The sequence below is a fragment of the Lolium rigidum genome, chromosome 3, assembly GCF_022539505.1.
Source record: "Lolium rigidum isolate FL_2022 chromosome 3, APGP_CSIRO_Lrig_0.1, whole genome shotgun sequence".
In the NCBI taxonomy this organism is placed as follows: Eukaryota; Viridiplantae; Streptophyta; class Magnoliopsida; order Poales; family Poaceae; genus Lolium; species Lolium rigidum.
Window position 1 is genome coordinate 342,877,746 of NC_061510.1, and position 71,686 is coordinate 342,949,431.

At 47.7% G+C, this 71,686-nt stretch overlaps 2 protein-coding genes, 1 non-coding gene and 1 pseudogene across 3 annotated transcripts in view; 3 read left to right on the forward strand and 1 right to left on the reverse strand.

Moving 5' to 3' along the window:
* Positions 1-3,458: 3,458 nt before the first annotated feature.
* On the reverse strand, positions 3,459-8,358 carry LOC124700171 (patatin-like protein 1). The gene is made up of 4 exons (XM_047232337.1): positions 8,348-8,358; positions 5,520-5,634; positions 5,272-5,453; positions 3,459-4,537 (listed from the first exon to the last, which is right to left on the reverse strand). Exons 1-4 carry the CDS (start codon positions 8,356-8,358, stop codon positions 3,640-3,642), a joined length of 1,206 nt encoding a protein of 401 aa, XP_047088293.1. The 3' UTR covers positions 3,459-3,639.
* A 10,658-nt stretch (positions 8,359-19,016) lies between these two features.
* On the forward strand, positions 19,017-32,047 carry LOC124703969 (annotated as a pseudogene).
* Positions 20,252-20,412, forward strand: LOC124705069. The gene has a single exon (XR_007003915.1). It is a non-coding gene; the product is annotated as a U1 spliceosomal RNA (small nuclear RNA).
* Positions 32,048-64,043: 31,996 nt separating the features above from the next.
* The window catches only part of LOC124703970 (importin-5-like), a 9,625-nt gene continuing 1,982 nt past the window's right edge, over positions 64,044-71,686 (forward strand). The window contains exons 1-16 of the mRNA XM_047236203.1: positions 64,044-65,623; positions 66,530-66,634; positions 66,731-66,796; positions 66,870-67,034; positions 67,248-67,322; positions 67,443-67,588; positions 68,479-68,614; positions 68,711-68,780; positions 68,859-68,986; positions 69,078-69,134; positions 69,619-69,804; positions 70,087-70,179; positions 70,580-70,665; positions 70,761-70,827; positions 70,944-71,010; positions 71,085-71,221. Coding sequence (XP_047092159.1) covers positions 64,205-65,623; positions 66,530-66,634; positions 66,731-66,796; positions 66,870-67,034; positions 67,248-67,322; positions 67,443-67,588; positions 68,479-68,614; positions 68,711-68,780; positions 68,859-68,986; positions 69,078-69,134; positions 69,619-69,804; positions 70,087-70,179; positions 70,580-70,665; positions 70,761-70,827; positions 70,944-71,010; positions 71,085-71,221 — 3,003 coding nt within the window. The 5' untranslated portion in view covers positions 64,044-64,204. The remainder of the gene's footprint in view (positions 65,624-66,529; positions 66,635-66,730; positions 66,797-66,869; positions 67,035-67,247; positions 67,323-67,442; positions 67,589-68,478; positions 68,615-68,710; positions 68,781-68,858; positions 68,987-69,077; positions 69,135-69,618; positions 69,805-70,086; positions 70,180-70,579; positions 70,666-70,760; positions 70,828-70,943; positions 71,011-71,084; positions 71,222-71,686) is intronic.

The following is a 71,686-nucleotide window of genomic DNA, read 5'->3' on the forward strand; positions in this document are numbered from 1 at the left end:
CATACTAGTAAATAAATAATAGAAACATATTATAAAGTAATATGAGAGAGGGAAAAAAATAAAAAAAAATAAAAAAATACTATATGCCGAGGGTGGCCGTCGGCATAGGGTGTCCATGCCCTATGCCGAGGTGGCCGTCGGCGTCCGAGTGACGCCGTGAGCGGGCGTCGACGGCGCGGGCCGGGCCGGAGGCGATGCCGGTGCTACGCCGAGGGCCAAGGTGACGCCGACGGCCGCCCTCGGCGTAGCCTCCTCTACGCCGACGGTGTTCGTACGCCGACGGTCGGGTTCGTGAGCTGCCCCGGCGAGGCCGTACGCCGACGGCCCCGATAAAAAGCCGTCGGCGTACACTCTGGCCGTCGGCATCTGTCACCATTCCTGTAGTGGGGGCATCACTGTTAATACCACACACATTACCACGTGAAACACTTGCAGACCACAGGGCACAGATGTGGGCTCCAATAAATTAGTATGATCCCGGCAAGGTTGGCATCTCAGCGCGGGACACAGAGACAGAGAGACAATGTACAATGATATTCGGATTGTGACACCCATGGCTAATTGTCCTGCCTAGAGTTTATTCACACTGAAGCTGACAACGAAACAATAGAGAAGGACAGATGATAAGAAAAAGAAATGACCGTCTTCTTCTGAAAACCGGTTTATCTCTACCCTTTTTGGATCCATGGAGCTTGTTTCGTGCAACACGGGGTGGGCCGACTCGTCTTTAATGTACACGAGATAGATATTCTGCCGCTACATCAGAACAAGCATTTGAGCAAGTTTGAAGTTATTTGTCGTAAAACCGATCGCTTTCCGCATACTGAGCTGTCAATGTTAGAGCCCACGGGATTGGAGGCTAATCGTTGAATGGTGGATAATGATCTTTTGTTCATGAAGCACGTGGAAACAATCCAAATTTTTATATTGGCAAAAATAAATGACAATCATATTACTGTTGCACTTCTTAATCATTGAAATTGATCTCCCGTCAATCAGGCTCAAGCCTCGCTCTTCCTAGCAGCATCCCCAGCCTAGGATGGCGAACTTGAGCCCAACATTATCTTTATCAGCGAGCATCCTTCCGAAAACGTTTGCCCATCATCTCTATCTGTTCGCATCGTTATCAGTTTTACGTATTATGATACCAGTAGCAGTTTAAACAATGTAGAGATTTGGTAAATTATTGCTCCATTGTAGACTCTGTTTGCTGTTAGGCGAAACAAGACGCATCTTCTCACTCCATGTGCATGTTTGTTGACCCAGTGTTTGCTGTTAGGCAAAGTTTATGGTATGTTGGTTGCTTGAGAACACTGTTGACAACACTGCCTGCAGCCAGTGGAAATGGTACTATCTATTGCCCCTCAAACTGCATCACGTAATCACCAGTGGCTTAACACCTCCTTTGTACCATCCAGATTCTCGTCATTATCTTGTCATTGGTAAGCATGGCATCGGTGTACTCACAACGACATAAAAGGGAGCCCTCCATCTAAATTTACTTTCCAAGTGGCTGAAAGAATTCTTAGGGCATCTCCAAACGGGCGGAGCGTTGGACCGTCCGTTTTGGGCCGTTTGGGTGGCCGAGCGGACACGCGGACAGCGGCCCGCGTCCGCGTACATAGCCCTATTTTGGGCAAATAACTAACAAAAGATGCCCTCTATATGGGCTTTAAAATTTAAACTAAAAACCCTCTATTAGGGTTTGGTCGACGGCGCGGTGGCCGCCGGTGCGCCGCCTAGCCCCTGTGGGCGCCGTCGGCATCGACGACGTCCCCGGGCGGCGAGGCACTGTTGTGGCTCGAGCGCGCCGGGGACTCCGGCCACGGAGACCACAGGGCCTCCTCCCAGGCCGAGTGGGGGTCCGGAGCCACCCGAGGAAGCGGCGGCGCACGGAGCAGCGCCTCCTCCCTGAGGCGCTGCTCCCTCTACTGCCAGGCGCGGCGCCTGGCCTTTTGGCGCCGCTCCTCCTCCGCGAGGCGCCTCGACTCCTGCCGCCGCTGCTCCTCGCGCCGCTGCTCCTCCGCGCGGCGCGTGGCCTCCTCCCGCCGCGCCGCTTCCTCCTCCCCCCGTCGCGCCTGGCGGGCCTGGGCGTACAGCTCCCAGGCCTCGGCTTCCTCCACCTCCCGCCGGGCCGCTTCCTCCATCTCGGAGGTGCGAATGGCCGCATGGAGGTGCGGCCATTTCGCGTCCTCCTCCGCCGCCGAGATGAGCAGCACGGCGCGGAGGTCGGGGTCCTCCTCCGAGGACTCGGGCTTCGGCTCGAGCAGCAGCGGCGGCGGTTGTGGAAATGCCGCGCCGCCGCGGGCGGCCTCTCCGATGTGGAGGCCGCCTCGGTTTCCTCCGGATGGCCGCAGCGCCGGCGGAGGACGGCGGCTGCTGCTCGCCTCGTCGTCGTTGGCTCCGGGAGCGAACCGTCGCTTAGGGGCCATGGTGGCGGTTTCGCTCGGGGAGTGGAGTGGGGACTGGAGTGGAGGGACAGATCCCCTCCAGTCCCCATTTAATAGGCTCCCGGGTCACCGACAGGTGGGCCCAAGGGAGACGAGGAGACAAGCGCCCGGACGCGAGCGGACGCCGCGTGCCATCCGTGGCCACGCAAACCTAGCCCAGATTTGGGCCGGGTTTGCGTCGTTCCGGACGGCGCGGCCGTCCGCTTTTGCGGTGCGTCCCCGCGTTAGGCCGGGATTTTGTCCGGCTCAACCCATCCGGACGCGCGGGCGCGGGATGGGTCGCCCCGTTGGAGATGCCCTTACTACTCTGTCCTATACAACATTTACTCCATGTTGTGTGTTGATTTAGCTGATAAGTTGCCCATATCCACATGGCAATGTCTGTTACTCCATGTTGTGCTTTCCGATACAAAATCTGCTATTGGATTAATTTCTAGAGTTCTTTGCAGGTGAAGGACAACGCAAAGGATCGACTACCATGGTTCGCAAAGCTGGTGGAGCGAATCACAACTGAGGTGCTCAGCGCCAGGAGAAGCTGGGTGTCATGGACCCCAAGACTGAGCAATGTAGAAAAAGGTAGAAAAGAAGACACTTTGCAAACAGGACTGTCAAAGCCTGAAGCCTTGGAGAGGATGCTTTAGGTGCGATGGTCAGTAGCTCCAGGATGTGTTGCATGAGACCGATGTGGGGAAACTCCAATCAGCAACTAGTTGCGGAATAACCCGTCCGGACCTAGTTGCGGAATATCCCTTTCGGACCTAGTTAAATACCCCATCCTCATCCTCATCCTAACCCTACATCCCAAACCGGATGCGTTATCCGAACAAGCCCTAATGGTTGAGGAGAGGAACGGAGGCGGAGGGCAAGGCTCCGCGTCGCCATCAGCCCATCCCCGCCATGATCACAGCCTCACCTTCGCATGTTCTCTCTCTCTCTCTTGGCTTGGAAATTCGTCCGAAGGTTTATTTGCGGGAACCATGGCTGCGAAACCACGCGATCGGGACACGATTCAGGTCAATCCCTGCCTGCAACGAGGCCTTAATGATTTCTCCATTCTAATGAGATTCTTGAACATACACACGTTTCTTTTTCGGGGGGTGAATATATACACATGCTTAATTAGGCACCACCTATTTAATTACCATGCATATATAGCCCTCAAATTCAACTTACCAGTCTGTGCTAGAGCCTAGAGGGAGCTGAGGGTGGTTTGACGCAGTTTGCGCTCTTTGGAGAGCTTGCTGGCGAAGCGCGCGAGCGCCTCCTCGTTGGTTCCCTCGCCGTCGACGGAATCGTAGCTCCCAGTGTCGATATTCACCCTGGCCACCTTCTTCTTGAGCAGCTTGTTGCCGATCTCAATGAGCGCCTCCATATTCTCCTTGGTAGCGATATCCATTGACGTCGTGTGGCCAAGGAGTGAGTCGTCTTGGATGCGGAGGTAGTTCTTCTCAACTCCCAGAGCCTTGAAGAGCATGGAGGCGTGGATGTCGACCATGTCTGCGCTGGCGTGGGAGAACATGGCGACGAGCGGGATGAAGCTGCCATGGTGGAGCCAGCGGATGACGCCCCACTTGGCGCAGTCGGGCGCGTTGTACGTCTCCGCTTGCTTGGCCGCACCGGTGCCGATGGAGATGATGAGGTAGTTGCCATACTCAGCGGGCTTGCCGGGGCTGAAGTCCCGGTTCCGGCACAGAACCTCCTTGGTAATCATCGACATGGCAGTCATGGTGGGGTTGTTAGCAGCCACGCCACCGTCGATAAGGTGGTACTCACGTTCCGGTACCTTTCCCAAGGGATCGTGGGTCTTGAAGAAGTGCGCCGGGAAGTAGGTGGGTGCCGCCGACGTACTGATGCAGATGTCCGATAGGTGGGCGTTCTTGAGCGGCTCCTTCTTGGCCTCGTACGTGTTAAAGATGACCGGCTGTAGGAACTTGATGTCGAAAGTCGGCACGATGATGTTGGTAATGGTGTCGGCGATGGTAACGTCGTTGGTGAGCTTCTTGATCTTATCGTGCAGGAACTTGCCATCATACTTGGGACCCATCACCGCGCTGAACAATTTCGCCACCGGAGTGAGGAGCCCGTAACTGCAATTACGAGTCGATCGATTATTATTTATATAAGATCAAGGCATCGGTACAGCTTTGTTTGGTACCAAAATATTTTTGATGTTTCATATTACAGTTTCTCAAAATACCGCAGTTCACTACTTTGATTTGTTTGTCTGTAACTAAATACTGGTATTAATACTTTATTATCTCCAGAAGCATGCTATTTTTAAGTATTAGGAAAATATCTTTGGACCTTTTTTACAAAAAAAAAGTGAAGTATTTCTGCAGTTAAATATTATTACCTTCGTTCCTTGATATAATTCATACGGAGTTTTCAGAAAAAATCTGAAACAAAAGGTATATTGCGTTGCACCATCCATCTACATATGTTTTTTAGGAATTTGATTATATTTTCTTATCTTATACTCCCTCCGATCCATATTAATTGATTTCAATATGGATGTATTTAGAACTAAAATGTGTCTAGATACATCCATATAGAGTCAATTAATATGAACCGGAGGAAGTACAAACTTCTCTATTTTCTCATGTCAACTAGTGAAGGGTGATCTCTGTCAAAACTGGTGTAACATTTCTTCCAAGCCCTCTTTAATATTCATGTCAAAAACTCTATAGCGGCTTATATTTAGAAATGGAGGGAGTATGGTTTTGAAATATTTTAGTTTTCAGGAAAACTCCGTTCCCAAACTAGACCTACGGTGCATAACCCATCCATCAATAAAGCTGCATGGAAGCTGTTGGCCACATACCTCCGCTGCGGGAAGATCTTGGGCCCGTTGTCGAGGTAGAACTGGTTGATCTCCTTGGCGGCGAAGAGAGGTCGCTTGTTCTCGCCCGGCGCTGCAAGCATCGTCGCCACCAGCGCGCCAGTGCTCGTCCCGGCGATCGCGTCGAAGTAGTCCGCGATGCGCGCGTCCGGCCCGTCCAGCTCCTGCAAAAATTAAGCTTGAGCGTCGCCGGGACGACCCCAAATCAAGCTTGACCGGGTCGGGCCTACTTGGAGCTTCGACTCGAGGCAGGCGAGGATGGTGGACGGGATGAGCCCGCGGATGCCGCCGCCGTCGATGCTCAGCACCGTGATGAGCTGCCCCTGGGATGGCGGCGGGAAGCTGCTCATCGTCGCGTCGGCGTTGCTGCAATTGCTTAATTGGGGCTCCTCTCCGCTCAAGCTCGGCTATCAGTGGCCTCGGCTCCTAGCTAGCTGGCCCATTTATGGCTCCGGTAAGCTCGCGCGCGGTAAGGACGGTGTAGACTTCTTCACACTAGTTGTGTTTTTGTAGGCGCGCGTTGATGGGCTCGCCGGAGCGGGGCTTAATGGTTACAGTAGGATATGTGCAAACGTGAGAGACACCTTCATCGCTGACTTAACACACGGGCAATTATTAATGCCTTGTCTTTTTCCCGGAACACGGCTTACAGCAACTCTAGGGAATAATCTACAACCCCTATTTTCTGACTATTTATATTGACGCGGCATCTTCTCCGTCAACTCTAGAGTCTTAACATTAATTTTCATAAAAGTGAATTGTTTTGTTTTGACGAAGTCAAAGACAAAGCCAACCTATAGATAAATTATTCGGCTATGGAATTGGTTATTTTCCAATAAGCTATCTTGGTATTTCGATTCATTATCGGAGACTCACGTTGGCTGAATGGAAAATTGTTGAAAAAAGACTTCAAAAACATCTTGCTAGTTGGAAAGAAAAATTACTATCCTTTGAAGGAAGATTAGTTCTCATAAATTCAGTACTTACAAATATGGTATTGTATATAATTTCTTTCTTCCAGTTACCGAAAGGAGTCTTGCATAGATTGGACTATTTTCGGTCAAGATTCTTTTGGCAAGGGAATAGTGAGAGAAAAAGTACCGGTTAACAAAATAGAGTGTTGTATGCCGTCCAAAAGATCAAGTTAGACTTGATGTTCATGATCTTGAAGTTAAATACAGGTCCTTCCTAGGTAAATGGCTGGCCAGGTTGTTAACGGAGGATAGTGTTTGGCAACAACTACTGCGAAAAAAGTATGTTGGCTCAAAAGCGATCTCTCGGGTTCTTTCTAAACCAGGTGATTCACACTTTTGGACTGACATCATGGCAACTAAAAAACATGTTTTCCCATTTGGTTCTTTCCCCATTAAAAACGGGGCAAAGATACGGTTCTAGGAGTATAGATGGTTGAGAACAACCATGCTTCACGAACAATATCTAGCTTTGTACAGTATAGTTCGCCATAAAGAGGATACCTTTCAGAAGGTGCTGGAATCTCCCCCTCCATCGGTGAGGTTCAGACGTGATCTTATTGGTCCCTAACTAGATGCTTGGAACGAATTGCTTCAGCGGTTAGATCCAATCCAGTTGGTTCAAGGGTGGAGTCTCACCAAGAATGGTGTATTTTCGGTTAGTTGTACAAAGCATTATGTATACCAATCCAACCGGTCGTAAATAATAAATCCATTTAGAAGATGAAGATACCTCTCAAAACAAAGGTTTTTGCATGGTATCTTCGTCGAGGTGTGATTCTTACTAAATATAACCTTGTAAAATGCAACTAGTAGGGTTGTACGAAATGTGTGTTCTATCATGAAGATGAGACAACAAAACATCTTTTTTCAGTTGTCGGATTACTAGATCTATATGGTCAATCATTCAGATGGATTCTACCTTATACCCACCTCGTAGCATTGCAAAAAGAAATTTGGCAATTGGCTAAATGGGGTGGGTTCTAGGTACAAAACGATTATCAGAGTGAGAGTGATTGCGCTAGCATGGTCGCTTTGGCTATGTAGAAATGACAAGGTTTTTAATGACAAAAATGTCTCTATCATGCAGGTCATTTACCGGTGTACAGTTTTGTTCCTTTCATGGTCGTCACTTTAGCGCTTGGAGGATCGTGACCTCTTTATGGAGGTGTCTATACAGTTGGAGAACACGGTCACAGACTTTATTTCCCAACATAGGTGGCTGCATAGTCGGAAGATTGAAGCCAACGGAGCTTTACAGACCTATCGTTTTTTGTCTCTCTTTTTGTTTGACATTAGACTCTTGAACGGCTGTGTGCATTCTAGTTATACAAAGGTTGGGTGTAATGCTTAAAACCTTTTAAGTAATATAGCGCCCCTTATCGAGAAAAAAACTTCTCCCTCAGCCACTGAATTTTCGGTTATATGATGGAGTCAACCAATTATATGTGCAACTTAAAAAATAGCGGCATGTGCACGAATCACGATGCACAACTAACATAGTACCAGAACTAACCATAGTTTGAAATAGCGAGCTACTGCATTAGCAGCACCATTTTTGGCAGCTGAGACAGCCATAGCATTACACCATACGGGATTCCCCTACGCCGTACGGTACATGGGCAAAAAAATGACTGCTATAGCAAGCTACTCCATATAACGTTTTTTTCCAAAAGCAATAAAAATTTCAGTCATATATTGCCAAAACTATGAATCAAACATGACTGGAGGCACAACTCATTTAACTATTCAAGGCAAACAAGTATCAACCACTATATTCACAAATTTTATCAAATCTTATTCAACCAAAATTTAACATCAGGAAATGAAAATGAGAAGAGAAGAGGAGCCAGAAAACGAAAAGTTCAGCGGCTAACTAGTGGGATAATTTAGGGATATTCACTTTGGCTCATAGGAGCATTTGCTCCCATTGTGTGAATCAACATTTCGAAGTGTCAAAAAATTCTAAACTAAAATTTTTCATGTACATCTACACATTTTATGTTGGTACACAAGTTTTCAAAAAAAACTATAAAAATTTGTGACTCCAGTAAAAAAGACAAATTTTGGTGCTATAACACGACTACATACAGGACATTTTTTTTGTCTTTTTTGTACACGCCACATAAAATGTTGTTTCTCCATTAAAACTTGTGCACTAACATAGAATGTCACGATGTACAACAAAAAATTTATGTCAGAATTTTTTGACATTTTTAAAATTGTTTTTTAATTATTTTGTATAATAGGAGCATTTGCTCCTATGAGCCAAAACGCCACCTCCGATAATTTAGGGCTAAATTATAGCCGTTTTACCCATTTGGTGTATAAATAGCTTCCCTATCTCTAGTGTTATAGTTGCGATATAGCTCAACTACAGCCTGCTATTTAAAATATTTGAACCAGCTTCATTCTATATCGACCTAGAAATTAGTAAAGAGATTTTTTCATGGGGAACGAAAGCACTTAGCTGATAAAAACAAAGATCCTATTCTTTTGGCTTCCAAAACCCAAAAGCCAAAAAAACATCTATTTAGGTGCTTTTTTTTGGTTTTTGCCAAAGCCAAAAAGCCAAAAAAAAAAAAATGCCGCAACAAAAAGGGCCCTAGGACTGCTTCCTTTTATATGGTGTTACCGTGTCAACATCATAGACAGCTGGCATGGCAAGGACGGAGTACTTAAAAAAAAAAAAGCTGACATAGAAAAGGTTTTTATTTGCACAAGTGAGGTGGAGAGCAGCCTGGGTATCTACCAGCTGACTATGTATCGGGACAGCTGCTGAACTTAGACCATCTCCGTCTCAGAAAAAGAGAAAAAAGCCTAAATCTCCGGTGGCTCGATGTATTTGGAGTATGAAAAATATCTTTTTGTATCTGTTTGAGGTCGAACGTGAACACCAGAATGATCAGTTTTGAACGCATGTTCCTTTAGGTTGGGATCTGCCTAGCGGCCCAATTTTTTTCAGCAATAGTTTTTATTAATGGAAAGTAATATACATAGTGCCTAAAAAAAGACTTAACATTAAAACCATAGGGTTCGCGTCATGGATGACTATTCCTCCTCTTCGGTGTCGACGAGGTCAACGAAGACCGCAGACGCCCATAGCAATGGCCAGTACAAAGCGGGTTGTGGCGGCGGCAGCGTTGGTGTGGGGGGAAGTGGTGGCGCCGGAGAACTGGCCTTAGCGTGTCCATTTTAACGCAAACGGATATATTTGATCTCTTTAAATCAGGTCGCTAGAGATACGGACATGTCTAGCGGGCGGCCGCATGCCCGATAGACAGGTCGAGCACACGCGGAAAACGACAAGAAAAATACGCGAGAAGGAAAAGTAAAACCTCATCCGCTTGCCTCCACTCCCTTCGCCGGCGGACCAGCCCAGCTCACGCGCCCCGGCTCCCTGCGCCGGCCGACCAACCCATCGCGACGTCCGTCCCTACCTAGAAAACCAGCACCACCGTTTCCCCTTCCGATTCACCGCCAGCAGGTTCCCGGCGGCCGCCAGAGCAGGGCAAGGACGCGGCATAGTCGGTCGAGCCAGAGCGGGGCGTGCGCAGGGGCTTCGTTGCCGAGCAGGGAAGGCCGCGGCACGGCGGTGGAGCAGAGCAACCTCGCGGCGGCGGTGGGCGAGCTGGGCAGGGCGCGCGCGGCCGCTGATGGAGGGACTACTGATGTGACCTTTCATTGATGGAGGCGAGGCAGTGCAATAGCCTCGAGAAGATGGCAAGATGTACGGTGGAAGAGAGTAGTCACTCCATCTCGCGAGATCCACCGTGTAGCTTGCTGATCCATGAAAAGAAAGAAAATGAAAAGGGGATTTTTTTCGGGGCTGGAGGCCGGTGCATTGCCGCTGCACAGTTGCGTCCCTATTCTGAATTCAGAAAACCAGGAGTGTCATGGTAGATGAATTTGCTCTGACTTCACTGGTTCAGTTAGGCTACTTCTTTTTAGAGATTGTGTGTTTAGTGGATGGGGTTAACATGGCTGCATAAAGCTACTAACGAGCTTGATACTTCCATTTCCTACTAGTTGCAGCCTCTTTGGGGGCGATGCTCCGACCACATGCTCAACATCAACGCCGGAGGCTCGAGGAGGAAGGAGACTGGAGGTCGATGGCATGCACTAGCACATTTTGTAACAACACTGCAACTTTGGATCCTACAAAGCAATTTTGGTGTTTAACATAGCAAGTTTTAAACCAGAAAGAGCAACTTTAGTGCCTAGCAAAGCTACGTTCGTGCCTGGTGGTGCAATTTTGTTGTCCCGCAGAGCAACTTTGGTGCCGAAATTAATAACTTTGGTACGAGACGAAGCAACTTTGGTGTCGAAAGGAACAACTTTCGTACCACACGGAGCAACTTTGGTGCCTACCAGCGCAATTTTAGTGCCCGACAGAACAACATTGGTGTCTGATAAAGCTACGTTTGTGCCTGGTGGCGCAACTTTGGTACTGGCGGTGCAATTTTGGTGTCGTATGCCTGAGAAAGCTACGTTCGTGTCTGGAAGCGCAATTTTGGTGTCCCACATAGCAAATTTGGTACTCGTCGGAGCAACTTTGGTACACGTCGGAGCAACTTTGGTGCCTGACGGTGCAATTTTGGTGTTCGATGGAGAAGTTCTGTCTGACAAAGCTACGTTCGTGTCGGGCAGCGCAATTTTGGTGCCCGAAAGAGCAATTTTGATGCCGAAAGGACAACTTTGGTACCCGACGGAGCAACTTTGGTGGCTAGCAGTGCAATTTTTCGTGTCCGATTGACCAACTTTGATACACTGGTACTGATACACGATAGAGCAACTTTAGAACCTGACGAGGCAACTTTGGTGCTCAGTGACGCAATTTTGGGGTCCAACATAGCAATTTTGTGCCTGACAAAACTACGTTTGTGGCAGGGTAATTTGGTCTCCGATTGCGTAACTTTTGTGCCCACCGACGCAATTTTGGTGTACGGTAGATCAACTTTGTGCCTGACAAAGCTACATTTGTGTCTGCCATGGTAATTTGGTGCCGGACAGAGCAACTTTAGTACCCGTTGGAGCAACTTTAATACCCGTTGGAGCAACTTTAGTTCCATGGTAATTTGTGTCTGCCATGGTAATTCTCGATAGGAGGCCGGCGGCGAGCATGGTTGGATGCGGCGGCCCGTGTAGCCGGCGGAGGCGCGCGTCTATATGGGAGGTCGTCGGCGAGCATGGTTGGCCAGGACGGCGCCCGTGGCCGGTAGGTAGTGCTCCTGGCCGGAGCGAGGAATGAGGCGAGGGGGCGACTTCATAGTGACGAAATCGAGTCAGATGAGCTTGTCTATTTTTTTTCTCGCCAAAGTAAGCGCTCAGGACGACTATTGGGCACACGCCCGCCCGTAAGATTTCAGGTTTTTCATGGGACGTGTCTAGCGGGCGTCCGCGCGCCCAATAGTCGTCCCGAGCGCCCAATATTCCTCCAGCACGGGCTGGCCACCGGACAGGTTCCGCGTCTCCCAAGCCCTGAACACGGGCTCCGCGCATGGATCCCCATCGCCGCCCTCCTCCCACCCCGCCGCTAACTTCCCCACGAAACCTCTCGATCCAGCACATGGACTCTTGTCCGGCGCGACCTCCCGCAGCGGCCACCGCCCTCCCCGCCTCGAGCTCGTGCTATAGCCCCCGGCGGCTGGAATTGGGCGAGGGGGAACGTTAACTGGATGGTTAAAGGAGATGAGGTACGTGCGAGGAAGAAAGATAAAGGAGATGAGATACGTGCGAGGTCCCACGTTAGAGAAAATGTTTTTGGTAATTTCCCAATAATATTGTTTTGTTGTCTAAAATGACATAATGGTTGCTAAAAATGCTTGTTTCTTGCCTGGCCTAGTTTGTTTCCTAAAAATCGCATATTAGTGTCAATTTGTTGCCTAAAATCACATAATAATTTGTTGGCTAAAAAATATCAAATTTGTTGCCTAAAATCACATAATAATTTGTTGGCTAAAAAACGTCTTGTAATTTGCTCTACCTCTATGAGTATCAAAGTTGATCTTTCGCACATCAAAGTTGCTCTGTTAATCGGCGGGTAACTTCGCATCATCTACAGGCAACTTTATTTCAGCGGTAAGCAACTTCACATGATCTAAAAGAAACTTCACTGCAACGGTGAACAACTTCACGACATCTAGAAGCAACTTTATAACATTTAGAGACAACTCTATTGCATTGGTAGACAATTTTCACGAAGAGATAGGCAAGTTAATAGATGTAAGCAACTTTCACAACATATATGCAACTTCACGTACGAATAGATAACTTTCTCTGGCCATGAGTTCACCCTGGTGCCTCCTACGCTCGCTGCCAACCTCCGGCCTCCTCCTCCCCTAGCACGCGCGTCGACCGCAGGCCAGGATTTCTGACTCCCACCATATGAGCTCGTGGTTCCCCGCATCGGCTTCCTCGGCACTAGAATCACGCCATCGGCACCAAAATGTGTCGTAAGGCACCAAAGTAGCTTTGACGGGCACCAAATCTGCGCTTTCGGCCACCAAATTATGTTGCCGAGCACCAAAATTGCTCCGTCGGGTGCTAAAAGTTGATCGTCGCTCACTAGAATCACATCGTCGGCACCAAAATTCCTTCGAGCATCATAGTTGCTCTACAGGGTACCAAAAATTGCATCGTTAAGCACAAAATTTGTTCTGACATGCACGAAAATTCATCCGGGCATCATGGTTGCGATGCCAGGCACCGAAGTTGTTCTGATGGGCACTATAATTGCGTCGTCAGGCATCAAAGTTGCGCTGTCAGGCACCATAATTACATCGTTAGACACCAAAGTTGCTCCTTTGGGTATCGGAATTGCTTCGGCGGGCACCAAAGTTGCACCGTCAGGCACCAAAATTACTATGTCAGAAACCAAAATTGTGTCGTTAGCCGTTAGGTACCAAAGTTGCTCTATCGGAAACCAAAATTGTGCTATTAGGTATCAAAGTTGCTATGTCGGGGTCCAAAGTTGCACTGTGAGGCACCAAAGTTGCTCCGTCGGAAACCAAAAAATTGCGTCCGTTAGGCACTAACATATGGCTCTTACGTATGTAAAAAGAACTGGAAGTTTGGGAGACAACTTCGTGATTGATGTGCTTTCCTCTGTGATAAATGAAAGACTGAAGTTTAACGGATGGCTCTTACGTATATGAAGAGAACTAGAAGGACTAAAGTGCAAGACATTGGAAGAGATAAGATTCTACAGCATTTCTGCAGTGCGGTTCGTGAGGCTTCAACAGCACAGCCTGGAAATAATCGAATGCGGGGAGTGGAGGCCTCCATGTGCGACGCCTCCATTCCGCAGCCGCAGGCCTCCCTAGCTCCACGTCTCGGCCTCCTCTCCCCTAGCCAGCGTCAGGCCAAGGCGTCGCGACTCCATTCCCAACTCCACGTCGCCGCACCCTCCATCGCGTTGGGGTCCTGCCTCCCGACCCGGTCGCCGGCGGCGCGCTAAGACCCGTGGGCGTGACCCAGCGGCATCGCGGATGCGGCCCTGGCATCATCTTCGTCGCGCGCTGGAGCATGGAGCAGACGCGCTAGGAGCAAGGCCGGCGGAAGGAATGAGGTGCTCCTAGGAGCAGGCGGCGGCCGGAACGAGCTTGCCGCGGAGCAGGACCACGGTGGGGCACGCCAGCGTCAGTGATGTAAAGGGGGATGCGATGCCAGAGTCTAGGGAAAGGAAGAAGGTGGATCGGGGGCTCTTTATGGGGTTGACCCGGTCCAGTAGGTTGGTTTGTCCGTCGACCACATGATCCGCTAGCTCCCGACAAAAACTCATCTGATGGGAGGGACCTAGGATCGTGCGGCCAGAACTGTGAGCGCTCGGCGCGTCCGTTTGGCACGCGCGTGCCGGGAAGAATTTAGGAATTCTTTAACATTTTCTTTGCTAGGTAGAAGAAATTGATTATGTGCTCTCCCTAAAGTTAAATCAAGCAAACTTAAAAGCGGGGATACGGACTCGATTATAGATCTTCCATTATTCTATAAAATCTCATATTGAGCTAATATGGCTTTTCAATTTGTGGTGAGTTGATCGATGGCCGTACACATGATGGAAGAGTCATAAGCCTGCTTTCATAAGCTTGTGACAAAAAAATTGATAATCAATACCACATATATTTTTTTAGATAAAATGCATGGAAATATAAGATTTTAAATTAATAAAGCTTTTAGGTTCGAACAAGGTAATACACATGTTGCGGCATATAGCTTAGTTTTAAAAAAACTAACACACGCACTCTGGGAACGGTAACCCCACAGCAGCCGAGAATGACCAACACTGCAACAATTCAGATTACCCGTGTGTGCTTGGAGATCTTGGTCTCGCGACTGCGTACAGCATCCTCAGCTCGCTTGACAGCCACCTAAGACTCTCCCGGTCACTTGATCTTGCCTTGGCGGTCCACAGCTACAGAAATGAAGTAGTCTTGTAGATGATATTAGCGCGGTGAGTAATCACTTTCTTATCAATGGTTAGTTTATTACGGGCGTTCCATAGAGCCTAGGACTGCACGAGGAATAACATCCAGAGTAATCTGTGTCTCGTCTAGTGAAATTAGAGAGAATGATATGGAACTAGTAAAAGTTTCCCGGCACCAATTACAACCAGGAAGTTGGCGAATCACGCTCCAACCAAATTTAGTTAGCGAATGAGAAAATAAAATGTGCCCAGTATCCTTAGGGGCACCACAAAGAGTACAGTCTCCGCTGGAGCATGTCTTATGGCGATATGTAGGCTGGTAGGTAATCTATCCAGGATCAGTTGCAATACCACATATACTTATAGCAATAAACAGTACATGGTAATGGTAGAGATACATGAGCTGATTCCAGCGATTACAAAATAAAGTAGAAAAGAAACTAGCAAATCATCGAGATCTTCAAATTCTTCTTTCTTCCATGACACAATCTTGAACTTCTCTGAAGGCAACCGAAAATAGATACGAAACCATAGATCTGAAAATACCAATGAAGATTCTCCCATAGTTTTAATTTAAGCCACAATGCTAAGGCTACATGCACACGAGCGCGCCATTACAGTAGTCAATCAACATCGGTAAAAGTACCAACACCAGTATACCGGGGGGAAATAGCCAAACAGCCTGGTCAACATCGCTAGAGAGCCGAGAGTACGAATCACCATTGCTGAGGAGGTATCATCCGGGATAAATATTGCGAGGATAATCCTCCTCGAAGCAACCATGAGAAAAGATCCAAAATCGATCTAGCGAAACATGATTTGAAGTCTCATACCTAGAGCATTGTAATCCTCCAACACCACCATTGCTGTCACAAATATCTTGTCGTCGAAGAACACTTATTGAAGACGATGCCATCTCCATTGAGGCGGAGGCCAACAAGAAGACGGCTACAAAAACCATAACCTAATATATTGAAAACCCTACCTTTATTAAAAACTCCACGCATTAGATCGGGTTCCCCACTCCTCCCGATACCGACGAGGCCGGTCGGAGGAGGGGGAACCGATCTATGCAAGAGGCGGAGGTGGAGGCAGCTATGTTTTCTTAGGGTTGGCGTCTGCGGAAAATTACTCCATTTTGGTCAATCTAATGGCTCACTGACCTTTATGTTGGTGTCAAAAAGAGCATAAGTAGAAATCCTACTGCTCCCCTCGCGACAGAAAATTCGTAGGTTCGGTACCGAGTGTTGGCTCATAGAGCTCATCGTACCCGTGTGTAGTCCAAAAATAACTAAACTTGGAGAAGTGATGTCAATTACGAGCACATGTACAGTTCTCAGTTGCATGATTCATGATGCACATCTAACGATTCCAGAGTCGATCTAAAACTAACCATAGTTGAAAATAGTGGGCCACCGCATTAGCAATGATATTTTGGCAGCTAATATATATATGGTGGGCCAATCCATTTAACAGTTTTTTTCTAAAGTAGGGGAAATTTCAGTCATATATTGCATAAAAAGGGAAAAAACTATGTCGCAAACGTAACTAGAGGCTACAACTTTAGGCGGCCCAATTTGGACCGGTTACGGCCCGTCAATAGTCTGTCACCAAAATTGGGTTGGTTTGGCCCATCGGTTGCCTGCTTTGGTAGAGCAAATTTGGCATTTTGGCTCTGTCAAGTGATCGCTTGCACTGCTAAGTTGAACATTGCAACAAACGAAAGAATCCACAACAAAATTACATGAATAATTACATGCCTATAATACATTGATACGTGGTGTGGCCCTGTGTCGATATTACATACAATCATAGTCCATGCAGTGCTAGATCCCACAGTAACGGTATATCCCACGGTTCAAGAGCGAAGATATAACAACTCGACTATTTACCAACATGCCACCACCTCACCACATAATCGCGGTTAGACTTCCACCTTTATTGTTGGATGATCCTAGTAAACTCTCCGGTCCTTTCCTCCATGTCAGCCCGATCCTTTCTTCTACCTTGCAGGTCAACTCATCCATTTGATCAAGTTGGGTGTTGACGACATCTTGTAGCTCTACACTTCCCTCTTCTCTATGTTCTGCATCAAAGGTTCCTTACTTTTTATTCATAAGGATGCATTAGCCCCCATTACGAAAAAACCATGTTTAATTGTATTATTTGAGAGGACCTCAGATACAACCTATATCCCAGTCTTGATCCTCTTTCTCTTGTAGGTACATAGAGCTGTTTTTTAATCTCAACCTTATTTTGCAATAAAAAACAAGGTTATCATAGCAAGATAAAAGCTTCACAATTAGTGAGGACTCTATGAAAAGCTCACTTACGGTTGCATCATGTAATGCCATGGAGAAGCCACTTTCCGGATGAAGTGGCCCTCCTTAAATACTACCTCCGTTTCAAGGAATAAGGCGCACACGTATTTCAAGACGAACTTTGACCATAAAAGTTGAGCAACAAAATCTTGATTATATTATATGTATATAGTATCGTTGGATTCGTATTGAAAAGCACTTTTTAGTGATACTAATTTTATACAAACAATCTTTATCTATTTAAAGTAATTTTTGGTCAAACAAAAAGCTCGTAAAACGAGGGCGCCTTATTCCTTGAAACGGAGGTAGTATATACAAATGACTGGGTTCTTTATGTTTGTACTTATCTCTCTGAAATCAAAGACAAACATGAAGTCGGCTTACAGTTTCTTTGGGATCTGGTGAAAAAGCGTTAGCATAAATCTTGCTTTACATGTGGATACTATGTAGAGCATCGATCTTGTAAATGTAACAACTTTGCTAACCAAAAGGTGATACAAGTAGCTACATAACAAAACATGAATCTAGTTTTAGTGGACATATGTCAGACATAGTATTAAACAATTCCGTGAAGTTGCAAATTCAACTTCATGGAATGGAATGAAACCAAGAACTAGATACAATAACACATAATTGTCAAATACATACGAATGCAATTCATGTTATCAAAGTACAAACAATAAACACATGCATCGAGGGAAAACAATCCAAATGGCTACCAAACTTGAAACATCCATCACAATATTATTTTGAGCTATAGACAGGTGTTGACTTACCAAAATTTGCAAGTGCATTTTGTAGCTTTGCGACACACGGCCGCCATGGAAGGGTGGTCATGGTGGGCGCCGCCGGTAGAGGTGGGGGGAGGGGCTCCGCTGCTCAAGTCTGAATAAAGAGATTGATGTCGAGGTAAGAGCCGAGATCACTCAGTGACATCGTCGTCTGACCTAGGATTTCTTGGGATCTTAGAGGTGGTTTTCGTAGTCGGAAAGAAAACATAGATGGAACAACGTTGCGCTCCTTCACCGTCGGTGCCTCGTTGTCGCTGCCGCTCGAGCTCGCTTTGGATTTGTGGGGCATCTTGAGCAAGCGAATACGGAAGTTGCAACGGACCTAAAGTACATACTTATTGACATATTCGAGGGTTTCAGCCCAATTAAGCTAAAATAGCCTAACTCGACCTGCAGAGTAGCAACTTGAGGGCCCATTTAGAATGAATCTGCGAAGGAAACGAGTTTAACGATGTTCTGGGAGTTTTACCGACGGTTCATCATCTATGGGTTGATCTGGAGCATTAGATGGACATATCCAATTGTCCAGGATGCAAAATCGATGTGAGTGCCCCTAACTTGTTCAGCTTACTATTTTCTAATGTACTCGAGTTTTAATGGAAATGGACTTTGGTTTTACTGCACTTCGTGGGGATGGGAAGAAAGAGGGACACGGATGGGATGCACTTTTTTCCTTCTGGTTTTTAATCCAAAAATTTAAAGTGAAATATCTTGAGAATCATTTGTCCAACTTAGAAATCGTTTTAATTTTGAATTTCTGATGTTGAGGTCTTTAAAATTAGATCTTATGTTGATAGATTTTGAGAAACTTCTTTAAAAAAAATTAAAACTAGTACGGGTGTGTTGTATTTAGGTGTTAATGTAAAGTGTACTCGGAATTTCATTGAGTTGTATGTTTTACTGCGTGTATATACTTTATTTTTCATTGTACTATCACTCAGATTATACTGCAAGTGCATTTCTTTTTCACTTAGGTGTACTTTATTATTCAACAACGTTTTACTGCGTATATATTTCATTGTACTATCACTCAGATTATAGTGCAAGTGCATTTCATTTTCACTTAGGTGTACTTTATTATTCAACAGAGGCCAGAGCAAGGAGCTCGTATCGCCCACCTTTGCTCTGCTCCCGGTCCAAGGTGTCGCCTTGTGTGACGGATACCTACAAAATGGTGTTTCCAAGTTCGCTCGCAGCTTCTAGCGGCAAGACAGTAGAGACGGCCCCCACAGTTTCCCTTCCCATTCGCACGCAAAATACGAAAACACCCCTCGCCGCTTGCCGTGCAGCCTGCCCTTATCCTATCCAGGGCGGCGGAGAGGCCACCGATCACCGCATTGCCTACTTCTTCCCGGTTTGCCCGCTCGTCTCCTGCGCCATCGCAGCCGAACCCTCTCCGCAACGAAGCACGCGAGCTGGAACCTCTCTCTGCTGGAGTGGAGAGATCCATCTGAACTTGCTCGACTGCTTCTCCCTGGTGACTAGCACTAACTTTTCTTGCATTGTTCTAGGATTTCAGATTCTCGCTCTACTCTGCTCTGCTCTGCTTTGCTGGGGGGATTCTAACCGAAATGTTTCTTTCTGGGAATTAATGGATGCTCCGTTCATCCAGTTTTTGTGCGAATGTGCATGCTCCCCCCTGGAGTACAGAGTACGGATAGCTAATTTGCTGGTTCAAGGTAAGGTAATGTCCGACTCCGATGATGTGTGTATCATCAGTGTATCTGTGTATGTATTCACCAGCTTTGGACCGAACTGTTTGTTCATGTGTTCTCAAGGAAAAGGACTGTTGGATCATAAGGGCGTGACTCGGATAAACACCTGGTCCTCTATCGCGGATTCACAGCAGTGATTCTTTACTGATCGCATCTTCGCGCCGCCATGGAAGCCGTGCACGGCATAGAGTCTATGGCCGGAGACAGCCGGAATCACCTCTCCCGCACCCTGGGGCCGGCGCTGCTGATCTCGGTGGGTTATATCGATCTCGGCAAGTGGGTGGCGACGGTCGACGCCGGGGCTCGCTTCGGGTACGACCTCGTGCTGCTCGTGGTCCTCTTCAATTTCTCCGCCGTCCTGTATCAGTACCTGTCCACCTGTGTCGGCATGGTCACCGGCAAGAACCTTGCACAGGTACCAGTTTGAGTTTTTCTTTTTTCTTTTTAGTAAGCCTGCAGATATGCAGATGATGACCTTCCGTGCCAGATTGTTTTTTTTTCTGGATTTTTTTTTGACAGAGTTTTTTTTTCTGGATAAACCGGTGCGAAAGCAATGAACTAATGGGCCTAGCAACACAAAGCCCAGTTCTTATCCAAAATTGGCCAGAAGCAGACCGGCGATCTGAACCCAATACGGCCACGTCTGCTCCAGGATGCGTTTAGTACCACATCGAAAGGAGGAGAGGGTTGGGGTGGGAGATCTTCGCTATATAATAGGCGCCTAGCGCAACCTTGAAACATACTTACCTGGATGGGGTCTACGGCCGATCATGAAGGGTCGTGGCCTAGATCAATGGCTCACATTGCACTTGGTGTAGCGTGTTGGTCTACCATCTCCCTACGGGGAGAGTGGACATCATAATTTGTGGTATAGGGGGTACGCGTTCGCGCGGCCCCTGCCAATTCTTGAAATATTTAAATTTGGTACTTAGTTAGGTCATCTGGCTCTAATTATCTTACAGGTCTTCTTGTTTTCATAAGAACCCATCCCTTTAGTTTCTGAACTATTTCTGGGCAACATCTGGTTTCAAAGCGATCATCCACATCTACCCAAGTTCTTGTTTACAGATACAGATGAATCCATCCCTGTAGTTTCTGAACTACTGCTGGGCGCCTGGGCATCATCTGATTGCTAAGCGATCATCCACCCAATATCTGTGATTTGTTCTTTATTATTTGGATGGGACCACATAAGGCTATAGAGATTGTAGGAAAATAGCAAGCAGCCCCTATTTTGAGAAAAAGAAAAGCTCTCTCAAATCTGAACTTAACAAGAAACTGTTACCTTTTCATGCTTATATTTAAGTTCCTTCTGCAAGATAATCCCTTGTATTTTCTACATTTCTCAGTTACATCCACCATCTAGTTCTTACTTGTAGTGCTTTTACATGAATCTCAAGATCACGCGTCAGGAGTACAGCCGGTTTATATGTGTTGGCCTTGGTATCCAGGCAGGATTGTCTTTGTTTACTTCAGAATTAACCATGGTATGTGTACTAACTTCACACAAATCTGTTTCTGTATCATTGCATTCTTAGAATATTTATTTATTTTGCCATGTTATGCGTATTCACTTGTAAGTCCTTTTTGTGAGAATGTGAGTGATTATTAACTTCTCAATTTCCAATATTTTGACTGTTTCAGATTGCAGGCATAGCAGTCGGCTTCAACCTCGTATTTGACCACGATGATCTTATCACAGGCCTTATTTTTGCATGTGTTGTAATAAATCTGCTGCCATATCTTCTCTCCCCTAGGGTGAGTTCATTGTTCACCCTGGAATCACTGATTCTTAAAAGGTTAACTTGCTCTAACTACTCTTAAGACCATATGCGTTTTTGATATATTACTTCTGCTCATTCTAGGACAGGAGGATGGCTGGAACGTTAAATGCCTGCATAGCAGGCTTTACGATTCTTTGTTTTGTGCTTGGTTTACTTATCAGTCAACCAGAGATTCCTCTCCATGTGAATGTGATGTTCCCCAAGTTGAGTGGTGAAAGCGCTTACTCACTGATGGCCCTTATGGGTGCAAACATAATAGCACACAATTTTTATGTTCATTCGTCAATTGTTCAGGTACGTTCCGGCGTCTCCAATCTTACTCATATTGAGCTAACATTTTTCATGTATTTGGATTTAAATTTGGAGGTGCACTAGCTATGTAGAACTGTTTCCTGTTAGAAGTAATGTGGCTATATGTTTGTGCTGATATCTGGAGCAATTGGCTTGCATGGTTTGCGTGAAATGTTCCATACTTTCCACTGCAGATTACACCATCGAGAGTACTGACTACTGAGTAAATAGTGCAAAGTATTCATCACCAAAAGGGGCTAACTATTCCAAAAGAGACTAGACTTCTGGCTGTGTGCATGTGTTTGGTGTCATATCTCAATTAGTTTATGCACGACACTAAAGGAAACTGTGTTTCAACTCTACTTCAATGGTTATTTCTTTTGGTTGAAGGATGGGGTGATCGAGTGGGTCTATCATGGTTTCATCCCCATAGGCAGAAAGTATAAATATGACGGGGCCATCCCCTAAAAAACATGGGATGATCAGTTTATCATATGATTAAGCAACATTCTATTGATGTTCTCAGAGTGTTTTACGGGATGTACTTATTTTTGCTAAATTTCAATGCTTGCTAATACTCCCTCCGTCCCTAAATTATAGTTGTTGACAAAAAATTTACAAACTTAGTCAAACTTTATACATTATTTGACTCTGCACAAAAGTTATAAGCCTTCTTATTAGGAACGGAGGGAACACGATTTAATATGCTGTGTCCATGTAACTGTCAAGCTTCATGCACAATGCAACCAAAAGTTAAATTGGGAAAGCCAAGACTCAAGCTCGAGACCCTAGGCTCTGATACCATGTCAAGCTTCATACACTAGCCAATGCAACCAAAAATCCAAACTAATGGAAAGCGCTTATACATGTTGTGAATGAGCAACTAGTATTCACAGAGGGCCATAGGCCAGTACATGTACATGTGTGACAATGTGCAGGTAAGCCCCTCATACACTGGGGAATAACGGAAAAGGAACTATACAACTCTAACACCCCCTCAAACTCATGGTGGATCAACAACACCGAGTTTGGAGAGAAAGAAACCATGCCGTGCTCGAGTCCGGGACTTGGTGAAGAAGTCGGCAAGCTGAAGCTCGAAGGCACATAATGAAGAGCCATAACCCGATGCCGCACAGCATGACGCACATAGAAGGCATCAACACCGATGTGTTTGGTGAGCTCGTGCTTCACCGGATCACGCGCAATGCCGATGGCACCGCATCTGTCCGATAAGAGCGGAGTCGGAGCGTCGGCAGAAACACCAAAATCCGCAAGTAACCGGCGTAACCAAGTCACCTCAGCCGTCAAGAGAGCCATCGCTCGCAACTCAGCCTCAACACTCGAACGAGAGATCGCAACCTCGCTTCTTGGTCTTCCAAGCAATGAGAGAGCCACCAAGAAAAACACGAGTAGGCGAGAAGAGACTTGCGATCCTCCGGATCGCTAGCCCGAGTAGCATCGGAGTAGGTCTGGAGCTGTAAGGAGCTGGAGCGAGGAAAGAAAAGCCGACGGGAGATAGTGCCACGAAGATAGCGAAAGACACGAAGAAGATGACTATAGTGGACACTAGTGGGAGCAGCCATGAACTGACTCAGAATGTGCACTGGGTAGGAGATGTCGGGACGTGTGACAGACAAGATAGACAAGACTCCCAACCAAGTGACGATAGCGAGTCGGGTCCGGAAGAGGATCACCATCAGTGGAACGGAGGTGGACATTGAGCTCCATAGGAGTCTCGACAATGCGCTCATCACCAAGAGCGGCACGAGTGAGAAGGTCCTGAATATACTTCTCCTGGGAGATATAGAAGACATCGGAGGTAGAGGAAACCTCAAGGCCAAGAAAGTAGCGGAGAGGACCAAGATCGGTCATGAGGAACTGATCGCGAAGACGAGCCTTGACAAAGGCAATGTACTCAGGGTCATCGCCTGTGATGATCATGTCATCAACATATAGAAGAAGCAGAGTCCGACCACGAGAGGATGTGTGGACAAAAAGAGCAGGGTCATGTGCGCTAGGGACGAAACCAGCAGCGATGACTACAGAGGCAAAACGCTGAAACCAGGCGCGAGGGGCTTGCTTACGGCCATAGAGAGAGCGCCGGAGACGACAGACCATGCCATCGGGAACAAAGTAGCCGGGAGGTGGTCGCATGTATACCTCCTCACTTAACTCACCGTTAAGAAAAGCATTCCGCACATCAAGCCGAGAGACGGACCGGTGGCGAAGCGAAGCAACGGCAAGAAGAGTACGAACAGTGGTCATGTGAGCCACGGGCGCAAAGGTCTCGTCATAGTCACGGCCATGCTCCCGCTCGAAAGCCGCGAGCGACAAGTCGAGCCTTGTAGCGCTCAAGAGAACCATCGGAGCGAGTCTTGATCTTGTAGACCCACTTGAAGGTGATGGGACGAACGAGAGGAAGGAGGAGTGACAACATCCCAAGTGCCGAGTACGCTCAAGAGCGAGCAATCTCCTCGGCCATCGCTAGCTGCCATTCGGGATGAGCAAGGGCATCCCGATAAGAGGTCGGCTCAAGGACAGCGAAAAGACCGTAGTGAGTGGGAGAATAGCGATCAGGAGGAGGACGAGGACGAGCACGAAGATGGTGAGTCGGCTCGGACGGAGAGGGCATCACATCAGAGGTGGAGGGCATGTCAGGAGAAGCAGCATCATCCTCACGGGGGCGACGGGAGTAGTGAAAAGGGTAGGGAGGTACGACCGTAGGCGAGGAAGGTGACATGGGAGGGGAAGATGTGGAGGGTGGGGACGGTGGTGAGGGAGGAGAGGGGGTCCGGCGGGTGAAGGAGGAGAAGGTGGTGAGAGACTCGGCAGAGTAGGGACCGGGAGGCACGGGAGGAGGCGAGTCGGGAAACATGAGAAAAGAGATATCATCCACCGAGAAGGAAGAGGAGGAGGGACGCGGGTAGAAGGGACGGGACTCATCAAAAGTGACATCCCGAGAGATGCGCATCCGACGACCAATAGGATCCCAACACTTATATCCTTTGTGCTCAGGGCTATAGCCAAGGAAGACACACTCAACCGATTGAGCACTCGGCTTGGTGCGTTCACGAGGAGCAAGAAGAACATAGCAAACGCAACCAAAAAGACGAAGGGTCGAGTAATCGGGAGTGCGACCGGTGAGATGCTCAAGAGGAATACCACCCGCAAGGCTGTGGAGGGTCGAAGGTTGATGAGATAGGTGGAAATAGACACAGACCTCAGCCCGGAAGTGAGGAGGGAGAGAGGCGGCGATCATCATCGCACGTGCGCGTCTCAAGCAGGTGGCGATGCTTGCGCTCGGCCACGCCATTTTGGGCATGGGCGCCGGGACGAGAAAAGCTGGGCAAGAGTACCTGCTCGGCAAGAAAACCACGCAGCGAACTGGGAGATATACTCACCGGCAGAATCAGCCCGAAAGACACGTATAGGCGTGGAAAACTGAGTATGGACCATGGCAGCAAAGCGCTTATATATCGAGAGAACCTCGCTGCGAGAAGTCATAAAATAAATCCAAGTGTGGTGAGAGAAGTCATCGATAAAAAGAACATAGTAGCGGTGACCCCCCTTGGAAGCAAAGGGAGCCGGACCCCATACATCGAATGGACCAAATCAAACGGACGCCGAGATACGAGACTCACTAGTAGGATAAGGTAACCGATTCCGTTTACCAAGCCTACAACCACGACAACCCCGAAGAGAGACATCTCTCGAGACGAGCCCCGAAGACCTCGACGAAGTAAAGATGATAAGCGTGAACCACGAGAGATGGCCAAGACGGTGGTGCCACCTGCCGAAAGGAGGCGGTGGTGGAAGCGGCAAGCACGCATGGAGCGGTCGATGGAGTGTGGGAAGAAGGAACATGAAGCCGATCAAGTTCCCAAAGTCCCCGGGAGTCACGGCACCGAGGGCCAGCCCCAACCAGGGCCCGAGTGTGAGTGTCCCGAACGAGAACAAGAATCAACATCAAGAATGACCCGACAACCAGAATCGAGTGAGTTGGGCAGCGGAAAACAAATTCATGGTAAGACGGGGAACATAAGAAACATCGGGAACGGAAAAGGAGGAAGTAGAAAGAGTGCCACGGCCGGCAACAGGGAGAGAAGTGCCATCGGCGGTAAGAACACTAACGGGAAGAGGAAGAGGTCGAAGAGAAGAAAGAGAGGAAGAATCGGGAGACATGTGAAAAGAAGCTCCGGAATCCAGAACCCACGAAGATGTACCCGATCGTGGAGAGGAAACAGCTGCGGAGGCGCAGCGATGCCGTCGAAGCGGAGCCGGAGGAGGCAAGGAGGCGCCGAGTCGCACTATATCCCGCTCGGTGAAGCCGGTGGTGACGAGTGCCGAGGGTGGAGCACGAGGAGGCACACCACGCCGCCTTCGGTAGCGGTCGGACTCAAGGTGACCGGGCCTCCGACGGTGAGTGCGAACCGAGGAGGGCGAGAGCGACCCCCACCGCGAGAAGAGCGGGCTCCTCCGAGACGGCGAGCACGCGGTGTAGGAAGAAGCGGCGGGGCAGGAGCAGGGGGACCTCGAGCGAGCAAGAACGGAAGGTGTCCCAAGCGGACCGAGCACCACGCGGACGAGTATCCTCGGCACGAAGCTCGGTCGAGCACCTGCGAGATAGGAACACGGCCTCGAGCAAACAACCGAGCACGACGAGGCTCAAACTCGGGCGAAGTCGAGACAGGAACTCATGGATCCTCCGGAAGTCCATATCCGAACGTACTCGTCCGGCAACACCGGCAAGTACCACATACAGCACTCGCGAAGGGAGTCAGGCTGGCGCCGGATCGCCGCACTCCGGGTGTAGAACTCATCAACGATAGAGTCACCCTGTCGAAGATCATGCTCCCGACGCAACACGGATAAGTACGAGAGAATCCCCGGAGGGCCGATAGCGCCGACGAAGGTGAGACCACATCTCGGCGACGGTAGCGAGGCCCATAAACTCGAAGCAAGCCGTGGCTGAACACCGCGAAAGAACGGCGGCAGCTCCGGCATCCTCATCACACCACCGAGTAAAGGTAGCCAAGCTATCCCGGTAGGAGTCAAGAGCCTCGGAATAGGCAAGTACCGCTCATCATAAGCCTCATCGAGCGGCAGTCTCGGCAGACTTGGCCGCGTCCCGATCAGCTCGCGTAGCATCCTCGGCAAGGGCTCGTGGCACGGACGGTGGAGTAGGAGGCACGAGGAGCGATGGGATGCGGCGCACACGAGACCTCGCCGGTAAGAACACCCCACAGCCGAAGGCCACGCATGTGAATGCGCATAAAGGCAGTAAACTCCCCATAATTGGTACCATCAAAGATCACAGGGCACCGGGGAATACTGACATACCCAGATGAAGATGATGCCATCTTCCTGCAATTTTTTTTTTTTTTTGCTCAGATCACGATCTGGATCGGGATCTCAGGCTGGCCGCCCGTGACCGCCAGAGACAGGCGGCGTGACCGGCGGCGGTGCGGCGCCGGAGACGGGTGGCGCGGCCGGCGGCGGTGCGGCGCCGGAGATGGCCGGCACAGCCGGCAGCGAGACGGCGCCGGAGATGGCCGGCACGGCCAACAGCGGGCGGCGCCAGCAGAGGACGGGGCGGCGCCGGCAGAGGACTAGGCGCCGCCGGCGGAGGTCGGGGCGGCGCCGGAGATGGCCGGGGTCGGGGCGGCGCCGGAGATGACCGGAGATGGCCGGCAACAGCACCGGAGATGGCTGGATTGGCTCGATTTTGAGCTCAAAATTTGACGAAAAAGGGGAAGAAAGAAGAAAGAGGAAGAGGAGCAGCGGCGGCCGGAAGGATCATCGGCGGCGGCGGCGTGGATCGAGCACGGAGTTGCAGCGTGCAAAGAGCTAGACCTAAAGCTCTGATACCATGTTGTGAATGAGCAACTAGTATTCACAGAGGGCCAGTACATGTACATGTGTGACAATGTGCAGGTAAGCCCCTCATACACTGGGGAATAACGGAAAAGGAACTATACAACTCTAACAATACAATCCACTTATATACTTCACAACAGTAACCAGCTCCCGATGCTGCATTTTGTTGGACAAAACAACCTTAGGTACTTAGCACTTGAGTCTCAGACGCTATCTTTAAGCGTATGTGCTTTGTGCCAAGTGTGGCAGCTCTACTTGTATGGGGCCCAGAAGTCATATGGGTTTTAAAGAACAGAACTTACTTTATGTCAGATACAACCGCACAATTATCAGTTCAGAATATTGTCTTGTGTTGTTGTCTTCACGTTTCATCACTGAAAGAAAAATATATAAAACAGACACTGGCATGTGTTGCTTATTGTGTCTGATCTAGTATTCTTCTAAGTAGCCACTGAGAAATGTAAAACTAAGACATGTTACCAATTATGGATAAAGCAATGGTGGATTATCAGTTGTCATAATATGGAAAAGCAATGGTGGATTGTCAGTTGTCACTAACTGGCATGCTTGTCCACATGTCAGTGTCCGATCCTTTTAGTTGCAATTTTACTGGAATATGGGCGTATCTTTAGGAGGCGGAGTTGTTTGTCCAAAGACCTCGCGCTAACTTTATCTGATAACCTCAGCTAAAACTTGGTTTTGCATGTATGTTGGTTCAGAAATATTGTGAAGCCTGGATTTTTTTTGGCCAAAGACCTCACGCTTACGTGGTTAATTCAATTATTTGCAAAGCCTAGATTTTTTTTGTTATGTTGGTTCAGAAATATTGTACTTTCTACTTCCTACTCCACGAATGCTGTGCTCTTCTTTTTCTAAAGGAGATTATGACCCAGCCGGTCAGAACAACCGCAATAAAGTTTGCATGGCACACTTATGCATCACTAATCCTACTAGTGTACCATCCGAACTGGTTGAACATAGCATATGCTACCATCTCCAACTAGCTGCACCCAGATGCCAAAGACTCCCGCGCCTCCACAACTAGTCAATTTTACTATAGTTTCCTGGTCATTTGAGTTATCATTTCATGTTAATTAAGATACATATATGCAGGTCCAGAGAAGATCTCATGCTACCCTTGGTGGCCTATTTCATGACCACCTTTTTTCTATATTGTTTACTTTTACTGGGGTTTTTCTTGTGAACTATGTTCTGTTGAGCTCAGCAGCATCGGAATCAAGTCACAATGTGCTCCACACCTTTCACGATGCTGTAGATCTAATGAACCAGGTTTGTGAGACCAGTTTCTACAGCAGCATCCAACTCTTATCTAAACGTACGGTGAATTTCCTGACTTTCTTTTCTTTTACAGATATTTACGAGTCCCATGGCACCACTTGTGTTGTTAGCGGTTGTTCTCTTTTCTAGCCACGTCATCTCATTGACATCTGTTATGGCTAGTCATACAGTTACGCAGAATTTATTTGGTGCAGACCTGTCTCTTACTACTCATCATGTGGTACTTAAGGTTCTTGCCATGATTCCTACAATGTATTGTGCAAAAGTAGCAGGCTCGGAAGGGATATATCAGTTTCTCATTCTGTGTCCAGTAATCCAGGCTATGCTCCTGCCTTCGTCTGTTATTCCTGTTTTTCGTGTTGCCTCATCAAGGTCAATAATGGGCAACTATGGGATATCTTTATATGTTGAAATATTAGCCTTTCTTGCCTTTCTTCTTATGTTGTTTACAAATATTATTTTTGTGGCGGAGGTCCTGTTCGGTGACAGCAGCTGGACAAACAACCTGAAAGGGAACACTGAATGCCCTGTGATAATTCCACATACTGTTTTAGTTCTCATGTCTTGTGCATGTATTGCTTTTACACTCTTCCTGGCTGTCACTCCACTAAAGTCAGCAAGTAGTGAAGCTGAAACTCATGAGTTTTCTATGCACCCGCATAGAGAAGCATCAGACAGTAGTCATCACAGAGAAGATACTTCTCTGGAATATGTTGGACATGAAGAAATTCAAAGGTATTATACTGTTGCTGTTCGAAGAGATTCATTGAAAAGTCATCCGAAATCGGCTTTCGAGCATACTGACAGTTCTGAAATCACTGCAGAATCTGACTATGAGACTGCACAGTGAGCTGCTTATACAGCGACCAATTCCAGAGGCTAACCCCTTGATATCTTGCAACCACAAGGAGTCAAAACCAGTTGTTAGTGTTGAATTCACAGAGTCAACGCCAAAGGTCTCTACAACCATTGTAGGAGAACAAAGTTCAGCAGAGAACATCCATTGAGGAGCACAACTGAAAAAAGATGTTAAAGTAGAAGCAGATGTTTGCACAGACAAGATTTCACATAATGTAAAATTTAAGAAGTCCGCTGGAGGCAGGGCACCCTTTTTTATCTTCCAGTTATCCACCATCCCTCACTATGAGCAGGTATAAAGACACTGATGCCGACAATGGCAGTGATAGCCTCCCAAAGCTTCCTGGTTTGGGCCATGCTGCAAGAGGGAAAGCTGGCAGTAATTCTGGATGAGTTCTCGGGACAGCTTTCTGATTATCACGGTAAGCTAATGCAAGAATATAATGCTGAAAGGATGAACCTTTTGCTAGGACTGGATTTGTTGAGAATGGAATTCAGATGGGTGGCATTGGGTCATCAAACTGGTCAGAGCATGCATTTACCGAACAAGGACACTAGTTCAAGCAGCACCTTACCTGACCAAAATGCAAAATGTTTCGCGAATTAGAGCAGGCATTTACCGAACAAGGACACTAGTTCAAGCAGCACCTTACCTGACCAAAATGCAAAATGTTTCGCGAATTATGATGTGACCAGCATGCTTACCATTCATGGATAAATGCAAGTCAGAGTTCACAGTCCACCTGTGTTCCACTGGACGCATGGCGACTATCTTCTGAATCTGCTGGTTCTGACTATGCTGGCCCTGTTATTCGTGCTGGTAACCAAAATGTTACTGGTTCATTTGGTTCCAAATTTTTGCATAACCCAAAAATGAACGGAGGTAGGACGATCCTATTACGATCCTACTACCATTCTTGGGAGTGATAGTGTTGACTCATCTGCTTGCTCAAAGAAGTACCACAGTTCACGAGATATATCTGCTGTAATTGCTGCAAGCAGACGGTCACTTTTGAACAAAGATCTGGGCAGTGCTGCTCGAAATTGGTCATATCTTAGTGGGCTGGCATCTGAAGCATCACATTATGTGGACACAGTGACCATGTTCCAGAGCTCTAGGCAGTCGAGCATGAGAATCAAGCCAACATCATTTTGGTTCCAGCAACCATTTAAACAATTGTTTGGTGTGGCAAGTGCAGAGTTCAATAGGAGTGAGGCGAGCACTGATCAGAGGTCAAATGGCACCAAGGATGACTTCTCATACACAGAATGTGAAGCAAAGTTTCTCCAGTCCCTCAGATTTTGCATCGTGAAGCTCTTACAACTGGAAGTGTCGAGATGGTTCTTTAGGCAGAACGGTCGCTGTGATAAAAATCTAATTGGCCGAGTTGTTGCAGCAGAGAGAATTTCGCAAGAATCCGCAGTTGACATGGACTCTAATTGCACACAAAGAGACAACCGGCAGTGATTGTGTTTGGCAGGCTTCCCTGGGTATTAGTTTTGGTGCCTGGTGTATTCCTCGGGTGCTAGACCTGTCCCTTGTGTAAAGTAGGCCAGAACTTTGGGGCAAGTATACTTATGTTCTTTGCCGTCTTCAGGTGATTCCTTGTCTTGTTACTTTGCAGGCATCCTTATCATTTACTGTTGAGCATATATCAACTTCCTGCCGTTATCATTATTGTATATTCCCCTCCCAGTGATGTTTTCAATAAAAATAAAGTAAACCAGAACAGTTCTCCCATGTCATTCTTTAAAAGATCATCAATAAACCTGTGCCAGGTCTATCGGGCAGTTAATATTTCTCTGCTGTGAATATACAGAGGTCGAACTCTTACTATATCTACTGAGCACATTTTGGCATCCAGTTTTCTGACATTTTACTTACTTTATTTAATGTAGGGTGTACTCGAACCTGCATTTTCCAAGCCTCGGAAATCCATCACTGGGTTCTCATGCCTTGAGAAAGCATGTCCGGTTGCCAAGCCCATGCCTAACACGTTCACCACCGCAACTGTCATCAAAGATGTGGAGCAAACTGTTTCTTGCCACAGGGGTTGTCGTGACACAGCAGCAGGAGATGTTGCATTCCCTGAAGGGAAGGAAAACGTTGCTTCTATGCTTAAGCAATACAAACGTAGGCTCTCAAGCAACAAGCCACCTTCATGACTTGTGTAGGGTTCTTGTTACTGATGCTTCTCAAATCTCTGTTTTCTCCTGTTGCATGACGTTTACCTGGAAGCTTTTCAGCCTTAGTTCCCGCATGTGATTTTTTGTATGTGATGTTTTGCACTGGCAATTGCATTTGATGTCCTAAGAGGCAAATGGTGAATGGTCGCTGCGGCTGATGTACAGAATAACAGAAAGGATGTTGTAATTTGTTGGAGCAGCACTGTAAATTTGACTATAGCTCATATTCCTTTTTTTTTGTGTGCTATGTGTGGTTATGTAGGGAGGTTACAGCTTGCTCCAGAACGCAGGATTCTACCATTTGTGGATATAGATCTTGTCTTCTGTGCCCCTTCTATCAGAGCTGCTTAAAAAACCTGGGATCGAAGAAGTAATTTCCTGACGTGCTCCAGTGGTTATCTCTCATCTCTGACTCTTGGTCTCTATCATTTGTAATCCAGTCTTGACAGATCATCTGTGTGTCCAGTTGTTCCCCCCTTCTCAGCGACATACCTACTTCCGAGCTATGTTTCCTCCTGTCTTCGCATCTGTTCAGGCTAAACTTCTGTGTGTTGTACACTGTTCTGCTACTTCAGAGTCAGGTCCCGTTCTAATTGCCAGCTTGTCTGCTGAGAGCCTGGGATCAGGTTAGATTATTTCAAGTTTGCTCCGAAGGTCGGTGGATTCTGCATGGCTTCACTTCACAGCCTACCATCCTTACTGAGTTCCGCAGTTTCTTGGGTATCCTCCTGCTTTGCCTGCTGTCTGTCTATCTAGGCTGAAAATATCTACTCGGTGATGAGTTAGCTCGGAGCTGCTGCAAGTCATTGGTTCGGTTTGCCGGGACTAGTATTTGCTCTAGCCAGGTGAGATTCCCGGGCTAGCTCTTGTTCATGGCATGCTGATGCTGGGATCAGCCACAGCCTCTAGCTAGATTTCCAGATTTTCCTCTCTCTTTTTTTTTCCTGAAGACAACTGTGTAAATGACGGGTGAAGCAGTGGACTCCCATGTTACATGAGCCTTAAATGAAGTGGCAAATTAATGCAGTGGAGAACGGGGATGTAAGTAAGCATTTCTTCAAGCAGATGCCGTGCGTGGGTAGATGAAGCAGTGACTGACCTGGTATCGCGACGCTGGGCTCCGGCCTGTTCCGAGCTGGGACCGACGCCGCCGATCCGGAGACGAAGCCTGTTCATTTAATCATTCTCAGGGAGGGGGGACAGGCGATGACATCCAGCGCGGGGTCGTTTTCGCGGTGCCACGCTCCGGCGAACAGGCCAGCGTACGCAACAGATACGTCCTGCTGCCTGTTGGTTCGCCGGTGGGCCGAGCACGGAGGCTTGATCCTGTCGGACTCCGCTCTCCGCTAGGTGGTTGCCCCAGCTGCTGCTCCTGTAGCGCCGTGATCGTCCATGTCCATGCCCATCTAGCTGGTTGTGTTTTCGCTTAATTCGTCCGTTGGATTACAATTCACCAATTGTCGAAGCTTTCCCCCATTAAAGCATGTACTGGTAAATGTAGGGTCAAGTGGGGTCCCCAAACAGTCCCGCAAAAAGCAGAATGAGAGCAAATGAGATTACAGATTGAACCAAGATTTAAAGGAGAACTAAGAAGTCGTTTGGTATCCATCATTTGGATCTGAAATCCTGGAATTCATTTTGAAATTTCATAGGTGACTGTTTGGTTGTCACAGAATTGGCCATCATTTCATTTAAAAAATCCAGCAAAATGACGTCATGGGTAAACACGATTCCGAACTGAGACTTGTCATTTGCGTTTCTCTATGGAAGCTATTCACAAATTCAATATTAAATTCTGCTGTCATTTGCAATTTTCGTGGCAACCAAACAAGTGTTCATTTCTGAAATTACAATGTAAATGATATTCATTTCAAAATGCTACAAACAAAATGAAAACCTAGCTTCCAAACGACTTCTAATGCAATCACCAATCCCGCAACCCAGCCCGCTAGCACCCCTAGGTAAATGGGGTTTTTTAAGCACCCCGCAGGAGCTCACTAAATAGAGAATTTTTTGACCAGCTTATAAGAGAAATCGGCCGAAAACCAATACAACTCAACACCCGTGTCCAGTTTATAAGGAAAACCGAAACAAAGAAAACCCACACGACACAGTTTTAAGGAAACCCGGCGAAGACCACCCACATGGCCACACTGAAAGGACGAGATGTCGTTTAGAGAGGGATGAATATACGTTTTAAAAACTATTACGCATTTATTTATCTTGTAAGAATGCGAAATTAAACTAACGTTTATTTTACAAGCATAAAACCTAAATATGCTAGACTCAACTAAGTGCAACAAATACAACTCAAGCTAATCAAGATAGGCACAAGATATATGTCACACAAGTGATAGCAAGATATATGTACTTCAAACATGATGGCTATCACAAGAAAATTAAATTTGGGTATAGAGATAACCAAGACACGCTGAGACGAAGATGTATTCCTGTGTTCCCCACACAAGGTGAGGTACATCACGTTGGATAGATGCATGCTACCACAAAGGTCTCCCGAACACCAAGAAGGCTCACCTTCTTCTCCAAGCCAATACCACGAAGGACAAAGGTCTTTTCCTTATGGCTAGCTTTTTCTCCACTCCGAAGATGGCAAGCTCCACAACCACTTCACAAGCTCCACAAAGATCTCCCAAACACCATGAAGGCTCACCTTTTTCTCCAAGCCAGTACCACGAAGGACAAAGGTCTTTCCCTTATGGCTAGCTTTTTCTCCACTTCGAAGATAGCAAGCTCCACAACCACTTCACAAGCTTCACGAAGGAGAAGTCCGGGCCTCTTCACAATCTTCCACGAAGAGGTCACCAGAGCACCAACCGCCAAGCCACCTAGGAGGTAACCCCTCCAAGAGTAACAAGCCCACGGTCTCTCACTCGAATAAATCATAATGGAGAGCCCAACAAGTATGCAAAAGAAAGAACACCAAAGGTGTTCAAATCCCTCACACTCAAATATCACCAAAGAAAAAAGTGCTAGGGAGGAATTAGAGAGGAAGAACAAAGAAGGAAATCAACAAATGACTCCAAGAGCTAGATCCCAAGAGTTCCCCTCACAAAGAGGAGGAATTGATTGGTAGAGTTGTGGATCTAAATCTCCTCTTCCAAATCCCTCAAGAATATGCAAAAATCATGGGAGGGATGGAGAGGTAGCAAGCTTTTGAGGTTCAACAATGAAGTAGGAGAGAGAGAAAGCAAATAATATGGTTGACCTTACCACCTCAAGGAGGAAGAAGGGATATATATAGTCCAAGGAGAAAACTAGCCGTTTTAGGGCAGAGTCGCTCAACCCAGCGTACAACTCGGCTGGGCCGAGCCAGGGGCAGGCCTACCCGGCAGTAGCACCTGGTGGGCTGAGCCAGAGGCCGGGCTGACCAGGTGGTTGGGCCACTCGGCGCCACACCCGGCAGGCCGGGCCAGGTACCGACCTACCCGGTAGAAGCACTTAGTCCTGCCGGGCTCTATGCCGGATTGCTCGACTTCGCTCAAACGAACATTTTTCTTCGAGAACTAAAAAGCTCTTCTCACGTATTTCTCACGCCGGAAAAATATTGAGAATCCTCACAAAATGTTTTTAGATGATTTTAGAGAGGGAGCCTCCCAACGTCACGAAACGGTAAGACATCCAAACCCGAAAACGCAATAGAAGATGCATACGGATTCCATTTTTGATGAACTTGGACTTGTTAAAATGCTAGCAACAAACTCAAGAACCTCGCGCAGTTAAACACCAAGAAGCAACAAGAATATATGGATGCAAAGGATTGAGCTCACTAAGATGATGTGATCAAGTTACTCAACCGAAAGCCCCTCTTGATAGTGTGGCTATCTATCCTATAACCCTGTCTTCCAACAACCACCTCGAAACCGGTAAAAGGAAAATATAGCAAGGCTATAGCTTTTCCTTGCACATCCCGCTTGATCTTGATGACAACGCTTCAAGCTCCATTCAAGACGGAATGCCCACTTGATTATTGTTGCTTCGTGAAGACCCATGATTTCTCCCCCATACACCACTATGGGAAAGCTTCATTTGAAGCACATCCTCACAAGTCCATTATCACCGAATGGACGACAAGCTTCAAGCATGATATCTTGGATATCCTCATCTTGAACTTGGCCTTCTCAACCTTGATGACATCCAAAACTTGATGCCATCCTCTCATGGGCTATATGAGATCATACTTTTGATGCATACCCATGGCAAGATACCTAACCCATATAGACAACACAAATGCACATATATAGTGGCTTAGCTCATGAATCATAATTGACAAGGCTTACCGCCCACAAGATCACATGATCCAAAGTGGTACAATCTTTATTCTTCATGTGTTGACCAACTTGAATTCAATCTTCACTCTTAGTCTTGGTCAACCTCGTATCTCTTCATGCTCTATCATAATATCTTGATCATTCATTGCTTAACACATAAGCTAGAGTATGGCTAACTTGAGTTTCATACAAGAACTCCATCTTCATTTCTTCTTCTTCTTGATCATATCATATTCTTCTCTTCAAATCGATGATCTTGATGCCAATACCAAAGGTATAAAATTATATTCATGGCATCGACACTTGAATCCAACATATGGACTTCAAGAAATACCTTTTTTTTAACAGGTAAGGACCCGAAGGCCCGAGAAGCTGCATTAAACTGAGACAGTTACAGACCAGTTTACAGATAGGACCCCAAAAAGTAGGAAAATTACAACTGCATCCTGCAAATAAGCACATCGGACCCTAAACTGGAAAGGGGAAAAGCGACCAGGTCCATAGTCACTGCCATTGCCGGAGTTCCACTGTCGACCATCATCCGCACCACCGGGGACTACGCCACTTGGAGTGCAGGCGACGTGCTTTGTCAACAAGGAGCCGAGGAAGGGCCTCCAAGCAAGGAGGTATAGCTCGACGAGGGTCGCCAATCGACCTGGATAAACAGGGGGCGAGGCAAAGGACGCCAGCTGATGTCCCCTGTTGATGGGCTCGTCGGAGAAGACGCCTCTTCAGCGGCGTCGGAGCTAGCCATGCGTCGACGGAAAAGATCCTTGACCCTAGCAGGGCCACGGTAGAACGCACTTCAGCAGCTTCATAGCACCACGTCGGCATCAAAGACCAAGCCCCCATCGATGCAGCCACCGCAGGCTGATTCCTTTCTCCCTCGCCTCCTTGGTCGGCCGAGAGAAGAACTAGAGCCACGAAACCGCAGCAAAGGAGCTGGAGGCGCTTATTGGAAGAGCCCGACCTGCAGACCTTCTCCTCCGTCTTCCTCCATGGAGGCTCGTCGAAGAAGCTTGAGGCCAACCATCTAGCAGCGCACCAAACCGCCAAGATGGAAGAGCTAGAGGCCTTATTTTCGGAGATGCCTGGCTGCAGCTCCCCCACTTGCCTCCACACCTGCCACCGGAGGGAAACAGTGTAGAACACCCAAACCAGGATGAGCCAGATCTGGCCAGAAAGATCCAGCTTCCTACTCCAAGATGCCACTAAGGGACCATATCCTAACCTACTACCTACTCTACCAAATCCGGCACCTCCCCTCAGCCATCTCCAACCAGTAACGCCGGCGAGAGAGGCCTTGGTTCGGTCCGACTGCGAGCAGAAGACTCTCAAAACACTGTAGTTGAGGGAGAGCGAGGGGAGGGGTCAAGAAATACCTATGGAATATTCCTTCATATAAACACAATGAAAACATTAGTCCATAGAGGATTCTCATTAATTACCAAAAACACACTTAGGGGCAATGTACCCTTATACACATGACCTAGCTCATCTAAGTTTGGAGCGCCATCGAATGGCACCAGCACGACGGGAACGACGAGTACCACAACTGCCCGGTCCATGTCCCTGGAAAGGAAGTCAGAGGCGAAGAAAACATCTAGGTCTTTCAAGCTTCGAGGGAAGAGACATGCCGTAAGAAGCAAGCCAGCGACACTCGTGCACCGACAGTACACAAAGGCCTCGCCCCAAACCAGTGATGCAAGCATTGCCACAAGTGTGGCTTCCAAGACTCCAGAAAATGACGCCTCCAAGGAGGTCACAACGTCCAAAGACGCATGGTGACTGCTTTCGGTGGTCATCCGACGATATAATTTAGGCCTGCATCTGCACCCAAATTCAAAATTGTGTGCATGCCAAATTGTTTGTAGATAATAAAGAGTGCACAAAGAAGAAACCATGAATGGAGGATGAGCTACATGGCGCCCTTTTTTGACAAAATTAAAATGTCATTTGTAAGTTTCACAAAAATCAGAAACAAAATTGTAAGTTTATACAGTGTTGAACTCTACTATTGTGAAAAATTTCGATTAAAAATTCGTTGTATTCTAGGCTACACAAAAATCACAAATTTTGAACTTTTCAAAATGTGCACTATTCATCACACCTAGATCCACACATTTGTCATTTTTTTTAGACCAAAATATAACGAATTTTAGACTGATTTTTTGCACACTAGTAGACTTTACTATTATCTACATCAATTTTTTTTGTTCCGATTATTTTGAAACTTTTAAATACCATTTTCAAATTTCTCCAAAAACCGAGCTACACGTAGCCCGGGAGCCATTTGGCCACTCTTGTGTACAAAGTTGTTGTCATGGTAGATGTTTTCGAGGCGCACTCTTTCTCCCGCTCTCTCATAGCGGTTTTGGTTTGACCCCTCTCTTGGTGAAGGCGGTGCATGTAATATGGTGGCGCAATGCTTATGTCGAGTCAACCCTTCGGGATCCTATCGAAGTATTTCCCACTACCTAATATGGCTTGCTTGAATGAGGGAGAAGTCATATTCGATCTGAAATTGACATATAATGGTGGTCTGAAATCACCTCCTCGGATATTGAGTATTTCAATTTGAAGGAAACTTTCCCTCGGTCATTTGAAGACAGTTTGGTCTTCATACGAGGCATGTTTCAGGAACTTAGCCACCGCCTAGATACTTGTTCGATTGACCGGAAAGGGAAACAAGACTATTTTCAATAGGACCAAAAGGTAGGATTCCACTGTGCATTACCTAGAACGGATTCATTGGTTAAGCCAACCCATAGACTGTTGAGTAACAGAAAAGACGATGTCATATATCTCTCTCCCTCCCTCCCTCCCTCCCTCCCTCCCTCCCCCTCTCTCTCTTCAAGAGAAGAGAGCGTTGAACGACGAGGGGCACTAGCTAGGCCCAGGGGTGGCATGCCAAGTTTTTGTTTGTCATATGGTGCATCACTATTGGATAGTAGTTAGCAAAGGCTCTGGTGGATAGTAGTTAGTGGAGGTTCTAGTGGATAGTAGATACATGTTGTTTGTCCGGTGTTCACAGTTGACAAAGAACATGATATACAAGAGTGGAAAATGGGAAAGAATACGAAACCACAAAGGGAGACACAGATATAACTACAAAATAGGGCTAGAATAGAGAACTCGATTACAAGTACCATACAACTTTCACTCACTTCCTTTAAAAGAAATATAGTACGTAGTTGAAGCCTCTACAGTGATTTTTTTAGAAATAATAGGAACCCAAATTTCCGTATGTGGGGGACTTGAACCTGAGTGGCTAGGTTGTACATCCACTTTATAATCAAGTGAGTTAGGATCACTTCTTCTTTCACTCACCCCTTGATTAAAGTGTTTCTCAGTCAAGTCAACTAGAACAACAGAATAAAGATGATAGAGCATCTAGTGCCCTTCTAGTGAGTTTTGTTTGATTGGTGTCATACTCAATCTTTCTATTGGTATGAGAGCAAGGTCTCCCCTTGGCAATGTCTCAGTCTTAATCATCGTGGGAGAAAGGTATGTCGACCTCAGGGAGTGGTAGGATTCAATCTAATAGGTCTGTATTTAATGGAAAAAATTACCCCTTTTAGAGGTCCAAGATGAGGATACATGTCAAGGCCATCGACTAAGAAGCATGGAGAGTGATTGCAGAAGGGATGATCATGCGAGAAGGAGCAACCGCTGAAGCAAAGAAGAGAGAAAAGCATTGTGACTCAATCACCACATACACCTTGTTTAGTGGACTGGCCGCTGAAGAGTTCAGAAATATCAGCAATATTGGCTCAACGTAGGAGACCTGAACCACACTTGAATCCATGCATGAAGACACTGATGCGGTGAAGTACACCCACATTGGTACTCCGATCCCACGGTATGGCAAGATCGCACAATGATATCGATGTGCTTCAAGAGCTCTTTGGTGTCTCATAATTTGGTGAAGGCAGTGCTCTAGAGTGCAACTCAATGGCCATCAATAAAACAAGTGGTCTACATTTATGAAGGCAAAATATCCAACTACCAAGATATGTATTTGATAATAGAGAACAAGGAAGTTATAGGAAGTATCTGGAGAGGGCATTTGGTGTGCTTCAAACTCGCTAGACTATTGTTCGACACTTGTAGAAGATGTAATGCCGAGACAATGTGAGAAGCTGGAGCTACTTGTGTGACCACTCACAACTTGATAGTGGAGGATGAACGCGATGATGGAATCTATGAACTACAAGGTGAGACTGATGACCCTTTTGTTGGGTCTGAGTGTAAGGGTACATTGCCCCTATGTGTGGTTTTGGTAATTAATGACAACCCCTATGGACTAATGTTTTCATTGAGTTTATATGAAGGAATATTCCATAGGTACTACTTGTATTCTATGTGTTGGATTCAAGTATGGATGCCATGAAGATAAAGATACACCTTGTGTATTGGAATCAAGATCATTGTTTTAAAGATACATATGTGACATGATCAAGAAGAAGAAATGAAGATGGAGTTCTTATGTGGAACTCAATATTAGCCATGCTCTATCTTATGTGAGTATGAGAAGATACAAGGTTGAGTTGGGCAAGTTCAAGATGAGCATCTCAAGTGGATCACATGCTTGAAGCTTGCCGTCCATTTGGTGATAATGGACATGTGAAGATGTGCATCAATAGAGCTTTCCCATCATGGTGTATGGGGGAGCATTTGTGAGTATTCACGAAGCAACGATGATCAAGTTGAGGCATACCGGCTTGTATGGAGCTTGAAGAGCTATCATCAAGATCAAGCGGGATGCGCAAGGCAAAGGTATGGCTTTGCTAGGTTTTCCTTTTACCGGTCTCAAGGTGGTTGATGGGAGACCGGATTATAGGATAGATAGCCGCACTATCAAGAGGGGCTTTCGGTTGGGTAACTTGATCACATCGTCTTAGGGAGCTCAATCCTTTGCATACTTTGCATATCCTTATTGCTTCTTGGAGTTTCTCTGTGTGAGGTTCTTGAGCTTGTTGCTAGCTTTACAACAAGCCCAAGTTCATCGAAAACGGAATCCGCATGCATCTTCTATTGCGTTTTCGAGTTTGGACGTCTTTACCGTTTCTTGACGGTGGGAGACTCCCTCTCTTAAAACATCTAAAAATATCCTGTGAGGAGTCTCCATATTTTCAGTTTTTGTTGGGGTTCTATTCGTCGTTACCTTTCCAACAAAATTGGTTTCATGTCATTCGGGGTTCGGGAGCAATAGTTATTAAAGAAAAGGAAAAAGGAAAAGGAGAAAAGAATAAAAGAAAAAAAAGGGGAATGGGGCAGCCGACCGGACCGGCCCAGTCGCCGGCCTTCCCGGTCGAAGACCGGCCCTGGCACCGGTGCCATCCGGCCGGGATCCAGGGGCATTTTGGCCTGTGACCGGCCTCGGGCCCGGTCCGCAACCGGCCTACCCGGCGCTGCCCCCGGCCCAACCGGGCGCGCGGCCCGCTCCACTCCGCGCCGCCCACGCGCTGCCCCCGCGCGGCCGCTCGCCCCCACGCGTCGCGCCGCCCGCCGGGCCGCATCTCCCCGCGCGGCCCACTTGCCCGCACCGGCTGGGCCGCCTTGCCCGCTGCGCGGCCTCGCCTCCTCGTCCGGCCCCGGATCCGGTTCGGCCGGGCTGCCGACCGGCCGTCCGGCTCCAGCTCCGGCCGGCCGGCCTCGTGGGCTGGCCGGGCCGATTTTCTGGGCGTTTTTCACTGTGCGTTTTTCTGTCTTTTCCCCCAACGGTTATTTTGCCCCCTTTGCTATAAATAGCTCTTCTTCCACCTTGAGCAACTAGTTCTTCCTATTCTCTCACCTCCATTGTTGCTATTTGAAGAACTTGCTCTCCCCCTTGATTCCTCCAACCATTCTTGCTCATATTTGAGGATTTGAGAGAGGAGATCTAGATCTACATTTCCACCAAACCGTTTCTTCTCTAAGTGAGGGAATCTCTCGGGATCTAGATCTTGGAGTCTTTGGTTGACTTTACCCCTTGTTCTTCCTCTCCAATCTCATCCTAGCATTCGTTGCTTTGGTGGGATTTGAGTGTGAAGGACTTGAACACCTCCGGTGTTCTTGCTTTGCATCATTGCATAGTGTTGAGCTCTTGTTGACGTCAGAAACCCCCTGGCGGGCAGAGACGGTCAACACGGTAGAGCCGGTGACATAGGCATCCCAAATGGGCCTGCCAAAGTTGGTACCCGGGGTTTATCGAAGGCCCACTACCCGAAGAATAAGAAGGTTCGAGAGTCCAAGATATGTTAAGGGAAGTAGAATTGTAATAGGAAGTGTTGTTTGTAAATCTGGCGGGATGAGTTAGAAACCGTCCCGGACTCTGTAACTTGTACAAAACGAGACCCTCGGCTCCACCTCTTATATAAAGGGGGAGTCGAGGGACGAGGAAGATCATCGAATCATTGTCTGCAAACCCTAGTTTTCATAATCGTCGAGTACTTTTCGGCTGAAACCTTCGAGATCTACTTGCCCTCTACTTCTAACAAAACCCTAGCCTACAATCCATAGGCATTGATAAGTTAATCCCTTGTCAATTGGCGCCGTCTGTGGGAATTAGAGGCGTAAGGATCCGATCTCGATGGCACGTTCAAGATCTTCGACATCGTCAACCGGAAGCAACACTATGGATCGAGGTAAACAGATCGCTGCTGGTCTTGTTGATTTTGTTCCTCACCCACCCTCCCGTTTGGATGCATATGCGTATCTGGCGGAGCCCTTGGAGATGACGTTCGGAAGGTTCCACTTTCGTATCGAGAAGGAAGGATCGTATCGTGTCGAAATTCCGATTTCGTCGGGATCGTCGGCGGTCGATTCTGATTTTTCAAGCTATGCATCGTCAACTCGAGTCGAAGAAGAAACTTCGGCAACACGTTACGTCGGCATCAGAACAAGAGAGAAACTCGCCAAGATCTTCAGTGACACATCGTTTGAGTCATCTTCGGACTCATATATAAGCGATGGCTCAAGCGATGTCGACAGTTACGACTTCATCGACAAATCCATCATAGTGGGCAAGGTCTTCATCAATCTCAAGAATGATGTCACCAAACCCAACATAGATCTGAGTACCAAATATCATCAGATTTATGCTATCGAAAATCAAGAGGAAACATCGGAGGCTTTCGACGAGTTGGGAAATCCTTTTGTCGATCCCTCAGATCTAAGGAGAGGTATGGGCACTAAATATGTCGGGCCCACACCACGCGCCGAGTTCAACTTCCACAGTGCAGCTTGGGATAGAGCGGCAAAAGCCCTAGATGGTTCGGAGCCAATGACGACGACAGCCACGGCTCAAGAACCGCAAGCTTATCAATATAGGCTCGCACGAACCGCCCGAGAAATAGAAAAACAGACGAACTGAGTTGAACAGGAGAAAGGAGGCGGCTTCGCATCCGAGCAGGAGAAGGGCGAGATCTAAGTGGACAATCTAGAGTTTCGGGTGATAGCCACAGGGAGGCTCGGAACAGAGGAAGATCAAGGTTACAACACATACCCGAAGCGTAAAGAGAGCACTTGGTTCAAAACCTCGACATGTCTTTTATGTCGATAGATACAAGAGGAAATATTATCCCTAAGACACCGGAAGCCGGGTATATGGCGACACAAGCTTACATCCTTGCATCCGAGGCCACCCCGGGAGATCCAAGGGAAACATTATACAACATGGCGTTAGCAGGGGTTGGAGCTATGGGGACAGCAGTTCGTAGCAACGCCTCCCGAAGGAGCGGCAAGGCAAAATAGTCCACGACTCGCGGCGAGCAACGGCGGCGGCTCCGGAAGGACCAAGTGGAGCAAGAGATACGGGAGCACAAGCAAGGGTCGATAGAGCGAGGCAAAGCGAGAAGAGATCATCGGCGGTCTCCGGAGCTTAATGACGAGGATATGTGCGGTCTACCGTGCTTCACGAGAAGAGTCCGAAAACTCGAGTCCCCTCGAGATTCAAGTTACCCGATCACTTTAAAAAGTTCGACGGCCCGCAAGATCCGGAGGATCGGCTAATTGATTACCTCGAGACGGTGAAGCTAACCGGAGGAACTAGAGCAACAGCCATGCAAAGTATTCAGGTGCACTTAAGTGGAGCCGCACGATCTTGGATCAAAAAACTTCCGCCGGGATCCATCGACAGTCGGGAAAGTTTCGAGGACGTATTCGTCAAGAACTTCAGGTCCACGTGCAAAAAACCTGCGTCGTTAGAAGAGCTGAGGGCATGTCGACAAAAGCCGGATGAGTCAATGAGAAAATATATCCAAAGGTGGAACATCATAAAAAACTCGGCGAGAAAATATATCCGACGAGAGAGCAATAGATGCGTTTGTCGCAGGAATTAGGCGTGGAGATTTTGTCGAGGACTTGGGAAGGACCAATCCAAAAACAGTATCCGCGTTGATGGAGATAGCAAATAGATGGGCAGACGGAGAAGACGCTGTCCACAATAAACGACACAGGTCGCCAGAGGAGGACCGTGGTCGAAATTATCAATCGAGGCGACGATTTCCTCGGCAGTACCAGAACTACGACGCTCCAGGGCAAATTTCGGCTGGATTCCGAGCCAGCGCAGGAGGAAATAATAGAGATGATTATCAGAGAAGTAATGAGCAGAGAAGCGACAACGGAGACGACTCCCGCAATAGACAAAATAGTGGGCCGAGGTTTCCAAGACCTTTCGTGTCCCCCGAGGAAATGCTCGAACGGACCGTGCCGGATGCACTTCTTCCTCGACGAGCAACGGGAAAAGACAGGTCGGGGCACCTGCAGAAAGACCGTCGAAATTTTCGTGCAATGTTCGGATACGCGTAAAATGCTCACGCTCGAGCAACACGAGAGAAACCCTCGGGAGCCTAGGAGCGAAGTTCATCTACCGCCACCTCCCGCGATTACGGAGGACAATCGACACCAGCTCGGAATAGCGGCAGCACTCGCACCACCACCCTATGTTGATCCTAACTCCAACGGAGCAGAGTGTCGATGATTCGGAAGGGAAGGCCGTCCAATAGAGCTCAAAAAGTAATCTCACGACAGGTGTTTATGGCGGAGAAAATGCCTCCACCAACGAGTTGAGTACCTTAATTGGTCGGGACAAGATATCGGCTTCACAATAGCGAGATCATCCGCGAGCAAGTTCCTCGACCGGGCGGTCAGCACTTATTCCGCCGGCGGTTATCGCGAGATTTGACGTTTCTCGAGTATTCATAGATGGTGGCAGCAGCTTAAACCTTATGTATGCGGATACATTGAGGAAGATGAACATATCCTTAGCAAACCCGAAGCCAACGGACACAAGGTTCCACGGCATCACACCGGAAAAACCAAGTTACCCATTGGGAAAAGATCAACCTCGACGTTCGGTTTGGAACCCGAGAAAATTATAGAATCGAGAAACCGGAGTTTGAAGTCGTGGATTTTCCATCGCAGTACCACGCCTTGTTGGGACGACCAGCATATGCTAGATTTATGGCAAGTACCACACTATACATACCGTTATGGAGATTGCCCGGACCCAAGGGACCAATCACGGTCAAAGGGAGTTTCGCCTTAGGCGATAAGTGCGACAAGGATTTCCATCGGTTATCGAAACCTTCGGGATGCAAGCTGAATACTTAGCGTCGAAAAGCATGACCGATTACGACGTACCGCCGGACGTTGGAAGGCCAAACAAAGAATCAACTTTCAACACGAGAGAAAAATTCTAAGGAGGTGCGGATTCACCCGACGGATCCAAAAAAGACGACATCCATTGCAAACAACATGGATATCGCATAGGAAAGCGCGCTCGTCGAGTTCCTCCGTGAGAACTGGAAAATCTTCGCATGGTGTCCAGCTGACATGCCAGGAGTACCCAGGGAACTTGCCGAGCACCACCTAAATTTGGATCCAACAGCGAAATCGATCAGACAACCTTTGCGGCGTTTTTCGGAACCAAACCGCAAAGCCATGCTTTCAGAAATAAATCGACTAGAGGAAGCTGGTTTTATCGGAGAGATATCTACGAAGCCACATGGGTAGCTAACCCGGTGATGGTGCCGAAGAAAAACACGACGGTCCTTCGCATGTGCGTCGACTTCACGTGTCTCAACAAACATTGCCCTAAGGATCACTTTCCCCTCCCAAGGATCGATCAAATCATCGACTCCACGGCAGGTTGTGAACGTCTTTCCTTTTTGGATGCATACTCTGGTTATAACCAGATCAGATTAAAAGAAGATGATGAAGCCAAAACAGCGTTTATTACACCTTACGGCGTGTTTTGCTACAAGACAATGCCCTTCGGTCTAAAAAAATGCGGGAGCAACATATCAGAGGATGATGCAGAAGTGTTTAGCAACACAGATCGGGAAAAACGTGCAAGTATACATCGATGATGTCGTCATAACGTCAAAAAAGGGGACAACGCTGATCGAGGATCTCAAAGAAACTTTTGACAACCTCGACAAATTCCGCCTCAAGCTCGAACCCGACGAAGTGTTCTTTTGGCGTCCCAGCAGGAGAACTTCGGGGTTTCTAGTTTCAGCAAGAGGGATTGAAGCAAATCCCGATAAAATACAAGCCATAGTAACAATGAGGAAGCCAACGAAGTTGAAAGAAATACAACGACTAACCGGGCGAGTCGCAGCTTTGAGCAGATTCGTCGCCGAGGTTAGGAGAAAAAGCGTTACCATTTTATGCGCTGATAAAACAAGGAGATAAATTCCAGTGGAACGAAGAGGCCGATAGAGCTTTCGAGGATCTGAAGCGAAAAATCTCGACACCACCAATCCTGGTGGCTCCAATGGAAAAGGAACCTCTCCTATTGTATATTGCAGCCACACCCCAAGTGGTTAGCACGGTGTTAGTTGTCGAAAGAGAAGAAGAAGGGAAAATCCATGGAGTGCAGCGGCCAGTATACTTCGTGAGCGAAGTCTTGTCGCCCTCAAAACAAAGGTACCCTCGGTACCAAAAGCTAGCATATGGAGTGTTCACGACAAGCACGAAAATTGCGCCACTATTTTTCGGCACACCCGATCATAGTGGTCAATGAAGCTCCCTTGTCAAATATACTGAACAACCCAGAAGCTACGGGTCGTGTCTCCCTTTGGGGAATAGAACTTTGCCCTCGGGACATCACGTACGAAAAAAGAAAAGCAATAAAGTCACAAATACTGCCGGACTTCATCGCAGAGTGGATGGAGTTGCAAAATACAGGACCTCCAGATTTATCGAGAACCTGGACTATGAACTTTGATGGGTCCAAGAGACTAGAAGGGGCTGGCGCAGGAGTAGTACTCATATCACCCGAAGGCGACAAGTTGAAGTACATCCTTCGGATGACGTTCCCTAACGCATCTAACAATGAAGCAGAATATGAGGCTCTCATACACGGGATGAAGATGGCGAAAGCACTGCGGAGCAACTCGATTAAAAATCTTTGGCGATTCACAGTTGGTAGCTCAGCAAGTTATGAACCAATGTGACGCAATCAATGATAGCATGATGGCATACAAGGAGGTGTACAATGAGCTCGAGAAGCTATTCGATGGATGCGAAGTAAATCATATTAGTAGATTGAGCAACGACGAAGCCGACGTTCTTGCAAACATCGGGTCGCAGATGCCTTGCAGGTCCCACCGGTGTATTTTGGGAAGAGATAACAGAGAGATCCACTGAGTCGACAAAATCAAAAAAGAAGGAGAAGAAACCCTCGGGGACTACCAAGGAGAAGCAAGAGGAAGAAGAAGAAGAGCAAGACCTGGTCATGGTAATACAGATACCGTGGATGCAGCCATACATATCATACATCCTCAGGAAAGAAATACCCGACGATCCAGTCGAGGCAAGGCGAATAATTCGACGCTCCAAAGCTTTCACGAGTGGTTAAGGGAGAATTATATAAGCGAAGTATTTCGGGCGTCTTGCAAAGGTGCGTCACACCCGAAGAAGGAAGAATAATTACGAAGGATGTGCACGAAGGAATATGTGGCCACCACGCAAGTAGTCGAGCTATCGCAGCCAAAGTTTTTCGGGCAGGATTCTACTGGTTGACAGCAATTGAGGACGCTAAGGACATAGTACGAACTTGCGACGCGTGTCAAAGGTTTGCCGCAAAACCTCACTCTCCAGCAGAAGAACTAGCACCAATACCTTTGTCGTGGCCCTTTGCACAATGGGGACTCGATATGGTGGGCAAGTTACACAAATCGTGGCCAGGAGGAAAGGAATACATGCTAGTAGCTGTTGACAAATTTACAAAGTGGATAGAAGCGAAGCCGATAAATTCACCAGACGGAGCATCTGCAGTAAAATTTATAAAAGGCCTCGTCTTCAGATTTGGAGTGCCCCACAACATCGTCACAGACAACGGCAGCAACTTCACATCCAATGAATTCAAAGACTATTGCAAAGAGGTGGGTATCAAGCTGAACTTTGCGTCAGTTGCACATCCTCAAACCAATGGGCAAGTCGAGAAAGCCAATGGCATCATCCGCAATGGCATCAAGAAACGTCCGTTGGGACCTTTAGAAAAAGCTCGACATACCCGGCCCGAAGAACTACCAAGTGTGCTCGTGGAGCATCCGAACAACACCAAATACGGCGACACAAGAAACCCCGTTTTTTCTAGTCCATGGCGCGGAAGCGATACTTCCAATAGAAATAGAGCACGACTCCCCTAGAGTCACAGCATATGATGAAGAAGCGTCAAAGACAGCATTGGAAGACGATGTAGATGCACTCGACGAAGCTCCAGACGAAGTATTATCAAGGGTCACCAAATATCAACAGGACTTGAAAAATTACCACAGTCGACGTTTGCGGCCAAGATCTTTTCAAGTGGGGGACTTAGTTCTTCGGCTCACGCAAAAAAGCCATGAAAAACTCGAGTCACCATGGCTTGGTCCCTATATCGTCACAGAAGTAATTGGAGGAGGAGCATACAGGATAAAGGACAAGAAGACGAGGGTGGAGGAGCAAAACCCCCGGAACGTGGCGCAACTCAGGGCGGTTCTACGCCTAGAGCTAAAATATAGTCCTTGTAAGAACTTCAATGTACTCGAAACGCCCACGAGTTTTCGGACGCACTCTTTTCCTTTTTCGGGGCACCGAGTGGGGCCGGGAAAGGTTTTTAATGAGGCGGGCTCGTGGTGCTGCAATATAATAAAGATAGTGGAGATATACTTCTTATTTTTCGACACGCTCAAGTCTCAAAATACATACAATATAGATTCACTGAAATATTTCGCCTTGGTACATTAATACCTCGCTAAATATAACAAAACCGAAAGCCAGCAATTATAAATATAGTGTACACATCAAAAATCGTAAGTGCCTTGGTTTAAAAACCTCGCCATGTAAATATAGAACTTCGACATCAAAGATACTCGAAGATTGGCAATCCATCCAAGGGACAAACAAGGATGTCTTATTACAACAGAGAAGATAGAAAATAGTGCACCCTTCGCTCAGTTAGGCTCGGGGGCTTCAATAATATAAAGGACCTCAGCAATATACAATAAATTCCCTCGGAAATATAGAAAAAGAGAGGAGGGAAAACAAAAAAGAGTGAGATACAAGATTTCCAATATAGTACAAGTCAGTTAAATCCCAAGATAGTATCTACGGACAAACCCCTGGTTGTCTTATGTTCAGCATAAGAACCCTTGGTAAAAAACTCCGAGTCCATCCGAAGAAGTTCATCTATCATCGATTCAGCTACAGGAGCTACCATTGCATCGATTGAGTCAATATCATTTTTCCGACGCGTTTTCTTGGCCAGGCAACCAGCAACAATCTTCGTCGAGTCCAACTTTGGATAACAAATGTTTATCATAATCATGGCAAATCTCGCTCCAGCGAGTGAGTTGAGCCCGCACAAAGTTATGGATGCGAGGAGCATCTCCGAATACCTCCAATAATTCGGGAAGAGTTTTTGGAACCTCGTTTCGCGGAAACAGATTCCTATAGACAAGGGTTAATGTCGACGTGCAAAAGCCGAGAAAATCGCGCACTTGGCAAGCACGATCTTGGAACCTAACAATTTGTTGGGTTCGTTCGAGAGTAGCCCGAACAAACACCCATGATTAAGGGAGAGATTAACAAGAAGATTTGTCCTCTCATTCACTCTCTGATCTTCGGCGGCAGAATCAAGAACTGAGCCTGTTAAAAGCGACAGGGCAAGAAATTGGAAGAAAGGCACAGCAAGATAAGGAGGAGGCATCAAAAGAAAGCAAAAACGTACCTAGCATATCTGTGCTAGCTTCCAGCATTAGCTCAAGCATACTATTTTCTCGGGTTGTGGCTCCCTTTGCTTCCAGGTACAGACGGCATCCCTAGCAGCCACGGCTTCTTCGGCTTGATGAAGAGCAAGTTTTTCTCCTTCGGAGGCTTTCCGAGATTGTTCCATCATGGCCAAAGTTTGTTTCTTCATAGATTGAAGTTGTTGTCGAAGTTCTTGCAAATCTTCCGACAAATGTCCGCTTGATGAACTCTCGAGGAGATTATGGTCGACTAGTATTTTCTTCGAGAAGGAAGATGCGAGTGAAGCAGCGGCAGTAACAAGGAGGGGTCGAGTAGTTATCAAATATTAACTCGGAAAAGAAAGGCCCAGGATCAATGAAAAGCACGAAGGGAAATTTCATTACTTGCTAGAAAATTTACATGGGTATTACAAAAGAAAGTTCTCCAGGAGGACTAAGAGGGTAATTGTCGCCAAGGCTAAAATGGCGACAAGAGCAAAAGAAACAGAAAAAGAAATAAGGAGGCATGCAACTAGACCTCCGGCCTCGAGGAGCTAGGAGTAGAAGCTGGCTTGATCCCGAGATACGCCAAGATCTTCTTCGTGTTGGGCTTGGCCGCCTTAATCAGTGACTTCCATCTCGACTGTTCTATTTGATCGGTGTCGCCAACCTTCATCCAGTCAAGAGTCTGTTGGCTGTCGGCAACCGGAGCAACGAGTATTTTCAACTGACCACCTTCATATTTTCATGGCGCATCTTCGGTCCAAGGTCTTCCGATGAATTGAAAAGCTTGGCAAGGGCAAGGAAAGTCGAAGGTTCCTCTTTCTTCGGGAAGAAGTAGGGGAACAACGCCGACAAACCCGCACTGGCATTGGCCACGCCTTCACGAATTTCGCGCCCATGGAACTCCAAAAGAGAGAGTGCGTCAAGGAGAGGGTCATTGACGGGATTCTCCAGATCAAAATCCTGGTCTGTTTGGGCTGCCACATGAGACAAAACATTAGTCGAAAACCAAGATACAGGAAATACTGCAAAATAGAAGAAATTGAGGATATTACTCAGCGTACGTCGACTTTGCGACTTCAAACGCTTGATGATCCCTTGCTCACGTGCAGCTTGTGCAGCTTTCTGCTCGTTTAAGGCAGATTCAGCATTTTTGAGCCTTTGCTTGCAATTCCTCGACACTAGCGGCCTTTGCTTTGGCATCATCAGCCTCAGCTCTAGCTTCGCTAGCAGCAAGTTCAGCTTTCTTGTGAGCCGCTTCACTTTGCTCAAGTTTTCGAGCAAGTGTCTCGGCGCGTTCGTTAGCCTCTGCGAGTTTCTCTGTTGAGATATGGAAAAGAAAGAGAAGAAAGATCAAAAATAGCGACAAGCAGCAGGAGTAAAAAATTAAGGAAAAACAGCAAGTATAAAAGGCGTTACCTTCGGTTCTGCTGGCATACTCGCGGTACCCAATAAATTGGGACCCGATGCGGATAAGATCCTTGATCATAGGCTGTCAAAGAAGAAGAACGAAGGGGAAAACATCGGCATTAAAAAAAAAAAAGGACCCACAAGAGCAAAATAGAAGAAATATAGACATCGACAAACTTACATCATCCAAGAGCTGCGACGAAGAGATGCTCAATTGAGGAGGAGGCTCAACGATCATTTCAACCCTTGCCCTTTTTGGCGAAGGGACAAGGGGGCTTGAAGGAGGAGTAGATGTATCAACATTCTGTTGAGGAGGCGACGATTCTTCTCCTTCAACAGGCTTCTCCGATATAACTAAAGTGTGTGACGTGCTCGTCCGAGGAGCTACGTCACGAGGTGGTACTTCTTCCTCGTCATCACTGCGAGTAAGGATCAATAGCATAAAAAGCAAGATAAGAAAAAATTTCGACTACAGAAATAAGAGAAAATCAAGGTAACTTACGAGCTGACGAGGGATGCAACATAAGGATCATAAGTCGCCTTCGGATGGGAAGGAACAACTTCCTCGGCTTTGGATGTGCCGGAATCTTCGACATCGTTCCTCCTCCTTTTCCTTTGTGGGGAAACAGCGGGAGGAGGAGATTGGATCGACGTGGTGTCCTCGGAAGATCCCGCAGACTTTCGAGAATCCACGGGGTCATTCACAAAGGACGGAGCTTCTTGATTGTCGTCAGTAACAATGCCCATTTCTTCGACTTCTCCATCCTCAGGAAGAGGAGGAAGGGAAGCCATAGTAGGGTGATTCTACAAGAAAATAGCGACAAAGGGAAAAATAGAGAGATATCAATGCAATGAGATGCGGGGAAAATTCACAACAAGATAAAATTCGAGAAGACAAAATACCTCGGGGAGAGGATTGGTGGAGCTGTAGGGTTCCACGCGACAAGAGGAAGGAATAGGATCCCTCTTACTCGGCGAGGTAATTCTTCGAATAAGCTTCTCCAAGTCCTTCACGGAAAGATCATTGGAGAGCCTATTGGCGTCATTGGCACCGAGTACGTCCAAAGGGGATTTTGCGAGCCTCGAAGAGGCTGCACTCTAATCCTAAGAAAATAGGCAGTGATTTGGACACCGGATAACTCTTTGCCTCGAGTATTTTGAAGTTGATGAATACGAGACATAAGAGCTTCGTCGCCTTTTCCTCTTCTTCGGAAGCTTCGGCGTCCCGGGAGTAGCGGCGTTGAATTTTTGCGTTTCCGTCGAAAGGAACTATGTTGTGTTCCACGGAATTGGCGCTTTCTTCGTGTATATAGAGCCACCTTTTGCGCCATCCTTGGACGGAGTCGGGAAATTTGACGTCGAAATAATCGACATCGGTTCGGACACAGATAACTACGCCACCTATGTTGTAGGTGGCGTTGTGAGCGCCATTGCGGCGAAGGCAGAAAATGCGCTTCCAGAGAGCCCAATTGGGAGCAACCCCAAGAAAGCATTCGCAAAGTGTGATAAAAATAGAAATGTGAAGGATGGAATTGGGGGTCAGCTGGTGCAGCTGAATCCCATAGACAAAGAGAAGACCGCGGAGGAAATCATGGATTGGGGTAGAGAGACCGCGGATGAGATGATCAACGAAACTAACCCGATACTCCATTGGAGGCTTGGGGTAGCTTTCTTCGCTGGGAAAGCGGATGGCGTCTTCCTTCTTCATCAGGCCGAGCCTCTTGAGCATATTGACATCTTGGTTGGAGATTTTGGATCTCTCCCACTCAAGATCTTCGGCGGCCATCTTGGATTCCGGAGTGCTGTGGCGAGTCGGACGCGCACGCGGTGGCATCAACGGCAATGGGCGAGCAATGTATGCGAGTGCGGAAAATTCGAGAGAGTTGGGCGCGAGAGGAAGATTTGCGAAGAGGAACAGGTGAGCGGCGCAAGCGAGGGGATGAACGGAGGTTGAAGACAGGTTTATATAAGAATTGGGTGAAGCAGTAGGCCGTTGGATGAAGAAATCGTGTGGTGAGAATAGATCTTATAGATACAAGGGCAAAACAGTATTTTTACTGAGATAGGCGTTACCATACGTGCGCCAGAAAAAGCGGAGGACGTGTGTCCCCCACTAGCACGACGTGTCAACATGGTAGGAACAATGGTCCCACAAGGCAGAAAAATTTCGACTATCAACAGAGCTGAAGAGAATTTGACAAAGTAAAATATGTCGACAAGGAAAATAAAAGGAGAATGGCGATAGGAGAAGTTATTTGAATATTTCGGGAGCCTTTGGTCAGAAACAAGTTTTTGCCCAAATGCTCGGGGGCTACTTCGAGAAAAGTAAAATTTCGACTGTGGCAAATATAGAAATTGTGGGAGCCTACAACCAAGGACAAGTTCTTGGCTGTAGCCTCGGGGGCTACTCCCATCGGGAGCGCTGTTCGCGCACCCGAGAGATAAAAAAAAAAGAGAAGAAAAGAGAGAGAAAGAATATCGGGAGATAATGGCAATACAGCGACAAGGTGGACTAAAATGTTGAGCCTACAACCAAGCACAAGTTCTTGGTTGTAGCCTCGGGGGCTACTCCCATCGGGAACGCTGTTCGCGTGCCCGATGAAATATAAAAAGGAAAAAGAAAGATAGAAAAGCAAGAGAGTATATTTCGAGTTATAATTAACTCTACATATACTCCCATCGGGAGATTAATATAAGTCATATTTGACTCGATAAAATGTGCCATTCCAACAGCCGGAAAAGCACTCGACAATATATTCTCAGAACGCCAAAGTTGCGATCAATTTCTGAATGCCGCAAATTTGCGAAGGTAAGACCCCAGATCTATTCTGCCGGGCGTGGCATCGCCGAAGACTGCGCTACTGCTACTTTTATCCGTATCAACGGATACGAAGAAAAATCCTAACGGACGCGTTAGGTACTCGATAAATTTGACCGGGACTCGACGGAATGGTAAGACCTTAAGCGGCACTCGTCGAAGTTTGCACCAGTATCCCGAGATCATGTCCGGGGACGTGATCTTGAAGTAGGTTTTTGCGGATTGCCACTAGAGCAGTTAACTAGTACCTGATCCGTCAGATGAACTAGCCCCAACTACCAATATCCCTGTACAATATAGAAATTTATATGAAGAAATATAGAAAAGTTTACATTGTGGAATAAAAATAAGCAGTGGAGATTTTCCCTGATTCTACAATTCAAGCAAAATCTCGGGGGCTACTGACATAGGCATCCCAAATGGGCCTGCCAAAGATAGTACCCGGGGTTTATCGAAGGCCCACTACCCGAAGAATAAGAAGGTTCGAGAGTCCAAGATATGTTAAGGGAAGTAGAATTGTAATAGGAAGTGTTGTTTGTAAATCTGGCGGGATGAGTTAGAAACCGTCCCGGACTCTGTAACTTGTACAAAACGAGACCCTCGGCTCCACCTCTTATATAAAGGGGGAGTCGAGGGACGAGGAAGATCATCGAATCATTGTCTGCAAACCCTAGTTTTCATAATCGTCGAGTACTTTTCGGCTGAAACCTTCGAGATCTACTTGCCCTCTACTTCTAACAAAACCCTAGCCTACAATCCATAGGCATTGATAAGTTAATCCCTTGTCAGCCGGGAACAACTAGGGCTGCGGCTGGCCCCAGTCCCTCAGAGCGACGGCCCGCAAAGCCTCCTGGTCGCACGTCCGATGCTATCGCAAGGGCGTGCCACCTGACCTATACCTGGTCAGGAAGGTGTGGATGATGTCTCGCTTAGTTTCATGCATGGCATACACGTAAACATTAAATACGAGCCTCGATCGGCTCTCAGGTTATCCTGTGAATCGGCTCAAAGAGCCGATCCACCCATGATTCGGACGAGGTGTCCGAATATATGGTGGTCCCGCTTGATCAAGATAAAGCTAATGAGATCTACGACGATTTAGGGTTTTCACCGCATAATCGGATCATCCTACTCACGATTGGGCCTCGCGCTCGCGCACGGTGATCGTAAGCCGATCCTAGACAGGGCCTAAAAACCAACACGAGGTTGATCCCCGGAACATCCTTTCTAGGGCTAGCAAACGCCACCCTACACGCCGCTGGATCCTCCAACCCTTTGTAAGGCCTAACTATTGCGGATGTTAAACTAATCCTTGATGAAACAAGGAGCAACCATAACGGATCAGATCTACTAAACTATGATCAAGCGGGGTGCCGCCCCTACACCTAAGATAGGTGTAAGGGCGGCTAGATGTGCAAGGGTCGCATAACGAAAGCATGTAATTCGAAGAACAATGCTAACCCTAACACATCTAAGATAACTACGTTGCTCGCCATCAAAAAGGCTTCGGTACGAGCAACGCATGAACAACGTGGGCAGGCTTGTGCTGCCTAAATCGCAAGATGCGATCTAGGCAGCATGGTGCTTACCGGAGAAACCCTCGAGACGAAGGAGTTGGCGATGCGCCGAGATTTCTTTGTGTTGAACGTTGGTTGTTGTTTATTCCATAAACCCTAGATACATATTTATAGTCCAAGGGACTTTCTAACGTGGGAAAAATCTCCACCGTGCACGAGACAAACTCTACGATACAATCTACTATTATTAAAGATACACGGGCATTCTAGCCCAAATTCTTCGTGCAAGGCCGCTTCAGAGATCTTCCACATGTAATCTCCCAAGCCCATCCTGATCGCGGCCCACCTCCTGATTTAGCCAAAATCTGGTGATAACACATGCCCCCCTGGTTTTGGAAATGATATTTCCAAAATCATTATGCTCTTCTTTCGTCGGGTCATGTAGTGGCGAGAGCGTAACCGCCGCAAAATCTTCCATCATTACGCCTCGCCTCCCGGGCTTCTCTCGTATGAATTGTCAATTTCGGCATCACGTCCTCGAGAACCGTCATGGCATTAAATCTCCACTACACTCTCTTTATTTATCCGTGCCAAACGGTTCACCACTCCATCCCCTTGCTCGCTCTCGTTCACCAAACCAAAAAACCCTCCTCCCCTGCAGCCATGTCTTCCTCTTCCTCCTCCGCTTCAGGCCTCTCTCTCCAACCGTCGCCGAAGAACAAGGAAGAGGACGATCCCCACTCCGGGGCGAACCCCATCTCCTCTGACAAGGAGAAGGAAGGAGGAGAAGCGGAGAGGACCAAGGCCTCCCCCTCCGCCAGGCTTCCGCCGAAGAAGCGCTCCCGCATGTGGGCGGATAGCGAGGACGACGATGACGACGAGGAAGAAGAAGATGAAGAGGAGGCGGATGATTCCTCCTCCTCCGCTGGGTATCCTCCAACGAAGCGCTTCCGCAGCTGGGCGGATAGCGAGGATGATGATGATGACGAGGAGGAGGAGGAAGCTCCAGCCGACGGCTGGGGCAGCAACGGCGAGGAGCTTCCTGGGAGCAGCACCGACGACCTCGACGACGGCGATGATGAGGACAGCGACGACTAGTAGAGTAGGACTAGCAGTAGCAGTGCACTAGGCACCAGATCCCTCTTTTGAGAGCCATCGGCTCTTCTTGTAAAGCCGCTCCTTTGAATTAATGAGAATTGTTCTTTCAATTTCTCCTTTCATTAATCCAATTTCCATCCTTCCGCTTGCCACACCAAGACCGATAGCAACGAATCGGACTATTATTGTTTTTCTTGACCGTGGTGTTTTGCAGTCCCGCAGCCGATGACTGTTCATCGGCTAATTTGAGAAACCAGTCTCCTTCCTTTTCTTGCAGCACCGGCGCGGTCCAAACCTCGTACAAGACGACGGCTTTTCCTTCCCAGCTCCTCCCTGAGAAGATCATGATGCGATGTCGGCCAATGCAACTCCAATTGGCTCTCAAAAATAGCACCTCCCAAGGTAGCGGCCCTCCGAGCCTTAGTCAAGGCGAGAAAGGTAGCGAAATAGCCAATCATGTCGCCATTGACCTCACGTCACAATGCAGAGCCAGCCGATTCCAACAAAATCGGCTCCCCGAGACGAAGAACCTTCAGGGTGAGCTGCCCCCCGAGCTTCTTCAGTGTGCCCCTTGCGCCTGGTTGATTGGACCGGCTCCTTTCCTTCGGCGGATCTAACACAATCCATCCTTGATCTGATCTGCACGTCCAGGCTGCATTGTTCTTGAAGAGAAGATCCGAGCCCTTAAACTACTCCATTGAGGAGTTCTTCCATTAAAATTTCCCTTCGTGCTCCATCGACCCTCTGATCGAAACAGTTATTCCTCTTGAGTCGAGTCGATGGCCATGCATCGGCTTTTATAATCTTAAGTCGATGTCTGCTGCATCGGCTGTGCTCAAAAATTTTCGAATTTTTTGGCCGATTTCTGTATCGGCCCCCATATTTCAATATCCATCATCAAAAGATGAGACGCTTCCGCTGCATATCCTCGTGTTTTATCCACCTGGGTGCCCCCCGAGCCGATTCTGTCAAGAGAATTGATGGTATCGGCTCTGTTGGATTATATGTTGAACCCAGGCAGAATGGATGGTGAAGATAATTTTTGGCCGATTGCTGGAATCGGCCTCCACGTTGCTTGCTCGATGAAGGTTTTGTGATGTCCCTTCATAAATTTTTGGGGCCGATAACAAGGATCAGCCTCGCCACATTTGCTCATTGACGTGCTTTGGCTACTCGCTCAGGCCGGTAGATAAAACCAGCCCAATCTCTGACTTTATCATGTTGGTGCACTTGCTGTCGTCCACCTTGAGTGCATCATGTAATCGTGGAGCACTAAGCTTTGTCGGAAGAACGAGCACCATGTTTGAGCCAGCCGATGTTTCATCATCGGCTTTCCTTTGCTTGGGGCGCCACTCCATTTTCCGTGGACGACCCTCTTCATCCAGGGTTCGCTGAACCTTCGCGGCCAGATCAGGCCTTGCCTTCCTCAATGTATGCAAGTATAACCTCTCGGCTTCCTCCAGGCCGCGCAATCGTTGAACCCTGCGTTTCTGGGAACGGCTGAGTCCATCAGGGCACCACCTTGGCCGGTGATACCTGTCTTCTTCTTCTCCCTCGTCTTCTGAATCTTCGAGATCTTTCAACCGAGGGGACTCAGCTCGTTTGCTCCGTGGCGGGAGAGGCCCTAGGCGCTTGAATACGGACATGTTGGCTGCCTCCTTCTTCTTCCGGTTGCATTCGGGCAATTGCCGATTGTGGGCAATCGGCTCATTCCTGAATCCCAGCGGTGTACCGAAGAAGGGACAGTCCCAGTGCCTATCCTCGTCGAGTCGCTCCCCAGCTTTTCCTTGGCACGGCGCTCGTGCTCCTCCTCATCATGATCACGCCGACGACGTCTCCCGTCGTCCCTAGCCGCACGATCTTCTTCATCATCGCCGTTGTATCGCCGGCGTTGGTCATACTCGACTCACATACTTGTTGAGGAGGTGATCGAGAGAGGGTCGTTGATACCTTATGTTTTTCACCTCTCCCTCCGTGACGTAGCGCTTGCCGTCTTGGCGGAGCCGATCGCGTGGAGCGGCTTCCTCTCGTATCTTTGCTATGAGAGCAGCTGCCCTCATCTCCGTCCTTACCCGCAGTGGTGTCCGGGTCCTACCATGTTGATATTGCACGGGAAATCCGGCTGGCACCCTCCATGGTAAGTATACTCCACCATGTTTACGGCGGGGAAGGGGTGTGTGTCGACCTTCATGGCGTATTGGTTGAAAATCAACCGTCCGTTTTCTATCGCCATTTGGATCTGCTGCCACCACACCCTGCGGTCGTTGGTGGTGTGGGTGAACGTGTTATGCCACTTGTAGTATGGCTTTCCGTTCAGCTCTTGCACCGTGGGGGTCTTGTGGCCTTCGGGTACCTTTATATGCTTCTCCGTGAGTAAGAGATCAAAAATCTGCTCAGTTTTGGTCACGTCGAAGTCGAACCCTTTTGGAGGGCCTTGTGGCTTCACCCATTTGCAGGTCACGGGGCCTGTCGCTCGAGTCCATTCAGCCACTGCTACCTCTCGATCTCCCGCAACACCTTCATCCTCGTCTGCCTCAACCAGGGTCACCGCACGCTTGAATTTGTCCTGGTAAACATCTGGGTGGCGCTGCTCATATGCTGACAGCTTCTGCACCATGTGCGCCAACGAAGGGTAGTCTGCTTGGGAGGCCACGTCCTTAATCGATGATGAGAGACCCACCACCGCCAACTCGATCGCTTCTTTTTCACTTATATGAGCCGAAAAGCATCGGTTCCTAATGGTCCTGAAGCGCTGGACGTATTCTGACACTATTTCCCCGCGCTTCTGTCGCACTTGCGCTAGATCGGCAATACCAACATCGGAAGCCTCTGAGTGATACTGCTCGTGGAACTGCTCTTCCAACTGCTTCCAAGTCCGGATGGAGTTCGGTGGCAGCGATGTGTACCACCCGAAAGCCGATCCTGTGAGGGACCGTGCGAAGAACCTCACACGCAACTCGTCTGATGCTGAGATCGTGCCCAGCTGTGCCAAATATCGGCTCACATGCTCGATGGAGCTGGAACCATCCGATCCACTAAACTTTGTGAAGTCCGGGAGCCGATATTTGGGTGGTAGCGGGATCGGTTCGTAGTCGTTGGGGTACGGCTTGGTGTAGCCGAACGTCTTCCTTTTCGGCATCATGCCGAACCGATCTTTCAGGATTGCACAAATCTGATCCGCCGTGATGGCTGAAGGTGTCGAACCCCGAAGATTCGCGGGGTGGCATACTTAACCAGCCATGCTTGCTTTTCCGGTTCTAAGCCAACTGCAGGAGTTGGGCTGTGGAGGTTTGTCGGAGTGGCGTACTTAGCTAGCCACGTTTGCTTCTCAGGATCGGCTCCCGACGTTCCTCCTGCCGCTCCAGAGGCCCCTGACGTTGCAGCCTGGTTCGAAAGTGCCCAGGCGTTGCAGTCTGGTACGTATGCGCACGCATATCCGTGCGGGATCTCCTTGGGTGCCTCAGGTAGGAATTGGTAGTCACTAGGATCACCACCAATCTTGTAGACGACGTATGCCGATGAGTTCGGCAGTTCCGGTGCTGCCCATGCGAACGGCTGGGGCTGGAGTGGCATCTCTCCTTTGAAAGTCCCCAGAGCTGGTCCCGACGGAGAATACCGGTGGCTCATGATTTCCTGGACCACGCGCAAAGCGACACGCTCCAAGGTGTTCACCGGGCTCTCGAGTGGCGGTGCAGCGAATGAGCCACCATGTAGTTGATTTCCTGCCGCAGCCGACTCGGTGCGTTCTTCTGACGGGGCGGAAAGGTCCACTCCATCGAGTGCGCCTTCAGGTGTGAAACCCTTCCACCTGACGCCATGGGAGCGGGTTCGGTGGAAAGAGCCGATGAGTTCGGCCTCGAGGGTTGCCTTGATCTCGTCATGCTTCTTCTTGAGTTCATCAGGCAGATCCTCGTACGTGACCGGAGTGTCTTCCGCCATCTCGGATGTAGATGGCGATGTTGTGGATGTCGAAGGTTGTCCCACCGGGCGTGCCGAATGTGTTGACGTCGAAACCCCTGGCGGGCAGAGACGGTCAACACGGTAGAGCCGGGAACAACTAGGGCTGCGGCCGGCCCTGGTCCCTCGGAGCGACGGCCCGCAAAGCCTCCTGGTCGCACGTCCGATGCTATCGCAAGGGCGTGCCACCGACCTATACCCGGTCGGGAAGGTGTGGATGATGCCTCGCTTAGTTTCTCGCATGGCATACACGTAAACATTAAATACGAGCCTCGATCGGCTCTCGGGTTATCTCGTGAATCGGCTCAAAGAGCCGATCCACCCATGATTCGGACGAGGTGTCCGAATATATGGTGGTCCTGCTTGATCAAGATAAAGCTAATGAGATCTACGACGATTTAGGGTTTTCACCACATAATCGGATCATCCTACTCACGATTGGGCCTCGCGCTCGCGCACGGTGATCGTAAGCCGATCCTAGACAGGGCCTAAAAACCAACACGAGGTTGATCCCCGGAACATCCTTTCTAGGGCTAGCAAACGCCACCCTACACGCCGCTGGATCCTCCAACCCTTTGTAAGGCCTAACTATTGCGGATGTTAAACTAATCCTTGATGAAACAAGGAGCAACCGTAACGGATCAGATCTACTAAACTATGATCAAGTGGGGTGCCGCCCCTACACCTAAGATAGGTGTAAGGGCGGCTAGATGTGCAAGGGTCGCATAACGAAAGCATGTAATTCGAAGAACAATGCTAACCCTAACACATCTAAGATAACTACGTTGCTCGCCATCAAAAAGGCTTCAGTACGAGCAACGCATGAACAACGTGGGCAGGCTTGTGCTGCCTAAATCGCAAGATGCGATCTAGGCAGCATGGTGCTTACCGGAGAAACCCTCGAGACGAAGGAGTTGGCGATGCGCCGAGATTTGTTTGTGTTGAACGTTGGTTGTTGTTTATTCCATAAACCCTAGATACATATTTATAGTCCAAGGGACTTTCTAACGTGGGAAAAATCCCCACCGTGCACGAGACAAACTCTACGATACAATCTACTATTATTAAAGATACACGGGCATTCTAGCCCAAATTCTTCGTGCAAGGCCGCTTCAGAGATCTTCCACATGTAATCTCCCAAGCCCATCCTGATCGCGGCCCACCTCCTGATTTAGCCAAAATCTGGTGATAACAGCTCTCCACCACGATTTGTTCGAGTGAGAGACCGTGAGCTTGTTACTCTTGGAGGGTGACCTCCTAGTTGGCTTGGTTGGTGTCCCGGTGATCTCTTCGTGGAAGATTGTGAAGGGGCCCGGGCTTCTCCTTCGTGGAGCTTGTGAAGTGGTTGTGGAGCTTGCCATCTCCGGAGCGGAGGAAAAGCTAACCATAAGGAAAGGGCCATTATCCTTCGTGGGTGTGGTTCGGAGAATAGGGTGAGCCTTCGTGGCGCGGGGAATCCTTCGTGGGACCTCCACTCCTCCAAACGTGACGTACATTGTTGCAAAGCAAGGGAACACGGGAATACATCCTTGTCTCCGCGTGCCTCGGTTATTTCTATACCCGAGCTCTCTTTCCTTGTGATAGCCATCGTGCTTGAAGTACATATATCTTGCTATCACTTGTGCTACATATATCTTGTGCCTATCTTGCTTAGCTCTAGTTGCTATTGTTACACTTAGTTGAGCTTAGCATATTTAGGGTTTGTGCTTGTAAACTAAACGATAGTTTAATTCCGCATTCTTACAAGACAAATTCGCAAGAGTTTGTAATTGCCTATTCACCCCCCCTCTAGGCGACATCTCGATCTTTCACTGAGCATGCGACGACCGAGTTCAAAAAGATCACCCCCGGATGCATCATGGAATGTTTGTGGTCGGGGTGGTTCATGTCTAGCTCTAGAATAATTTGGTTGTGCGCGTGTGGTTGCACATAGGAACCTCATGTAATGTAACGTGTTGACCAATTTATTGATTTTTTTAGGATTATGGAAGTTTGAATTATTGTGTAGACTATGTTATTTGAATGTTCGAATCATTTGCTAACTTATTCGTGTGTTAAAGTTATCTAGCAATAGGTTATCTGTAAAATGCAAAATTTGGCGGAAACAATGGGAAATTGCGCACAACCGAACATGTTCTTATCTTTTTGGAGTCGACGAACAGGTGTTGGAGACACGTCGCCTAAAGAAACCAAAAAAAAGGGACAAAATGGGATACTATTTGAGGGTGCCGCTGGAGTTGTCCTAAGTATTTGACAACCTTTCAATTGCATGAACATACTACGATTGAAAATGAGTCGTGTAGTTACAATTTTGGAAGGAAACATGGGCAAGGATCCGAAAGCAACCAGAAAAGATGGTTTAGTTTAGACCTAAAAGCAGAAGGAGATGAGAGCATAATTAGGCTGGTGCCAATGGAGGCGTTAGTGCGGGCGCTATCGTCCGAGTTGGGGCGGGAGGCGGGCGGGAGTGGGGCGGGACGCTAGCGCCGGCGCCGGGGCGCGGCGCGGGCGGTACCGCCGCCGCCGCCGGCCACCGCCGCGTTGGAGGCGAGAGTGGGGCGAGAGCGGGGCGATAGCGGTGCTAGTGGGGGCGAGAGCGGGGCGAGAGCGGGGCGAGAGCTGCCACTATAGCCCGTGCATTGGCACCGTGGGGTGAGAGTGGGGTGAGAGTGGGGTGAGAGTGAGAGAAAAGCTGACGTGGCGGGGCGGGAGTCGGGCGGTGCATTGGCACCAGCCTTAGCAAAGGTGAGCTGTGGCGTGAGCTGCTCTGATTTTGATAACCGTGTACGCGGGCCAGCCGTCATAACTCATAACTCGTGTCCCTGGCCCCCGGGCCCCGCCCCCCAGCACGGCACCACCCCGTCCACGGCCCGCACGACTCCACTCCTCGATTCCCCGTACGCTCTGCTCTAGCCCCCGTTCCCTTCTCTCTCTCTCTCTCTCCTCTCTGCGCTCCGCCCGCCCTCGCCGCGCCGCTATCGCTCGTTCCCCCCAAAAACCAAAATTATCCCGCGCTGCCGCTCCAATTCCGTCGCCACTGCCTGCTCCCCTCGCTTTCCCCTCCACCCCGCACCCCGCCTCGCCGCGCCGCATCGAAGCGCCCATGGATCCGCAGGCGGAGGCCGACGCGGCGGCGGTGCTGGGCGCGGACCCGGCGCCGCTCACGGCGCTGCTCGCCGACCTCGTCTCCCCGGCCAACGACGCGCGGTCGCGGGCGGAGCGGACGTTCCACTCCCTCCGCGCCACCCACCCGGACGCGCTCGCCCTCCGCCTCGCCCACCTCCTCCTCTCCCCCTCCCACCCCTCCGCGCCCATGGCGGCGGTCCTCCTCCGCCGCCTAATCTCCCCGTCCTCCCAGGCCTTCGCCTACCCCGCCATGTCCCCCTCCACACAATCCTCCCTCCGGGCCCTCCTCCTCTCCGCCTCCTCCACCCCCACTCTCCCCAAATCCATCTCCAAAAAGCTCTCCGACGCCGTCGCCGAGCTCGCCACCCACCTCCTCCCGACCAACGCCTGGCCGGACCTCCTCACCTTCCTCTACAAGTCCATCGCGTCCCCCTCCTCCCCGCCCGCCCTCCACGAGTCCGCCCTCAACACCCTGGCCCGCCTCGCGCCCCACCTCGCCGCCATCTTCCCCGACCTCCACAACCACCTCCTCTCATCCCTCTCCCACCCCACCTCCCCGGACATCCGCGTGGCCGGGCTCAACGCCGCCATCAGCGTCATCCAGTCCCTCCCCACCACCACCGCCCGCGACGGGTTCCAGGACCTGCTGCCCGCCATGATGCGCGCGCTCGCCGACTCCCTCAACTGCGGCAACGAGGGCTCCGCGCAGGAGGCGCTCGAGATGATGATCGACCTCGCCGGCGCCGAGCCGCGCTTCCTGCGCCGCCAGCTGCCCGACGTCGTCGCCTCCATGCTGCACATCGCCGAGGCGCCGGGCCTCGAGGACGGCACCCGCCACCTCGCCGTCGAGTTCGTCGTCACACTCGCCGAGGCCCGCGAGCGCGCTCCCGGCATGATGCGCCGCCTCCCGCGCTACGTCGGCAGGCTCTTCGCCGTCGTCATGGCCATGCTGCTCGACGTCCACGACGAGCCCGCGTGGTACGCCGCCGTCACCGAGGAGGAGGATGCCGGGGAGACCGGGAGCTTTGTGTTCGCGCAGGAGTGTCTCGACCGGCTCGCCATCGCCGTCGGTGGGAACACCATCTTGCCCGTGGCTGCCGAGCTGCTCCCGTCGTTCATCGGCGCTGAGGAGTGGAAGAGACGGCACGCCGCGCTGGTCACCATTGCGCAGATCGCCGAGGGCTGCGCCAAGGTCATGACTAAGAATCTCGATCAGGTGGTCGGGATGGTGCTCAATTCCTTCAACGATCCTCACCCGAGGGTCAGGTGGGCGGCCATCAACGCCGTAGGGCAGCTTTCCACCGACCTCGGCCCTGAGTTGCAGAACCAGCTGCACCATGTTGTGCTACCTGCATTGGCTTCCGCCATGGATGATTCAGACAACCCACGCGTACAGGCAAGTCACTATTTGCATTCCAACTCATCTGCACAAATAGTGATGATGACCCAAGTCACTATTTGCATTCCAACTCATGTACAGGCCTGCTATATTACCCTACACATCACTCAAATGATACTAATATATAAGGGTAAAAATTATTCTGCACAAATAATGATGATGACCCAAGAGTATCTAAAGGTTGCAACGTCTCAATTCTATTCGATATACACTAACTATTTTTGAAGACAACCTAAATGAGAGTCAAGAGGATCTCCAATTTCTAACGTATGTATGTGTAAGAGCTTAAACAAGTGAATTTGGAAGCGGAGACCAGAGAGATTCAACATTCAGATATTTTTTTCCCTTCAAGAACTTCACTTAAATAAAAATGTATAGCACAAGGTAGGGTCTAGGGCTCTAAGTTGTCCCTTGTACTTATACTAGCATTTGATTTAGGGAATGTGTATGTTGGAAGATATCATCCAACTTGTATCCTTTCTATTATCTTATTGCTTTCAATAATGGCAACATCGTTTACGATATATACCTCATTGTCGTGCATTGTTGTAGACCACCTTTAGAACATCCCAGGGTGTTATTTGCACCTGTTTTAGAAGGCTGGTGTCCGGATTGTTTGTTTGTTGGTCTTAGGTGTTTAGGTGACAGCAAGGTATGCTTCAAGGGGTATATAGAAATCTCTCAGTGTACCTGTTTATGCTGGAAGTGACCATATACGTGTATTTAAGACCTTGTCAGCATCTCACAAAAAGGCTTGTTTGTTTTGGTTGTGACCATAAATTGCAACTTGCGCTTTATGGTTATTTACTTCTGGTTGACTTGTCATGAGTGTTTCCTCCATCAATTGATCAACAAGGCACGCTCTAACATTTGTTTTACATTTTTTATTTCCAATGAGTTCAGGCACATGCAGCTTCTGCAATTCTAAACTTCAGCGAAAATTGCAGACCTGACATTTTAACACCATACTTGGATGTGATAGTCACCAAACTTCTGGTGTTGCTTCAGGTTAATTTTGCTTCCAACTTTGAATCTTCAGTGGCTACGGTATATACATGTGCATAATTTGACATATTTTGGAAAATTTCCTTGTTTTCCTTGCAGTCTGGAAGCCAAATGGTGCAAGAAGGTGCTTTAACTGCCTTAGCATCAGCTGCGGATTCTTCTCAGGTACAATAGGAAATAATGTCGATGGTTTCCTGGTAAATATTATCGCTAATTCGTTCCAAACATATTGCTTCAGGAACACTTCCAAAAATATTATGATGCGGTCATGCCATATCTCAAGGCTATACTCATGAATGCAACTGATAAATCAAGCAGAATGTTGCGTGCCAAATCCATGGAATGTATTAGTTTAGTTGGTATGGCTGTTGGGAAACAAAAGTTTAGGGATGACGCTAAGCAGGTAATGATCTTTCTAGTTGCTCAGATGCATATCTATTTCATGTTGTGAGCAATTTTCAAGTTATTAAATACCAGTTCTCAAATATCCAACTAGATTGTACAGATGTTATATGCAGTTTGTTCTGATTTTATTGCTGATGTGTTCGCTGGAATACTGTCTGCAAAATTCCTTAGTTTGCCCTTCGAGTCAAGTATAATACATTTTGTTTGTTAGGTGATGGAAGTTTTGATGTCACTGCAAGGATCACAGATGGAGGCTGATGACCCGATTACAAGTTACATGCTGCAAGTACGTTGGAAATTGAAACCCTAGTGGCAGTTAATACGATCACTTGTGTGCTTACTATGACTTAATCTAATTGCGATCACTAGCGTGCCTCACTTTTGCTTAATCTAATTGCATTTGTAGGCATGGGCGAGACTGTGTAAATGCCTTGGTCAGGAGTTCCTTCCGTACATGAATGTCGTTATGCCCCCTCTACTTCAATCTGCTCAGCTAAAACCAGATGTGAGCATCACTTCTGCAGGCGATGATGGAGAATCTGACGACGAGGGGTATGTTATAGGATTTCCCTCCATGTCTAAATTGGCATTTTGTCATATCTTGTTTTCTTGTAGGGTGTAGGTGGGGCAGGGCGGTTTGCCTCTTTTGCTTTCAGGATGACCTCTTCGAAGTATTTAGGGTTAATGTTCGGCGTGGTCCTCTTAAACAGGGTAATGCGCTTAACTAGGGTAGGTTCCTAGGGTCAGCCATATGTGGCTGGAAACACAGATGAAACACATCAACCTGTGAGTTTGCCTGCACATGCTGGTGAGTGGAGGCCCTGGCCGTTGCACCGCAGCAGTGGCGATGGTCGAGGGCATTAGGTTTGGTGGGTGAGGATGTGGAAGGCGGCAGCAGTGGGTGGTGGAGAGGAAGGGATGGGATGATCTCTTTGGGGCTGCTTGATGCATTTGCTCTTGTCCCATGAATAAGAGACTCTCAAAGTTAGGTCCAGGCTCGGTTGACCCTAGCTTTGGTCAGATCATCGCTGCTGTTCATCCTCATTTTATATGGTTTGGTCGCTTGTTCCAGAACGCAGTGGTGCCAGTGTGTTACTGTCGGTTCAGTGGGCTGCCCCCCCCCCCCCCCCCAAATCCCTATTTTCCTGTATTGATTTTTCATCCTCTTGTCAGTCAGTGGTGAATCTGATCATACAAGCATGTTTGCAGTAACTTCCTGCATGCTTAGGCATGATGATGTTTGTGATAATTTGGTTTGTTATTCCGAATTTGCATGCGTAAGTTAGATCCATGCAGGATTGAAACTCGGATTGACTTGTGCTCCATTTAGTTCAGCCTCTTTTTATTGAACCAGTGCTGAGATTATTACACCAGGAGATTTCTGCTAATCATCTGTATGCGCTGAACAAAATCCTTACTTCCTGTATGAAATATGAATGCAGTGTTGAGACTATCACCCTGGGAGACAAGAGAATTGGCATCAGGACCAGTCTTCTGGAGGAGAAAGCCACAGCATGCAGTATGCTGTGTTGCTATGCTGATGAGCTCAAGGAAGGGTTTTTTCCATGGATTGATCAGGTTTTATGTTGTCGTTTTTTTAATTCATCCTCCCTGTCTCCATTTTCTCATTGTACGCGTGTGCGAAGAATTGCAGCTGAATCTTGATTTGTACAGGTCGCAACTACTCTGGTACCTCTCCTCAAATTCTATTTTCACGACGAAGTTAGGAAGGCAGCTGTTTCAGGTTAGGGATCTTTTTTATTTTTTATTTTTTTTATATTTTACATGTTCTCAAGCTGTATGCATAATGCAATCTTTGCAGCTATGCCTGAGCTTCTACGTTCAGCAAAGTTGGCAGTAGAAAAAGGCCAAGCTCAAGGCCGGGATAATTCTTATCTTAAGCAACTATCTGATTATATAGTTCCAGCTCTTGTAGAGGCTATAAATAAAGTAAGTGCAGCTAAGACATTTACAATTCTGATTAGTGCTCATTCTGTTAGTTATTGTTCTTTGGTTTAAGCATTGTATTGAAACTCTGTAGGAACCTGAGACACAAATTTGTGCAAGCATGCTGGAGTCATTGAACGAGTCAATACAGGTATTGCATTTTGTGCTATTGTACTGTGGTTACAGTTACTTGTGACACTGCTCCGAAAAGTTATGTTTTCTTCAAAGGCCTTAATATCTTGACTTGGTGCACAGCCAGCTCTTGCTTATTTTGACATGTTTTTGTCATGATTATTCAACATTACTGGACTATGCTAAATTTACACCTGTGCTGTGTGTGAATACGGGAGTAGTGTATCATGTCGACCTACTCTGTAGTCTGTGATGCACAATTTTGGCTGTAAAGTTAAACATGATTATGTCTATAGTGCTGTGCTGATTCTTCTGCTGAAAGATTTGGCTAAAGTACTCTACCATTCTACTCATACTTTTAATAACATGTAACAATCTTTACCTGCTAGTACATGTCATCAACTCACAAACATCTGCGCCTTTTCAGTTGGCGGTGTATTCCCGTGCACTATGTGAGATCACTGATAAGTAGTAATAATCTGTAATCTATTGTCTTCGTTCAGATGTCAGGAACACTACTTGATGAAGGTCAAGTTAGATATATAGTGGAATGTATCAAAGAAGTAATAACATCAAGCTCTAATAGGAGGACAGACCGAACAGAGAGGTCAAAGGCTGAAGACTTTGATTCAGAGGAAGATGAGCTGCTAAGGGAAGAAAACGAACAGGAGGATGAAATCTTTGATCAAGTAAGCTAACGAAATGCTAGACTGAACTTTTGGACAACGCAACATAGGAGTACTTGTATTTTCTGATCCATATAGTGGTATAGACAAGTAACACGAATGTGTACTGAAATCAATGATTTACTTAGATGCCTCATTAATTACCTTATAAATGTAACTAAAGCAATGAAAGTTGCATGCATGATTGTTTTGTACTTTTGGTTGCTAGCGTAAACAGCTGCCAATTCTAATTGCTCAGCATCATTGCCAGTAGTTTACGCACGTTTACCCTTTGTGATTTCGCAGGTTGGTGATTGTTTAGGTACTCTGGTCAAAACTTTCAAGACTTATTTTCTCCCATTCTTTGATGAGCTCTCCGTCTATTTGACACCGATGTTGGTAAGTGAAATGATTAACCATGGGATTTGGAGTCTATGTTTATTAGCCTAAGAATAGTTTTGAAACTGAACTTTATGCCAAAAATCATTTTTTGACTTGCTAATACCAAGTCTTAAACCATTCTCTGTCACCCTTTTGGTCATCACCCTTTTGGTCATTTTCAGATAGTATGTCCTTAGACCCAACTGCTTGCTTAGCTGTTTAACGCTTCTCGTTTGTAATCCTTTCTTGAGATGTTTTTCGTTTCAAAGGAAACTTCAATGTGTATATGTTTTTTATGTGGATCCCATGATAACCGCTAAACATCTCATTGCACAAGTTGCATTCCTGTTACACAATGCATTATTTAGATGGACCTCATAAATTAAGTTATTTTCTATTACGTTTGATCCCTTACTAGGGCAAGGATAAGACATCAGAAGAAAGAAGAGTTACCATATGCATTTTTGACGATGTCGCAGAACACTGTCAAGAAGCAGCAGTTAGGTAACATCTTTATGCTCGTCCTACTCTTTTCTATAAGAAATAACTTAAAACCTTTTCCTATGAAGCAAAGTTTTTATGTTATATCTCGTCCTCAGGTATTATGACACATATCTTCCTTCTCTGTTAGAAGCCTGCACAAGTGAAAACCCAGATGTTAGACAGGTATGAATCTTTCTTGATTGCACAAAGGTTCATGACTTCATGTGATAATATTGCATAATTTCTCAAGAAGTTTTCTCTAGAAGTGTGTGGGTTCATATTTAACCTGCTGTTCTCAGGCTGCAGTTTATGGTATTGGCATCTGTGCGGAGTTTGGTGGCTCTGCATTCAGGCCTCATACTGGGGGTACGTGTTTTACTCACTGTGAATCACACTATTTTATTGTTACATTTGTTGTTGACATCGATTATTTGTTTCAGAGGCACTCTCTAGATTATACAATGTAATCAAACATCCTAATGCATTGGATTTGGATAACGCGATGGCATATGACAATTCTGTTTCCGCTCTTGGAAAGATATGTCAGTTTCATCGTGATAGCATTGATGCATCTCAGGTATCGTATGAGTCATATGCCTTTATTTTCTTACTCTGAGGTGCATTGATGCTTGGAATATGTGGTGAACTGGCGATTAAATGTAGGAAGTATTTAACTTTAACTCCTGCAGTTGTTTCCTTGAAAATTCAAAAAGGCTCAGGAATGGGTATAGATGTCTGACGTTTATGTAATAATGCTGTCTCAAGGGTACCATGTTCATTTATTCCTTAAGAAATAGTTGTGCTTGCTGCTGAAAGTAGATATAACAGCACCTTAAGGCTCAAAGTAGGCACTGAGTGTCCAAACCTTAAATGGGGTGTGCAAAACATTAAATGGGTTTGAACTAACAAAACATGATGGAGTTTAAGTTGAAACTAGACTATGCAATCATACCTAAAGTTGAACCTGTCTTCCTATTCAACCAGTTAACCTACACCAGTAGCAGGTTGACCAGACAGGTTATATATGGATATTTTCCTCTTT

Excerpts from the sequence above, each read along its gene's own strand:
- LOC124700171 (XM_047232337.1), bottom strand. Across the intron at positions 5,454-5,519 it reads GCCTCGAGTCGAAGCTCCAA|GAGCTGGACGGGCCGGACGC; the intron begins GTAGGCCCGACC and ends TAATTTTTGCAG. Across the intron at positions 4,538-5,271 it reads AAGATCTTCCCGCAGCGGAG|TTACGGGCTCCTCACTCCGG; the intron begins GTATGTGGCCAA and ends TCGTAATTGCAG.